Source organism: Henckelia pumila, chromosome 2 (assembly GCF_033568475.1).
Source record: "Henckelia pumila isolate YLH828 chromosome 2, ASM3356847v2, whole genome shotgun sequence".
NCBI classification, from domain to species: Eukaryota; Viridiplantae; Streptophyta; class Magnoliopsida; order Lamiales; family Gesneriaceae; genus Henckelia; species Henckelia pumila.
The window spans coordinates 178232190-178304278 of record NC_133121.1 but is presented as its reverse complement, the minus strand read 5'-3'; the positions used below and the strand labels follow the sequence as shown (position 1 = coordinate 178304278).

At 36.3% G+C, this 72089-nt stretch overlaps 3 protein-coding genes across 3 annotated transcripts; all 3 read left to right on the top strand.

The window, feature by feature from the left end:
* The first annotated feature begins 46850 nt into the window (after positions 1–46850).
* On the top strand, positions 46851–50458 carry LOC140879049 (uncharacterized). The gene is made up of 3 exons (XM_073282682.1): positions 46851–48041; positions 48149–49402; positions 49544–50458. The coding sequence occupies exons 1-3, from the start codon at positions 46851–46853 to the stop codon at positions 50456–50458; spliced, it is 3360 nt and encodes a 1119-aa protein (XP_073138783.1).
* Positions 50459–59230: 8772 nt separating this feature from the next.
* LOC140882061 (uncharacterized) lies at positions 59231–61943 on the top strand. Its single transcript, XM_073287808.1, has 2 exons — positions 59231–59620; positions 60251–61943. Exons 1-2 carry the CDS (start codon positions 59513–59515, stop codon positions 61343–61345), a joined length of 1203 nt encoding a protein of 400 aa, XP_073143909.1. The 5' UTR covers positions 59231–59512; the 3' UTR covers positions 61346–61943.
* Positions 61944–68954: 7011 nt separating this feature from the next.
* Positions 68955–71847, top strand: LOC140879048 (uncharacterized). The gene is made up of 14 exons (XM_073282681.1): positions 68955–68968; positions 69069–69177; positions 69268–69420; positions 69544–69648; positions 69780–69863; positions 69957–70075; positions 70157–70258; positions 70351–70464; positions 70591–70674; positions 70808–70874; positions 71079–71132; positions 71240–71314; positions 71436–71471; positions 71731–71847. The coding sequence occupies exons 1-14, from the start codon at positions 68955–68957 to the stop codon at positions 71845–71847; spliced, it is 1233 nt and encodes a 410-aa protein (XP_073138782.1).
* Positions 71848–72089: the final 242 nt, after the last annotated feature.

Here is a 72089-nt window from a genome sequence, read left to right as displayed (position 1 = left end):
ACATTGTTGAGCAAATCAAAAAACGGATTAAGACTGCACAGGATCGTCAGGCCAGCTATGCTAATATCAAGCGTAGGCCATTGCAGTTCGATGTCGGGGAGAAAGTGTTTCTGAGAGTGTCACCTTTTCGCAAGATTCTCAGATTTGGCCTTAAGGGCAAGTTGTCTCCCAGATTTATCGGTCCGTTTGAGATCTTGGAGAGCATTGGCGATTTGGTTTATCGACTAGCTTTGCCACCGCATCTATCCAGTATTCACGACGTGTTCCACGTATCTCTGTTGCGACGGTATGTGGCAGATGAATCTCATATTCTGCAGCGGTCTGAGGTTCAGGTAGACAAGGATTTGACTTATGTTGAGAAACCTCTTCGTATCCTGGATTATAAGGATAAGGTTTTACGGAACAAAGTCATTCCTTTGGTTTTAGTTCAGTGGCAGCGCCGAGGCACTGAGGAAGCTACTTGGGAGCTTGAGGACATGATGCGTAAAGACCATCCTGATTTGTTTTGATTTCATTCTTTAAGTTGTATTCAGTTGCAAACTCTGTAAACGTTTGATTTGAATAAATAATGTTTCTGATTTATGTATTTGCATTCGGTACTTAAGATCTGATTTCGAGGACGAAATATCTTAAGTGGGGGAGAATGTAGTAGCCCGTAACCAAAATCAGTAATTAAAGAATTAATCATAATTGCTTGGGTAGAGTTCGCAAGCTCCGAAGGTGAGTTCGCAAGCTCCGAAGTTGAGTTCGGAAGCTCCGATCAGGATCGGAAGATCCGATCGATATTACGTCAGGCATGACGTGTGGCAAGATCGGAAGCTCCGATCAGGACCGGAAGCTCCGATCACCCCTATCCAGAGTCAACAAGTGATATTTTGACACGTGGCAGATCAGGATCTTCGGAAGCTCCGATGGCAGGATCGGACGTTCCGATCGAGGTTCGGACGTTCCGATCAAGGATCGGAAGTTCCGATCGTTGTCTATAAATAGAAGGCCGAGGCTTCACTTTCATTTGCCAATTCCGAGTTCTCCTTTCCATTCTAGTCCTTTTGGAGCTGTTCTAGTCTTCTTAGGCTTGGTCCGAAGGTCGGCGAGACGTTCGGTAGTCGTAGCGGAGTTGTGCCCAAGTTCTGGAGGCATCGACATCAAAGGGCTAACGACGGACGAAGGTATAGCTTTTGCTTCCTATAAATATTTAGGAGTATGCAATAGCTTAGTTAAGGCTTTTAGAGCACTTTAATGATAGTAGTATCATTTGGCAGTGTAGAGCAGACTATAGGCGTGGACCTAGAGTTGGTAGAGCTTGCTCTGTTTTGAGGTACGAAAGTACTGTTCGAGATATCCTGACTGAGTATGCATGTATTATGTGACTGCATGATTTATATGCCATGATATTATGCTGCATTCATTTGCAACTTGTTGTATCTCTTTCGAGATGTCTGTTAGTAGGGTTGTACCCTATCCTGTTAGTGGATGGACTTCCATCGATTTGGGTCCGGCGTATCCACGGTTATCTCGGTATGGGAGCCACCTCCTGAAGCGACGGCACAGCGTGCTACATACCAGGGCCCGGTCTGTCTCTGTTATCTGATCCTTGACCTCGAGTCTATAGGGAGTTCACTTTGCATGCATGTATACTCATACTCTCGTATTGAACGTTTTATGCTCACGTCTCGTACTCTGTATTTTCTGGACACCCTATACCATGGGGCAGGTTTGCAATTGGACGAGGAGGGTGGATCCAGGAGGGGCTAGTCAGTTGTTGGCCAGCTGGAGCTTCGTCTAGGTTTTATTACCGTTGTTTGGGTTTATACAGCTATTCGATTTGGTTGTATATTATTGGATAAATTACAGATTCCTTTACTTGGGATTGTATATTGTTTATGGTTTTCGCAGTTTTATTCTGATATTTGTTTAATTAAGTTAATTGCATGCCTAAGTTCTGTTTAGTAGGTGATCCAGGTAAGGGTCACTACAACAGTAGTGACAGATGTACCGACGCTTCCTATGCTTGGTCCTCTGAGCAGGAACTTGTACTTTCAATGAAATTGGTTTTGGCTTAGGAGATTCACTTGGAATACTAGCAGAGCTATTGTTCTCCTTGACAAACAGTTTTCGATGACTCTCCCACTTCAAACTTGTTGTTCTCAAATCCTAGTCCAGTTCTATCATTCTGTCCTATCATTAGCATTGATTCCAGTTTGACTTTGCTTGAGTTGAACTTGGCAAGTGTAGCTGTAGCTTTTTCAAGTTCCTCTTTTATTCTATACAACTCCAAATCTTTCTTGCACAAAAAAACTTCAAGTCTAGCCACTGCTGCTTTCAGTTCACTGTTCTCCTTTGATAGAGCAGAATTTGACTTGTTCCTTGTCACCCAATCAGCAAACAATTCTTCATACATCTTCTGGACATTTTCTAGAGAAAGCTCATCCTCATCAGCATCTTGATTATTCAAGTCTTCAGTTACCGATGCATTCCAGCACTTCTGTTTTCTGTGAGTGTTGTGGCTAAGTGTTGCAACACTGGCAACAACACTGCTTTTCTTTTGCATCAGAACAGTTAGTGCATTGTGAGTTTCTTCTTCTCCTAGTTCTATACCCTCTTCAACTTCATCATCGCTTAAGGAAGCATTCATTCCTCTTCGAAGTCTAGTTGGACACTCAGTCGCATAGTGACCAAAACCTGTGCATTAATGACACTTCATTTCTATACCCTCTTCAACTTCATCATCGCTTAAGGAAGCATTCATTCTTCTTCGAAGTCTAGTTGGACACTCATTCGCATAGTGACCAAAACATGTGCATTCATGACACTTCATAGAATAAATTTTCTTTGATATAGCCAGCGTTTTTCCTTCACTGTGTGTTCGAAATTGACTCTTAGATGGGGTGGTGTTATGTTCTGGTCCACCAATTCTTAAGGGTCTTCCAACAGCAGGAGTGATTGGAGCTTTAGATTTCTGTCCAGATTTCTTTGAGTCCCTCATCCTCTTTAAGTAGTTACCAAATTGTTTGGTAAGCAAGTCAATGGATTCATCTCCTAAGTTATACTCATTTACTTCCTGCGTCAGATCAACAAAATCATTGTATGAGTCGTTAGAAACTTGTAGAGCAATAGACTTACCTTTGTCCTTTCTCCCCATATTCATATCTAACTCATATGTTCGCAGTGAACTCATCAGTTCATCCAAACTCAGAATTGATGTATCCTTAGATTCATCAATAGCACATATCTTCATTTGAAATCTTTCGGGCAGTGATCGCAGCACTTTGCTTACAAGGCGTTCATTTGATATAGCATCTCCTAGATCGATTGCCTCATTTTCAATCTTCCTCAAGTGGCGTTCATATTCATCAATTGTCTCACTTTCCTCCATTCTCAAATTTTCAAACTGAGTAGTGAGAATCCTTCTTTTGGTTCGACGCACACTTTCAGATCATTCATAGTGCATTTGAAGTTTTTTCCAAGCCTGTTTAGCACAAACACAGTTAGTCACCAGTGCAAACATGTTAGAATCAAGAGAAGTAAATATAGCATTAAGGGCTTTGTTATTCATGTTTGAAACTGCTGTTTCTTCAGCATTCCAATATGTTTCTGGTTTGAGGAGAAAATCTCCTTCTCCATCAGTTCTTCTGGGTGGACTCCAGCCTTGTAGCACTCGTTGCCAAGCTTTTTCATCAATGGATTTGATGGAGACTCGCATCCTAACTTTCCAAATAGCATAATTGGATCCATCCAAGGTTGGTGGTCGTTGAGTAGTGTCGGAATATGGTATTTCCATAATAAACTCTGTCAAACACAAAAACCAGAATCTCACTTAGTATCGTCAAGTGTTGGTCTCTGATGCCACTTGAAAGGGTTTAACGTCTCAATTACAGAAATACCAGATATAAAATTTCAGAGGTAGTGTTATTTTCAGTGTTGTCAACACTTCGAAAAACACTTATGCAGCGGAATAATTAAACAATAGAAATAAATAACACAAATGTTTATGCACTAGTAATTAATACTTGTGTGGTGCCTCATGACAAAATGATCACTAAAAAAACAAACCAGTTTACAAAAACCAACTAGTGAACATATATGAAAACCTACTTTTCTCAACAAATTGAAAAAATAAAGAACATCATAAAAACTAGTAGAAACTAGAATAAAAAAACCAATATGATATTTAACACATGTGCCGATAAACAAAAACCAAGGAACCACTTTCGAATCAACACTTCACTCGCGTGATTCTTCAAGTGTCTCCAACAATTTACGGCAACACGGTTATTCGGCAACGATCGGCAATAAAGTTTCTTCAGAAAAATCTCGATCAACTCTCAAATATATTCTGAACTATTCTCTCTGTGTTGATCTCGCTTCGTTGCTCTCTCTCATTCTGTAAGATAGTCTTCTTAAATAGATATTTTTAGAAATCCTACCAAAAAATTCAAACACAAAAGTTGTTAGGATAAAATATTTGATCAACAGACTTGATAAGATATAAATCATCTCTTTAAACAAGAGATAAGGTATTCAACTAAAATATACACGATAAGATAAATATGATAAGATTAATTTAAATTCATGAGATCAATATAAGCACATGTCAAAGAAAGGCAAAATTCTAAAATTCTCAATTAGAGAATAAAGTGATATACACGTTCTTTCAAAGCTTTCTGTGTCACTTCTGTGCATGGTCCGGACGTAGGTCCGTGTGTTAATTTTTCAATAATTTTTTGAGATTGATTTTACGAAATACACGAATCTATGTCCAGATCTGACATAGGGTCTGGACACCTATTTTCTAAAATTCTTTTGCTAATTTTTTTTCGAATCTTTCTCATTTTCCAGATGAATTCCGACGTGGCATTGCAAAGTTTGACCTTCTTTTCGTTTTTAAGGTTTTTTCTTCAGTCAAACCTACAAACAATAAAAATATAATGATTTAAGCACAAAACTCGGAATAAAAATGTCATATAAGCACAAATATGACAAAACAAATTTCTAGATTCACTATAGGATTTGTGCTTATCAAACATCACATAGAAGAATTGATTGGATGAAGAAAAAGAAGATGTCATGGATTTTAAGATACAGAATAAGTGTTTAATAAATATGGTGATGAACAAGAATGTTTTAGAGATTTAGGCTTAAAAATAAACTGCCCCCTTAGATATCTAAACGTCGGGTTATGGGTGGTCGTCCACCTACCGGCTATCGCCTATCGTTTTTTAAAATACTAGAAGCCTTCATTCCGTCGTTTACTTATCGGTTCATCTTGCCGCCATCAAATGTCAAAGTTTGATATCGTAGAAGATTAGCTAACGAGGTGCATCATTTGTCATGTTGAAGAGGGAGTTCGTCCAATATAGATAATTTGGTTATTTAATTTATTTCTTGGCGTATTTAGAAAACATGAATTTTTTGAATTTTGATGAGTTTTCTTTTTTACTTTTTATAAAACAAAAATAAAAAAGCCACAGATATCTTAAAAAAGAATCAAAATAATTAGTATGTTGTTTAATTTTGTGAAATCAGTTCAAAATGTTTTGGACTGGATGTTCATTTGTGGCCTGTTGGACCAATCAGCCCATTTGTTGTCTCATTTTATATGGGCCGTATTCACAAAACCCATGTAAAAGCCCAAAAGGCTTCACCCGTTGGTCGTCACACTTTGCTATTGAAATGACGTAAGTACCCTCACTGTTAAGAATAGGACGAGTGCCAAGTCATGAACCAAACAAAAGTTCGAATGAACTTCATCAAGGATGGTATTCTAGTCTTTTCACTTTAAAGCTCCACGTTTTGGGCTTCAGATGTCTTCCTCCTTTGCACGCCTTGTGTACTTATAGAATTGAATAATTATATTAACATGACGATTTTTGTTATTTATAAATTAACGGTTATTTTTTTCATTTCTTTAGGCACCGTTTGGTTTGATGTATGGTATAAGTAATATATAGATAAGTAGTATAATGTAATAAAAAATAAAAAAAATGATAGTTAAAATAATATTGGATTTGATTGATAGATTATGGTTTATTTGATTTGATTGATTAAATTTTATATAAAAATATTAAATGACTATTTTGTCATTTTAATACTAAATAAATAAAAATTATATTGTTTATAAGGGATAATATAGTAATTTGAATTCAATGATTTGATTGATGTGATATAAGTAATTAATGATTTGATTGATGTAAAATAAATAGTTAATATATGAATAAATAATATGATAAGAAGAACGTGAGATGTGATGGGATGAGTTATACATATATTAGTAATATGGTGAACAGAATGATGCCTTAATTGAGAATCATATAATCGTATGAAAAATTAAAAATATTATTTTCATATCTTTATTTCATCCCATATATTATCCATTTTTTTTTATTTTTTTTTTAAAAAAACAAGCATCTCTGTTTATTCTTACGTACTGTACCCCTGAATGTACTCATTGTAAAAATTATATATATAATAAATGATGTTTCAGGAAACTACTACGGAAATTTCCCTTTGTGGTCCCTAATCCAAGCTCGCATTTACTAGCACATGCAGACGCAGCGTTGTTGTAAGTTGTAACTTGTACGCTAGTTTTTTAAGGGTGTTTTGGGGTTAAATGACAATGCACGATTTGATTTGGTTGGCTGGATGGATGGACCGTGAAAAAATAAAACATCAGATCTTAACGATAAAGATTTTCTCTCGCAAGAACAAAGTCAGCGATAAAAAAATAATAAGATTGATATCAAAAACGTCAACATATAAGACATCACTAGCTAGGAACAAGACCCCGTAGCCGGACACAGAGATTTAATTACCAGAGTAATTGGCACCCAAGTATTAAATACAATCATGTGGTTGAGTAGATGCTACCCTGCGGGTGACGTGGCGGCTCATGATTGGTTAAAATCAATGGACCCCACGTGGGACCCACTAATTTTGACCAATCATGCGGTTACACATCACTCGCAGGATAGTGCCTTGCGGGCGGCATGTACTAAACCCATCATATTGATCCGTTGTTTAGTATTAGGTTTTACGTTGCCATAAATATAAGAAAATAAAATTGTGTTTATCTCATAACTATAGGTTTTGAACTAGTGATAAATATTTGATCCTTACATTTTTACACCTCAAAATAAGGAAAACATATGAATTTGAATTTATTTTCAGAAAATTAAGGTATCAAAATTTTTTAATGAAAAATATTCTAATTCGTTTAATTATCAAGTTTAAACATGATCAGAATTTAGTGTTAATGAAGGGAATTTGAGGGTTGACTCTGACTAAGCACTTGTAAAGGAAGTCAAGAGGAGATGAGAAAGAAACCTCCCCAGAATATGAACGACGCTGATGAAAACTAAATTAAATATTATTCAATTTTAATTATTATTTTTTTTTACAAAATTGTCTATTTTTTAATTTTATTTTGAAAACTTAACCTAATTATTTATATATTTTAATTTTTTAAACAAATATTCCGCCGGTTCGTAGTTCTTCATCGTCGAATATATGTGTGTGTGTGTGTGTGTGTGGAGAAAAACTAAGTGCCCTTAAATTTGGAATGTATAATAAAATGTAATATATTATCAGCAACTTGTAATTCAATATTGCTAGTCTGCAAGGAGCCAATCTCAACATGTTCCACCGTTTTCTCTCTTTAATTTAAGGAAGATTCAATTTGATTATCTTCAATTTATAATTGAGTATGTCTCATATGAAATAATTTTACGGAGCTATCAACGTAAGACGGGTCGACCCGATTCATTCTTACATTGAAAAGTAATATTTTTTTATATAAAAAGTAATAATTTTTCGCGTGTCGGATTGGATCGGAGATCCGTCTCAAAAAATTAATCCCTAAATAAAGTTTAGTTGATTATGATTTATTTCCTGACTATATATAATATCTCGTAATTATAAATATATATTGGATCAATAAATTTCAGAAATATAAGTTCAAAAATATATTATTATATGTATGTTTGTTTGTATCTATATGATTGGACCTTTTCTTGACAAGCCCTTGTCAGCAAATTTTCTAGCTGACCTTAACTAGTGAAAACGGTGGCGGGCAAAAACAACTAACGAGTGAAATTGTCACAAAATCGAACAAGCAAGTTACGAAATCCAGACGGAACCACGGTTGATATTATGACTTATGAGATGTCCTACCTAAAATAAGGAGTTACGGTTGCATTTGAAATGAATTATTTTTGATATGAAGAGTAGTTCGAAATAGGATTTCAGATGAAACTCATTTTAAATATATTTGAAATCTATTACGGTTATTATTGAAAATGTTTGTGTAGCACCTAAGAATCCAATCTACTAAATCGTATTTATTAAATTAAATAAATATTATGATTACTATTTTTAAGTTTAATCGATTTAAAATTCTTTATCTGAGTTATTTGTTAATAAAATATTAATTATTTATTCAAATGATTTTTATTATACTAACTATTTAATTAATGCTTTTAATTATTTAAGTTTATTTGTAAAATAATTTTTATTGTGCAACTTAATTGTTTTAAATATTTTAAAGGTTTAAGCTTGTATATTTAAATGATTTTAATTATTTAGTTTATCCATTTAAATGATCTTAATTATCCCGCTTATTTATTTAAAATGACTTAAGTTTATTGGATAGTTATTTAAATGATTTTAACTGTTTAGCTTATTTATTTAAATATTAAATATTTTGATCGTCCAACTTATTTATTTTAAATAACTTAAGTTTAGCAGTTAGTTATTTTAAATCATTTTAAATGTCTAGCTTATTTATTTAAATGGTTTCATTGTCTTAATCGTTTTAAAGGTTTTTACTCCGCTTGTCTATTTATTTAAATGATTGTTAAACGTTAATCTAGTTTGTTTAAATTATTTTAATCGCTTTGTTTATTATTTAAATATTTTAATTATTGTCGTGGCATCAAAATATTTAAAGTGTTGATTTTAATTTTTAAATTAGTGTTTAAATTCCTTTAAATATTTATTTGTTTAATTATTAAGTTAATTACTCTTGAGATTCTTGAGTTCGGCGACTTTCGGCTCCGGCACACGATGATGGTGGACTTGGCGGTAAAACCTTAAATTTTAATTTTGAGAGCTAAAATTTATGAGAGTTGAGGAAAACAAAAAGGGATTTTCATTTTTCAAAATTTTCGGGAGCCAAAAATCGCGTAAGTGCATTATTGAGCATAACTTTCAATATTTCTCAAAATTAGCTTTTTCGAACCCGAACTAGTGAAATTCTATTATTATATTCAAATTTAAGATTTTTAAACTTAGAAATTAAAATAGTTGCAAAAACTTGTTGAGCCAAAGTTGTAATAGTAGAAATAAGAATAACACTTTTATAAGTATAGTAGCACTTTTAAACCTACACTACACTCACACCACCTACCTATACATACACACACTAATACATATACATGTAATATATCTAGAACCCTCTACAAACGGAAGATTTGGGGATATGGACATGGTCTTGGTTTTAATTCAATAAATAGATCTCTGAATAAAAAATATTATTTTCTATCTCCTACTTTTTCCATTCTTCTTTCCTTCTTCTTTTCTTCTTTACTTTTTCGTATTTTTTTTAAGACTTGGGTTGACCCATAGCGGTCGACCCAAACCTTGGTCGACCCAGCTTGCGTCGACCACGATCGACTGGGCTCGATCGACCACGACTGGGCTCGGTCGACCATGGTCGACCAAGTCTGGGTCGACCATGCTTCTTGATTGGTCGACCCAACTTGGGTCGACCGCTTGGGTCGACCCAGCCTGGGGGCCCCGGCTTGGGCCTACCCCAAACCATTGTATATATATTTTATTGTTTAGTATTATTATTAAAAATATTGATGGCTTAATGGTTAGAACCCAGGAGGAGGGAGGGGATCCAGGTTCGAATCCTGGAGAAAGGGAGAGGAGAGGGAGAGAAGATGTGAAAGTTATACTTAATGAAACCCTTTGACTGAATTAAAAAGTCAAGAATCCCTTTTATTGAATTGAAAACAAGACCAGACCTATATATTTAAATGGCCCCATAAACTCTCATTCTCAAACCCTATCCCCCAAACTATCGCTCCTCACTCTCCCTTGAAGAAAAACCCATCGGCCCCTCTCCATTATTCATCTCCGCCCACCGGCGACCCCTTACCACCATCGTGTCGCCTTGGAGCCGTCCCCATGAGATCATTTCAGCTGCTGGACGTGGTGTTGCAGCCCTTTGGTCGTCGCCCCTTTTTCTTGTTCTTTTTCAAAGATTGAGGCAAGATTTCTACTCCTTTCAAACACCAAGCATAGGATAGTCATGATTTATTTCGAATTTTTGCAACATTATATGAGCATGGGACGTTTTTGTTCAAAAAATCAGTAGGATGACTTGTTGATTTCGAAAATTTCACCTCCTTGTTGCTAGAATGTGTTGTGGATTGCATTGAGATAGAAACCTGCATTGGATTTGAAATTTTCAAAAAATTTATGAAAAATCAGATTGCTCATGGCCTAATTTTGATCCTATTGCATGTATAAGTGGGTGAATATGAGTTATATGTCATGTTATATTATATCCTTGAAGCTATATGTTGAAAAGTTACAAAATTGGCTTGACATTGTGGGCAATTGAACTTAAATTATTGATGTAATGGATGAATGTGTGAAGGGGCTGTCCATGTTGATTTATAAAGGTGTAAATGTGGTCTTTATAGTGTATTTGATGGATGTGAAAGGCTGGAGTTGAAGGAAATTAGGATAGGAGCTTGGTTGTAACGATTGGATTGACCGGGTGAAGCTTGTCGGGTTAAAACCTTGACTTGACCTAGCACCGAGCATGTGGCTAGCTCAAGGGCACTTTCTGGTCACTAGGGAGGTCCTAGATGGTGTTTTGATGGTTGAATTGTGGAGTAGTCATTGAGAAAAGTGTTTTGAAGGTTTTAGATATTGAAGGTATAGAGCAGATTTTTATTGTTCTATGCGGTTTGCCTTTAGAAATGGATTCTGATCTTGGCATTTTATAGACTTGGACAGGGGTTCCTTGACCCTCTTAATTTTTATGATGTTGGGGTCGTGTCGGTTCAAATTGGGCTTAATTCAGGTAAGTTTCCGATAGGAAAAGAGTGGCTTAAGTTGAAGTGTCAAGAGCAGTTTTCCGGAAAGTTTAGGGGCTGTCCGGGAACCTAAATTGAACGGGATGCTCAGTCTTGCATTAAAGGTTAAAGACTGATCCTAGGAGTGATTTAGGATGTGTATGAGGTGTCGGTTCGAACAAAAAGTCTTTTGGATAAGAATGTGGACTAGTTTATGGGCCGTACGGGCCGAACACCCGTGTCGACCCATTGTGGGATAAGTCTAAGTGATTTTAGAAATGCCTATAAGTTTAATGGTGGCCACCTACACATCATTCATCCATTCATTCATTCAAAGTTTATATTATTTTTCTGGATCGTATCATTACATTCATTCAATGTCCTTATCCTTCGCGTGAGTAAACTTCAAATTATTCATGTTCTATTCCCGAAGTATAAATTATGAAAAAATAAAAAGATGAAAAGTTAAATGTGAAAAGGTTAAATTATTAAATGTAAAGTAAATGAATGAGAAGAGTTGGTTGTGACTTAGACGTGCAATGATTGGTCGGGGGATGCCCTGACTCACTTGCCAAAATTAGACGTGTAGTACGAGGTCGGGAGACATCTTGACTTCTCTACCAACCAGACATATAATACGAGGTCGGGAGAAATCCCGGCTTCCTTACCAACTAGACGTGTAGTATGAGGTCGGGAGAAATCTCGGCTTCCCTACCAATTCAGAGGGGTAATGTGGTGTCGGGAGAAATCTCGGTATCCTTGCTGGCATAGTACTGTAGCCATTGATCGATCAAAACCATAGTCACAATCGAAGATCTAAATTCACAAGATAATTGAAAAAGAAATGTTCATGTATGTTATGTTTTCATTGTATATTGTGAAGGTTCTACTTCGGACATGTGTTGTGTTCCTTTCGTGAGACTTCATTGTATACTTAGTATTATTTTTAGTATGATGCATATATTTTGAAACCTCGTTATTTCAAAGTGCAAATCTTATTGAGTCTTTAGGCTCACTACTATCCTTGGTGCAGGTGAGTTCGTTGAGGAGACTGAGGGGCAGGATCCTCAGAGTTTGTAGTGCTCCGGCGGCATACTGATAAGTGTATTTTATACACTTAATTTATATATGATTTTAATTGTTAAATATTTGTTTCGAGCAGATTTATGTGGGTATTGTGTTGTTTTTGTGATTGTAGAAAATTATCGAGATTTTGTGAATTATGGAATTTTGAGGAGAAAAATAAGAAGTTTAGAAGAGAAAGGAAAATAAAAGAAGAAAGAAGAAAAGAAAAGGAAACAACGTACACGTGTTAATGGGCTTTTCACAATTGGGTCAAAGATAGCGCTTATCTTTAGCGCTTCTTCAAGAGCTAACGCGCAAAGTTTAGAAATCTGAGAATTGATACTTCGAGTTGAAGGCGCGCCCGTGCCCTTACTTGAGCGCCCGCTCCGTTGTTGAATTGGAAAGATTTTATTAAATCGGGTAATTAATTCTTGGGCTTGATTTTGTGGGCTTTTGCTAAGCAATATAAAAGGATTTTTGTCAGACAATTTGAGGGGGAGCCGCCACACACTCATAATACAGATATCAGAGAACAGAGATTGATTGTGATCGTGATTTTCCTGAGAAGATTTCTGGAGCTTAATTGAAGAACAAAGACGGAGTTTGATAGTCCGGACACGGCGTCGACGACGGATTTGTTTCTTATCTTTTATTTAATTCTGAACATGTTTGGATTTATTATTTATTGTTTTCAGAATTTTATTATGAACTAATTTTTATAGTCTAGAGGTCGGATGGAACCTGGTGTAGACGCTTTCATGAATTTTTGATTTTATTGAATTGGATTTCTTCTAGATTAATTGTTTTTTTCTAGAATTGATTGTCTTTTCAATTATCTGATCAATAATTGATTTGTTATATTTATTTGAAATCATTGCTCGGGAGAGGGGATTTTGAATAGGACATTAGAAACTACACTGCTAATTATTTATACAGCTCGGAAGAGTGTATGATTTTAACAGAGCTTTTAAAGAGAACATTGTTTTGTGATAGATCACTGCAATAAATTCTTAATAGGAATATTGGAATTGAATTGTAGTTGATAAATATTATTTGTTGCTCGGGAGAGGAAAATAATAAACTTAAGTGTTCTTGGCTATTAATTGATTGAAATTCATGAAGATTAATTAATTAGGATTGATTGTCGTTGAAACCAGGTGAAATCTATACCTCTAGACCATTTTTCTCTGATTGATTTTTAATCTGAAAGTTGTGTGCGTGCTTTTAAATCATCTGATTATTTATTTTATTGCAAAATTCTCAAAGTTTGATTTTCTAGATAAAGTTTGGACTATTCTAATTACAAGTACTAAATATTTTCATTTTACTCCCTGTGGGATCGATATCTGATTTAATCACTATATTAAAACTTGACACTCGTACGCTTGCGAGGAATTTTCACAACAAGTTTTTGGCGCCGTTGCCGGGGAGTAAATTTTGATTATTTTTTAATCTTGTTACCAATTAGTCTAGATTTTAATTTAGAGTTTTTATTTTATTTTTTAAGTTACTAATTAATTTTTTTTTTCTTATCTTTTAATTGCAGTCTATGCGACGATCTCAAAGTGCTAATTCTCTACTGTTTGATCCGGAGATCGAGCGCACTGCACGTGCTTTAAGACGAGCTAGAAGAGAAGAAATTGAAAGAATGGCTGAACAAGAAGCAAATCAAGCTCCCCTAGTGCCAATTAGAGATCACTTCAGACCGACGATCCAGGCTCACTATTCTGGAATCGCTCGAGGAACTATCAATGCAAACAATTTTGAGCTGAAGCCTGCATTGATAAACATGGTTCAATCGAACCAATTTAATGGGAGTGCCACAGCTGATCCTCATCTGCATCTCAGGACCTTCTTAGAAATTACTGATACGGTAAAATTTAATGGTGTTCCTGAAGATATTATACGCTTACGCTTGTTTCCATTTTCTCTCAGGGATCAAGCCAGAAGTTGGTTGCAATCACTGCCGCTTGGAAGCATCACTACTTGGGAGGGGATGGCAGAAAAATTTCTTTCGAAATATTTTCCACCTGCCAAAACCACCCAACTGAAGATTGAGATCAGTACTTTCAGGCAGATGGACTCTGAACAGCTTTACGAGGCGTGGGAAAGGTATAAATAATTACTTAGACGTTGTCCTAACCACAATTTTGCAGATTGGGAACAGATTGAGTGGTTTTACAACGGACTGAATGCTCCTATGAGAATGAATGTGGACTCTGCTGCTGGAGGTACTATATTTGCGAAGGATCATGTTCAGGCTTATGATATGTTGGAGGAGATGACGGTCAATAGTTTCCAATGGCCATCTGAGCGTATAGGAGTAAAGAAGCCAGCTGGAGTGTATGCAGTGGATCCTCTCATGTCCATCACTGCTCAGTTATCTGCACTGACTACACAGGTAGCTTCTCTGAATAAAATTAATATTGCAGATTCAACTGGAGTTGAAGGATCACCGGCCATAGAGCAAGTCAATTATATAAATCCAAATGGCTACCGAGGTTATGGAGCGTACAGAGGTAATCCTATTTCCAATACTTTTCACCCTAATTTGCGGAATAATGAAAATATTTCATATACTAACAATACTAATAAGGGTGATGGTAAGTTGTCTTTGGAGGATGTGGTTAGTACCTTTGTGCAGGAATCAGGTAAGAGGATGGCAAGAACTGAGTCTCGCCTTGACAGCTTGGAGACGCACATGGCCAACATGGGCGCAGTGTTGCAATCCATGGAAACCAGCATAGGGCAGTTGGCGAACGCACTGAAGGACAACAACCGCGGCCAGTTCCCTAGCAATACGGAGGTAAATCCCAAGGAGCAGTGAAATTCCATAGAGTTGAGAAGTGAAAAAGAAGTTGGAATTCAAGAACCTACTGTTAAAGAGACGAAATTTGAGGAAAAAGTTGAGGAGAAGGAGCCAAAACCGGAGCCAAAACCGATGTATAAGCCTCCACTTCCCTACCCGCAGAGGTTCAAGAAGAAAGCATTGGATGAGCAGTTCTCCAAATTCTTGGAGATTTTCAAGAAAATTCACATCAACATACCCTTTGCTGAAGCTTTGGAGCAAATGCCAAATTATGCAAAGTTCATCAAGGAGATGATGTCCAAAAAGAAGAAGCTGCTAGAGAACGAAGTGGTCAATCTGACGGAAGAGTGCAGTGCGGTGCTACAAAAGAAGATGCCACAGAAACTTAAGGATCTAGGGAGTTTTACTATTCCTTGTTCTATTGGTAGTTCTCATTTTAATAATGCACTTTGTGATTTAGGGGCCAGTATTAATTTAATGTCATTATCTATTTACAGGGCCTTGGAGTTGGGAGACATAAAATCGACTAAGATTTCATTGCAATTGGCGGATCGGAGCATTAAATATCCACTAGGAATTGTTGAAGATGTTCTAGTCAAGGTCGATAAATTCATCTTCCCAGCAGATTTTGTGGTATTGGATATAGAAGCAGATCATGGTGCTCCGCTCATTTTTGGGAGACCATTCTTGGCCACTGCTGATGTCAAGATAGAAGTGAAGAAAGGTGCGTTGTCGATGGGTGTGGAGTGCGAACGAGTGATTTTTAATCTATTTATGAAGGCACCTAATCCACCCATCGAAGAATTATGCTTAATTGAATCGGTTGTGAAGTTGGAGAGCTGTCAAAGAGCTAATATTGCGGTTGAATCGTCAAAGAAGAAAGCGCCAAATTTACCACCAAAGAAGGCCACAACAAAGAGAGAAAAATTTAAAAGGCGGTTCGTGGAATTTATTTGGCGAGTGAAAGAGAAGGGGAAGAATTAATCCCATGAAAGTCGGGCTGACGACTTTAAACCAAGCGCTACTTGGGAGGCAACCCAAGCATTTTATTTTATTTTATTTTATTTGTTTTTATTTTCAGTTTATTTAATTTTTGTTTTTTAATTGTTTTAAGTTTTTTATTTTAAATTTTTGAGCTAATTTTTCTTAATTTTCAAAAATTTGCAGGCTCCAGAAATCTCAAATTCGAGCAAGAGGCGCGCCCGCCCCATTTATGGGAGCGCCCGCGCCTTACCTGGACGAAAGTGGAGTTATTTTGCGACTTAAAGGCGCGCCCGCGCCACTCCATTCGAGCCCCCGCGCCTTCCCTTTGTCACTAATACACAATAGCTCATCCACCAGCGCAATCGCGCCCTCTCAATTGCGCCTAAGACAGCGCTAACGCGCATCCTCTACCACACAAGCGCTAACGCGCTCCCTCTACAGCGCCAATCTAAGCGCTATCGCTCTCCGGAACCGCGCTTAATCTAAGCGCTATCGCTCTATCTGTCTGCGCTACACGAGGCGCTATCGCGCAACATCTGAGATTTAAAGCGCAACATCTGAGATTTAAAATCCTAATTTGCTTCTCCCAGACTTCAAAAGTCACGATATCTCTTTTGAGTCCCGCTCTAAATCTCACATTTTGGCACAATCATCGAAAATCTTGCACTCAACAAAATATCATCATCTCTGGGATTATGATCTACATTACAAGGCCATTGTAAATCTGGGATTCTCAGAATTTGATCTTGCTCCATCCACACCTCGCGCAGAACATGGGAATCTACAAGGTTTTGGGACGTTTTCCTTCTTGAATGGTACAAAGCTAAAATTTTATCTATTACATTTATGCCGTGATATAAGTTGGTGTGTGGAGGCTGTTTGAGTGTTTGAATTGTGGGGTGAAGAACATTTGGCAGTGAACTTTCTATATTATTGTCTTCATGCACGCCAAGTGTTTGTTAAATTGTTTGGGTAAAAGTTGTGTTTGCACATTGCTGGAGTCGGTTGAAGTTTAGTGTTGGGATTGTGAGAATTCCATCTGTAATTGATTTGAGTTGAATTATTGAGTTTTTGAGTTACAATGCCACCGAAAACCAAAGAGAAAGGAGCAATTTCTTCGTCCTCTGTTGCTTCATATGATAGAGACAGATTTTGGAATGCCAAAGCAGAGGAATGTTGTTTTGATGTAATGGAGCGAGGGATGCACAAAGAAAGAGGAATGAGTTTGAGAGAGCATAGTGCACCGGCGTTAATTGAAGCTAAGAGAAGAGGTTGGGAGACATTTGTTAGGAGTCCACCAGATGCTGTTATATCATTGATTCATGAGTTTTATGCAAATTTGATGGTCAAAGACGTGAATCTGAAAGTTCGAGTTCGAGGGAAATTGGTGCCTTTTGATAAGAGTACAATTAACCGTCTCTATGAAATGCCGGATTTGGACATTTCTGATGATGAGTATGAGGTGTTTAAGAATGAGTCATATCCAGAGAATATTATAATTCAGACTTTGTGTCATGATGGGGCGGAATGGAAGAGAAATTCAAAGGATGAAGCTGTTACATTTCCATCCATCTTTCTTAGACGAGAAGCGAATAATTGGCATGAGTTTGTGGCTGCCAGAATTTTGCCATCTGGGCATACATCTGATGTGACTAAGGTTAGAGCTGGTCTTGTGTACTGCATTTTCACTGAAAAATCTGTTGATGCTGGGAGGATGATTCAGGAGTCTATTATTGCTGCAGTTAGGGGTTCCTCAACTATCAGTTTACCCCACTCATCTTTGATTACTCAACTTTTCCGGTTAGCTGGTGTTATGTGGGATGATATGGAGCAGATTCTTCCAATTCGAGGTCCTATAAGAATTACTGGTGCATTGAGACGGGACAAGAAGAAAAAAGCAGCCAGTACTTCTGAACAGGCAGCTGAACCACCGCAACCCTCGGAGCCACTACCACACTTTGAGTCAGCACCTTCCCATTTGTAAGGACCTATGTCACTACCGACGCATCCGGCCACTGAGTATTCTACTCGTGATGATTCTACGGCCGTGCTTTCTCAGATGAAGAAGCAGTGGAAGATGATGCGAGCACACATGACATATATGCATGACTTCACTGCCGCTCTTGCCCAGAATTATTCGCCCACTGTTGTGCCTTATCCAGTTCCTCCGCAGTGGTCTTCTGATGATACTGCTGCTGCTGCACCTTCGTTCCATGGAGATGATGATGATGACACCGAGTCCTGATGCTCGGTGTCGAAGGTATGAGTCCCTTGTTCTTTTTATTGTTTTTAATCATTAGGGACAATGATTACATTAAGTTTGGGGGGATGAATCAATGTTTGATTTAGTTTGATTTAGTTGTTTGATTTTTTGGTTGAAAGTTGAGTTTTGAATTTCATAGATAAAATTTTTTGTTGAGTTTAGTTGTTTTTGGTTGAGTTGAGTTGAATTTAAAAGAAGTTGAGAAAGAAATGGATGCATGGCCAATGAAAAATATTTTTGTGCGATAACTGAAATCCATGATTGTCCACCTATCTGACAAATATTTTTGAAAATATGGAACCAATTAGATGAACAATTTTCTATATACTCTGTGATTAATGCTTGAATCTGATTTTTGAGACATACAGACATAGATATGATTGAGGCATTGTTTGAAATTTTTGGGCCTGATTTTATTGAATTTATCCTTAGTTGCCTATTTGAGCTACACGTATATTAGTACATTGAGGTACGAGAAAATCTGAAATTTTTGTGAAAATCATCTTTAACTGCTGATGATTATTCTTTTCTGCACTGATTAAGATTTGTATGATTTAATTGTGGATTGAGACTTGTCTAGAACTAGTTCGAACACTCTTCGAGGCGAAATACGGGCAAAACTGAGATTAGGAATGATTTAGGCGATTTTTCTGAATGCGTTTGAGCCTTTCAAGCTTCCCTATTACTATTTTATCCCTAGTACCTTGTTTGAGCTTTATTGAAAATCGAATGGCATGCGTGTAAACGTGTGATAAACCCCCATTCGTAATTATTTTAAGGTCCTACATTGACTACCTGAATAGCCTATACACTATGTCCTACCTTTAAAAGGAGTAATTTGAATGCTAAAATGTTTTATGCTCCTAGTTTTATTTGTGAGAAAAAGGATTGGTGTGGTGGATGAATTGAAAAAATGAAAAAAGGTAGTAGAAAAAAGAGTTGAAAAATGTGGTTGAAAAAGTTGTGAAAAAGAAGAGAATGTGAAAAAGTTGAAATGAAATGAAGTGAATTGAAATAGAAGTGAAATTGTGAATGAAAAAGGAGTTGAAGTTAGAATGAGCATAAAAATATGAATTACTCCTTATTTTGAATTCTTATCCTTCATTTGTAGCCATGAGCCAGGCCTTACATTATAAGCTGAATAAGTCCTATTGACCGAGTCTCAGTTGCCCAATATACTAGTGGAGAAGAGTTGCGAGAATTTAGCCTATGGACTGTTGATTGATGCTTTTAATGATTATGAATTTTGATCGAAACACGCACACACGCTTATTCGTTACAATTACCTGATTGTGAGTGTTTTTGATTTATATCCTATTTTTGATCCTATTTATATCCTTGAAAAGTCCTCATGATCTATGAATGTTTGAATTGAATTCGGATGATGGTGTTTTGAATTTGAGTTGCGGAGATTGTGAGTTTATTTTGTTATTTTGTTATGATTGAAACTTTTAAGTGTTAGTTGGGTGTGATATGATTGGATTTGATATTTTTGAAATCATTGTTGAGGCCATTGTTCCATAATATTTCTTGACTATTCTTGTTGGTTTGATAGAATGAGTTTTGGAATTTAACAGTTTTGCTCGGGACTAGCAAAAGTCTAAGTTTGGGGGTATTTGATAATTGTATTTTATACACTTAATTTATATATGATTTTAATTGTTAAATATTTGTTTCGAGCAGATTTATGTGGGTATTGTGTTGTTTTTGTGATTGTAGGAAATTATCGAGATTTTGTGAATTATGGAATTTTGAGGAAAAAAATAAGAAGTTTAGAAGAGAAAGGAAAATAAAAGAAGAAAGAAGAAAAGAAAAGGAAACAACGTACACATGTTAATGTGCTTTTCACAATTGGGCCAAAGATAGCGCTTATCTTTAGCGCTTCTTCAAGAGCTAACGCGCAAAGTTTAGAAATCTGAGAATTGATACTTCGAGTTGAAGGCGCGCCCGCGCCCTTACTTGAGCGCCCGCTCCGTTGCTGAATTGGAAAGATTTTATTAAATCGGGTAATTAATTCTTGGGCTTGATTTTGTGGGCTTTTGCTAAGCAATATAAAAGGATTTTTGTCAGACAATTTGAGGGGGAGCCGCCACACACTCATAATACAGATATCAGAGAACAGAGATTGATTGTGATCGTGATTTTCCTGAGAAGATTTCTGGAGCTTAATTGAAGAACAAATACGGAGTTTGATAGTCCGGACACGGCGTCGACGACGGATTTGTTTCTTATCTTTTATTTAATTCTGAACATGTTTGGATTTATTATTTATTATTTTCAGAATTTTATTATGAACTAATTTTTATAGTCTAGAGGTCGGATGGAACCTGGTGTAGACGCTTTCATGAATTTTTGATTTTATTGAATTGGATTTTTTCTAGATTAATTGTTTTTTCTAGAATTGATTGTCTTTTCAATTATCTGATCAATAATTGATTTGTTATATTTATTTGAAATCATTGCTCGGGAGAGGGGATTTTGAATAGGACATTAGAAACTACACTGCTAATTATTTATACAGCTCGGGAGAGTGTATGATTTTAACAGAGCTTTTAAAGATAACATTGTTTTGTGATAGATCACTGCAATAAATTCTTAATAGGAATATTGGAATTGAATTGTAGTTGATAAATATTATTTGTTGCTCGGGAGAGGGAAATAATAAACTTAAGTGTTCTTGGCTATTAATTGATTAGAATTCATGAAGATTAATTAATTAGGATTGATTGTCGTTGAAACCAGGTGAAATCTATACCTCTAGACCATTTTTCTCTGATTGATTTTTAATCTGAAAGTTGTGTGCGTGCTTTTAAATCATCTGATTATTTATTTTATTGCAAAATTCTCAAAGTTTGATTTTCTAGATAAAGTTTGGACTATTCTAATTACAAGTACTAAATATTTTCATTTTACTCCCTGTGGGATCGATATCTGATTTAATCACTATATTAAAACTTGACACTCGTACGCTTGCGAGAAATTTTCACAACACATACCCCTCGACCGTTGCCGCTCTTATTTCCTTTTTCCGCATTAAGTTAAATGTAATAATGAACTTAAGATATTTATGATTTCCAGTATTTAGCAGGATGTGCATTCCCTGCAATTGTTTTTGATGGCATGTAAACTTTTAACGTTTACTCTGATTTGTGATGGGAACTGCATACTTATACCCTATTACTTTGTAATTTTTTTTCATTTTTTGGGTATTATATGAATTGTTGAGTTGTGACAGGTGGTTTATTATTTAAATAAACAAGTCATGTCAATTTTTTTTTAAAATCCGCATTTTTCTTTATTAATTTATCACATTAGAGGTTAAAGTCGTCTCAGTTTAACTTAATATGAAGTGAATTTGAAATTTACTTGAATTTATAACTTCATCTACACAAATAAGAAAATTTGAAATATATAACGTAAGTTCATGTCAATTATTGCCAGAGATGTCAAAACAGGCTAGCGATGTGGGTCGGTCCACAATCCGTCGCAACTCACCATTCGATAGGGCGGGCCGGCCCACCTTTCAGTTGGGTTGAAAAAATACTAATTCAATCCACCTATTTTATGTGGCGGGACGAGCCAATACGGTGGACTTACGTGTAATTTTTGGCAGGTTTTGGCAGGCTGATCCGTAACCCGCCACAACCCACAATTAGGCGAGACGGGGCCGGTCGGCTTACTTTTTATGCGGGTTGAAAAATTGTCAACCCAACTCACATATTTTGTATTGTATGGCAGGACAGGTCAACTGGACTAGTCTAACCTATTTTGAGACCTCTAGTTATTGCTTGAATTTTTTTTTTAACCTATGAAGAACAAAGTCTTTAACCCTCGATATGATAAATCGAAGTTTTAAAGTTACCTAAAAATAATTTGATTTATTTTCGAAAAAAACAAGGTATCTCTCTCATATATTTTTGAAAAAAATTATAATTTTATCCCTTAAATTATAATATTTGAAATGTAATCACATAAAGTATCTCATGTTTTTTAATAGAAAGTGTATATCATTTTGAAACACTATTTTTAAAATTTTGTACAATTTTTTATTCACAAAAAACTCTTGTCACACCATTTTACGAGTTAATTTTATAAGACGGATCTCCTATCCAACCCGACTCATGAAAATTATTTTTTTTTATTTTAAAAATAAGATTACTTTTCGTTTAGATCTAGATGGGGTCGGTCCATGCCACCGTGGCAGAAAGAGACCTATTTTTCGTATTATTTTATAAAGACTTTTGTGGGTTGACTCAAACTGAGCGCTGAAAAATGAAAAGGAAATCTAAGAGGAAATGAGAAGGAAACCCTCTGTTTGAATATGAAGAAACTCTTTCAACTTTAATTTCAATTAATTTTTTTTCGATGATTTCGACTGGTTCTTCTAATTTTGTTTTATATTTATATTGTCAAGGTTTTATCCAAGAACACAGGAGTAATATAATTATTTATATATGTAATTAAACAAACATTGTGCCTGTTCGTGGTATTAAACTAGTACTTATTCGTCAATATATTTTTTATGAAGGAAAATTACGCAGATATATTAAGTGTATGATAAAATTTAGAGAAAATTATATTTTGTGGTCTGTATGTTTCATTTTGTTTTTTTGTTTTTACGATTTTGATCTTTTTATCAAATCTCAATCTTAACCCTATACGAAACAGAAAGAATTTATCAAAAAAGAGAATAAAATTGTCAAGTGGCAAAATCATAATAATAAAACAAAAATAAAAGAGTAAAAAATGTAAAGTAGACTAAAATGAGAATAAGACCGAAAATGATATTATCTTTACTATCTTTACTATATTATAAAGAATTTGGTTCATATAGAAACTGATTTCGTCCGTCTGAATGACATCATCATCAAATTATATGTGTAACCCATGAAATTATCATTTATTTCTTATCTTTCTTATTGTTCTTGGGCAAAATGTTCCAAAAAGAAAAAAAAAATTGTGCACACAATCAGGTTTTTCCTTCCTTTAACTTCGCTTCATTCCTCTCTCTATGTTCCACGTGCAGTTAATAATTTCAAAACTAGAGAAACCGAAAGCTTCAAATTTAAAATCAGAGAAACCGACGCCATTTTTCACTCTATTTTTTTTTATCTTTTCGCTTTTCGATTCTGGAATGAACAACAGGAAAGTAACACTCTTTCGTGTAATCTATATATGTTTATTCATTTCAATTATGTTTATGTCGTTATTGTTATTTTTCTTCCACTTTTTTCTGAATGACATTTGCAACAATCTTGGCTCTATTTTCCATCCTCACGATACATGTGTTATATCTAGAGGTAATGTCACACTTATTTGCTAATTTTTTTCGATGCTACAGTCAGAGACGGACCTATTGAGTGGGCTAGACTGAGCTTCAGTCCAATCTAGCTAGCCCACTTAATTTTTAATAGTACTAGATATATATATTATAAAGCCCATATGAGATTTAATTGCTCAATCTAGCCCACTCAATTTTTAATAGTACTAGTTATATATTATAAAGCTCATACGAGATTTAATTAGTCTATTAAACAATGTATAACCATAATAAATTAAATCCAATCAAGCCTATTAGAAATTTATGTAGCTCACTAAAAAATTTATACTAATAATATAAAACTTAAGTTAGTCAATTGTATATTTAAAAAACATAAGTTATTTATTAGAAATTTACATCATATTATGCTCTCATCCTTCAAATATTTCAATATATGTAAACACCAAAAGTCGTACACACAAATCTATATTATAAGAAATAATATAAATCACTTGTTATTATGATCTAATTTTGTTTTTGATTTCAAAACTCACATTTAAATTTCACAAAATTTTAATGATAAAATTTCTTATATATTTTTGTATTCTATCATTTTTTAATTTGCATTAAATTTAAAGTTTTCATTTTACTATATTTATGTCTTGTAGTGACAAGAAATGAAATTTTTCATTGAAAAATTAGATAGATTGTTCGAAATAGTTTATTATTATTTAAAACAAACTCTTATTTTGATCGTTTTACAATTTTTTTAATATTTTTTTTCAATTATATATTAAATTTATTATTTACCTTTATGTATTAATTCATATCAATATTTTTTTTCTCAATAATAAGTTTATGATCTAAACTGAAAATTTTGATTGCATGAGAATCGTAGTGTAAGATTTGATGTTTGGTCCCTTTTGAAATGTTTCTTTCTTCAAGTTCGGAATTCGAGTTAAAATCTAAATATCAGTGATTTGCAATTTAATATTGCTCCTACGAGGCGATGAAATGAACACATGGTGTAGATGCAAGTCAAACGATTTTAAATTAAAGATCTACTATCGAATAATTTACAATACATTTTTTCCCACTTTAAATTAAATTAAATTAAATCAAGGGGTGATTCAATTTGATGATTCAATTTGATTATATATATATATAAAACTTTGATCTCCTACATCCTAGAATGCAGGAAATCTGTGAGCGACCACTAAAAAAACCACTAAAATCCGGTGGTCACACACAGATTTTCTACACTCTATGGTGCAGATGATCAGATCTGTGTATATATATATGATTAGGTCTTTTTAAGTGCTAATCTAAAAATAAGAATGTAAAATTGTTGCATAGGAAAACTCGGGTAAATGCTTTCCTACACCGAGTCATATAGATGTAGCCAATTATAGCAAATGAAGATAGTATTTGGGAGAAATTTTAGGAAGTTTTTTTCAGCTTTTTCTTCACAAAATTTTAAATTTTTATAAAAGAAAAGCTTAGAAATACTTTCTAAAAGCTCTCCCAAACTTGCTCACGGATAGATGTAACACGCCCAATAAAACATTGAACGTTGAACGAAGAAATTTTACGAGTTGTCAATAAATTTTGGGATTTGAAGTGGACCGTGGTCACATAATTCTTTAGACACGACTTAGAAAAATATGACAATGAAAGGAGTAAGGACACATGAAGTTTTTTTCCAATAAAATCTCTTTAACACTCAATCACGGATGTGTATGACGGAGAAAACTACAATATTAGCTAAGAAAATAATATTTAAAAAGGCTAATAAATGACTTTGGGGATATCTATAGTTGAAGGGATCTCTCTATTTTTTTGGCTTGTAATCCATGGTAAGCCCAAATTTTCGCCTTCTCATTGTCAGTTATTTGTTATTCATGTTGATGCTCATGGTGATTGTCCATAATATCAAAACTCATATATATATATAAATGGTCTAACATATAATATAATTATATATTGATAAAAAAATAAATTACATAATTGCAAAATGAAAAGGATAGGAGGAATCTACATATGATTGGACATGTTCTTCACAAGCCCCTTGGTCAGCATATTTTCCAACGGGCATTAGCGAATAGAAACCAGTTGCTGAAATATTGTATGAGACGACGATAATTTACGGCTCATCTAATATCAGAATCTGAAATTTGAACGAGAGCTCAAGTTGAGGTCCAATTATAACAATTTCTAAGCTCAAAAAAGAAAAAAATCATTGGAAAGTCCCACAAGAATCATCCCAAAAAACTAATTGACAAGGTAAATGGTCACAAAAAATCAAACAAGTTATATACTTTTGAAATCGAAATCGAAACGAAATCCGACCGCACAACTGTTCGATTTGCTCGACGTCCAGACTAATCTGAACTCAATGTTCCACCAAGTGCCGGGATCTAGATAAAGCCTACAAACAAGATAACTAACATTTGATTTTAGAGCCGTGGGCGGAGTGATATGAGCATGTGCAAATTAACTTGTTTCTGGGTTAACTTTTCATTCGACTAGGGGTAATTAAAATATGAAATTGTAAAAAAAAAATGGAGGAAATATTTGGGTAAACGCCATATGATTTCAAATAATATAGTTTACTATAATGTTGTTTTTAATTAGTTTATTAATTAGTTTATTATATGACGCGTAAGCTAAATTTTCAAAATCGAAACCTTAAATGACCCGACCAACTAGTTACCGTTGGGAGGACGTGATGTGTCTAAAAAACTTAGTAACCCTTATTTCTATAGTTGACTGGGGTTAGCATAATTTATAAATATTTTTTTTAAAAAAAAAACGTTTATATTTTAAATGTATTAATTATATATTTACTACGTCTTGTAGTTCGTATTAATTAGGATCTCGACTTCATCTTGTACTTTATTTCCAATTTTCCATAAGATCGTGATATTAAATATGACATGGAGTTTATTATAGTACAAGTTTAAATTAATCAAAGAATACTACTAAAGAAAAGTCCAACATAAATAAATTGTCGAAATCTAAACTGTATATCCTACGATGTAACATATTGTGTAGCTGAAAATTTTATTCGATAAGAGGCTTCAAAAATATATATATTTTTTTTAATGAGTTTCAACATTTATTATGTAATATCATATACACACACAATATATATATATAGATAGATTAGAATTTGTTTTTTTTAAAAGCATTGATTTCTGACGGATGGGAGTTCCATCTTTCCGAAATTGCATTAAAGGCTTCATTAGTACCAAACATTATGACATTTAAACGGCTCAAATGTTCAACATGAAGTTAGGAGTAGTTATTTTTAAATTTCAATATATTAAATTACATATAGTTTTTGTAAAATATATTAACTTTGGTAGGTAGGTCTTTCTTGTGAGAATTCATCTGTGAGACTAATCAACTTGATCGAATGAAAAATAATACTTTTGACATCAAAAATAATATTTTTTCATTGATCGAGTTGAGTAAGAGATATGTCCTGCAAAATTAACCTCGTGAAAGGATATCAAAAAGTTTTTGTGTATAAACTTTGCACCTTGTGATATGGTCACTTCCTACTTAATTAGCTTGACATATTTCTTGGTATCAGTCGACAATCATCATTTCTATATGTTTTCCAATTTATAAAGTTTTGTTATGTTGAAAAAGTTTAAAACCAAAAATATTTTAAAAGGAAAATTAATATTTATTTTTGCGATTTTGATATGTTGTTAATTTTAAATTTTAATTCATTAATCTTTAATTATTTTTAATTTTAGTCACTTTTCTACTATGAAGTTAATGTGACATTGATATGACATTAATATGACATTGACGTGATAATGATATATCTCTAGATGAGAACAAATTAAAATTATCTAAAATTGAAAGATATATATGTTTAAGAATTAAATTTGACAGCAAATGAGATCATATCGTGGAGATCTAGATATATATGCAAACAAAATTGAAATTTTTACTATGTTAATTTAATATCAAAAATTCGATTTTTTACTTAAAAAATGCTACGTAACTACAACTAGTAAATATGATCTTATGGAAAATAATTTTCATTTATAGCACCAAAAAAAAAAAAAAAGGTTCAGGAAATGGCGAAATGACGTCTTCCGTTATTCCCCAAGGACATGCATGGGACGAACTCACTCCATCTTGTGTTGTAAATTGATCATCAAAGTTCTAAAAAGCATGAAGCATGATGAAGCGTTACGGTCAAGCTTCAAGCTTTATAAGTTTAAGCGAGTTTAGAATAAGTTTAAGTGTGAAAAAATATTTTTTATTTTTTTATAATTTTAATTATATTAAGTTAATTAATAGAATAAATAACATATAAACTTAAAGATTTTAAGAATAAATACATAAATTTTCAAGTTATAAAAAATGTAAGTCTCAAAATAACAAATTATCTATAATAAAATGTTTGCGTTATATCAGATTTCGTCTCTTAGTCGCAAAGAAAGAAAATGTACGAAACAAGTTTAATTTTGATGTATTTAAATGTTTTTTTTAAAAAAATTAAATTAATTCAAAAGTTAAAAATATTAAATAAAAATAAAAATTATAATTAAATATTATTTTTAAAAAATTATAATTTTTCACACTTTTTTCGAGCTTTTTAACACTTTTTTCGAGTTTTTTCACGCTTTTTTGCGCTTAATATGGTCAACCAAGGGGTTGACCGATTTTTTCCCGCTTTTGTCCAAAGCGAAACTTTTTGCTCATGCTTCACGCTTAATCGGCATTTTTTTGCGCTTTTTAGAACACTGTCGATAATATGTTTTTAAACACCGAGCTTAAAAAAATTCCAAATTTAACATTCGATGTGTGTTTTTACAGTTTTTTTTCTTAATTAATTTGATTTATATTTAAATATAATTAATACTCTCTCCGTTTCAATTATATTGTCCACGTTTCTTTTTTTGTTTGTCCCAAATATATAGTCATATATCATATTTAATAATATTACACTTCTTTACTAATATACCCCTATGAACTACACCTTGAAAATTGTGCAATCATTTTTTAATATATTAAATAGGATAAAAGGAAGTCTATATAAAATTTACTTTTCCAATAACTTTTTCTTAATCTGTGTGGAAAAAAAAAGATGACAATATATATTGGGCGGAGGGAGTATCATAATTGTAAACAGTGTTTTCATGACCGAACCGAAAATCAAACCGAAAAATTCTTAAAATAAGATCCGATTGGTCCAACCGATTCAACCGGGTGATTAGACTGGAATACTATTATATTATATAAAATAATAATATAATGTACTAATTGATGTATTTTAAATTTTAAAAACTTTAAATACATATATATATATATATATATATATATATATATAAAACAAAGTTTAAAATCTAAATACCAACATATATATAATGAATATTGATAGGTGTTGTTTTTATGTGTTTTATTGTATTATTTTGCATTTGTTTTGCATTTATTTTGCATGTTTTTATATTGTTAATGTCATTCATGTTTAGTTATCGAGTATTTATTGCATTTGGATCACTTCTCATGATTTTTTATTGGTTGTAGGAAAAATATGGAGAAAAAGAAGAGTTTGAGCAAGAGTAGAGTCACAAGAATGAATTACGGAACATCAATGGTCAAAAATTCATTTTTAATGATTGAGAGTTTCAAATCCAATCGCCACAGTCCAGATTGAATTTCAAGATGTTTTTAAGTTGCTGTCCGAATTTCTGCTCAATCCGACGGTTAGATTGTGAGATATGAGTTTTTGAAAATTATCACGCGCTGTAGAAAATTATATGCGAGAAACTCAGTTCTGGGACAGAATTTTTCGCGCCTAGGCGTTATTTTTTGGGCGCCTAAGCGCGAAACGGACTGAAAAAAATCAGATTTTTGAAATTTTAAAGTCTCAAATTTTCGGGCTTTGTTTGACGGACTTTCAAGGGCATATAAAAAGGACTTTTAAGATGCATCAGATGGAGGGAGAGCAGCCGCCATCAACCAAGGAGAGAAAGGAACGTGAGAAGAGAGAGACGGCATGAAAAACTCAACCAGAAACAAGAACCGCAAACACTAGTTTTCTCTTTTCTCTTTTTTTTTTGTTGGGATTGAGGGGATCCTACCCTCAAAACTTTGTTTTGATTTTTTCTTGAAGATTGAATTTGGTTTTTTAAGCGTTCTTGCTTATATTATTGTGTTGATTGATTATTTGAAGATTGATCAACTTCGAATTGAATTTATGTGTTATAATTGATACTGAAATGAGATTTTATGACATGATAGAGTAATATAATCCATTGATTTACAACTTGCATAGACATATGAGGTTGGATACATGTTGATAGTCATAGTCCAATAGGTCGAAAGCTAGAGGATTTTACAAATGTTAATGCAATTGCAATTGTTAAATAATACAAGGACACTTGGTTATTGCAATTTGTTAATTAGATTAATATAGCTCGACAGAGTATATTGATAAATTAGGGAATTCCATCAAAAGAATTACTTGAGAACTGAATTTCAATCATTAGAGAAGAAAAAGGGGTAGGTGAACCGAGATCCTAACAAACATTAATTTATTTATTTTCTAAAATTTATTTTGTTATTTATTTTTGTTTCATTCTTTTATGTTAGTCTATTAATTTATTCTCATCTCATCTTTATTAACTAAAGAATAATACTTGAGTAATTTTGTCGTCAATCAATCTCTGTGGAACGCTACTCATACTTTGTACATTATATTATTACTTGACTCGTGCACTAGAAATATATTCGAGCTTAATTGATATATATATTTAGGTTGATTTTCAGTGGTAGTATTTGCTCGATCAAATATATATATATATATATATATATATATAAATATATATAACAAAGTTTAAAATCTAAACAACAACATATATATATATATAATGAAAATTAAATATATATTTAGTTCAAACAAAAAATAATCAAAATAAGCTAAAAAATACAATTAAAATAATATTTTTAACAAAATTCAAAACCAAGTAATCATATATATATATATATATATATATATATATATATATATATATATATACCCAAAAATAAAATTTTAATTGAGAAAATAATTTTTTGGAAAGAAATTTATGAAAAAATCGAATTATAAAAAACAAAATTAAAATTCTTTAAAAAATAATAAAAATATATGCGAACCGGTTGGACCGGTTCTTGATCAGATTTAACTGATCAAACGGTTCTTGGATATGGTCCAGACCGGACATGTTACCAGTTCGCAGTTGAACTGGTTGTCGGTCCGATTTTTAGAAACATTGGTTGTAAAAAGTAATGAAAGGTCATATGAATTGCTTATATTTATTGAGATACTAGATTAATTTTCAAAATTAACGAAAACACTAAACTACAATTTTAAATATAAAAGTAAAAAAAACACTAAAAAATGTATAATATTAAAATCATATATGCGTAGTTTTGAATATATATATATATATATATATATATATATATATATATATATATATAATTGATGTCCTCTTTTGTTTCTTTAGAAAAATTATTTATATACTTAGATTAACTATACATCTTTCCGTCAAAAATTGGCAACAACATGTTTCTCGTGAGATGTTCAACATGATAAAGTATGTTAGTTATTGATGACTAATAGTCAGGAGTTTCATTTTCCTACAAACAAATTTTTAGATTAGCATATCTTAATTTATCTGGTTAACGTGGTTTACAAATATTGAACGAATTAAAAGTTTGTCATGTATGCATTGAAAGATAACGATTTGGATTCTATGGTTATTAAAAAAAATGACCAACAAGGCAACAACCTAATTTGCCCAAATAATTGTGATTGGAATCAAATCGAGAAACATATTTCATCTGTTTTTTTTATTAATCAATCAATTTTAACCAATCTTTTTGGAACCGGACTGTATCGGCCGGTTCAACCGGTTCGACCGGGAACCGGTCGGTTCTCCAGTTCGAACAACTCCAAGAACCGGAAAACCGGTCAAAATCGGTCAAGAACCGATTGGACCGGCCAAGAACCGGAAAACCGGTTCAACTTTTTCGAGTTTTTTATTTTTTTTAAATTTAATTTTTTTTAAAAAAAAACTTTAAATTTAATATTTATATATATATATATACATTATTATTTAGAATTTTTACTTCATTTAAAAAATTATTTTAATAATTATTGTTTTTTTAAATTAAATAATTCATTATTTAAATAATTTATAACTATAATTGATATTTTGAATATATTTATATATTTATTTAGCTTTCAAACTATGTTAAATATATATTTTTTGTCTATAATTTATATAATTTTGGAGTTTTTAAAATTCAAAATATATTATTTATTATATTAAATTATATAAACGATTTTTTGGTTCGATCGTCCGGTTAAAACGGTCCGACCGATTGGACCGTTTTTTTTAGGTAGACCGGTTCGATCACCGGTCTGGTTATGAAAACACCGATTGTAACATAGATTTTTTCGTCCCAAAGACGCGTATAATTGTTATATTGTTGTTCGATTGTTTCATATATAAATCTAAATTTATATTTATTTTTTTCAAAATCATACCGCAAATGGAATTACCTAAGTAAAAAGATGTTAATTTAGGATTTTGATTTTAAATTCGCATATTTCTCTTTAACAAAAATAAATAGGTGAACGTGGATTGACTAAAATTATGCGGATTGCGGAGCAATGAACTAACACGGTAATATCCTTTCAAAAAATTAACACGGTAATATAAGAGTGAATAAAATTGATTTACTGCAAAGCGTCAATTTTCCGACTATGTGCATGCCGACCCTCACCATTTTCTTTATTTTAAATTTAAATCCCTCCATTTGGCAAATGGTGATCAAACCTTTGTTCTTTTAATTATAAATAGGTATATTGTGATATAGTTTCACGAATTTTTATCTGTGAAATGAGTCAACTTTATTCATATTTATAATAAAAAATAATATTTTTAACATAAAATATAATATATTTTTATGAATGACTCAAATAAAAGATCCATGTAACAAGAATTTTCTATTTAATTATATACTAACAGCCGAGACATACACATTACATGTGTCTCGAATATATGTGACAAACAAGAATTTCTTTAAAAAAAACAAAAAAAAAAGATACATGACATTTGTTTTCAAAAGGAAGAAGATAAAATGAAGCTTGTTTCTGCGAGATAATTGTATGTAGGAAGATAATAGGAACATAACTATGCGTATGTGAGTAGAGGTAGTGTTAAAATAGGCTACTGAGACGGATCGGTCCACAACTTGTGGCAACCACTAGGCTGGTCCACAACCTGTGGCAACCCATCAGGCCGATCCACTTATCAGGCGGGTTAGAAAAATACAAATTCAACCTATCTATTTTAGGTAACGGGACGGGCCAACCCGATAGATTTACGTGTAAATTGACGAGTTTTGACAGGCCAACCCGCAACACACCAATAGGCGGGATGACCCTTCTTTTAGGCGGGTTGAAAAAATGTCAACCCAATCTACCTATTTTGTATGATAGGATAGGCCTACCCGATGGGTCTAAAATTCTTTGACGCCTCTATATGTGAGAATCTCTTTTTATCTTATTAAGGCTGAGAATGAGATAACAACTGTTTTTGATATGATAATAGTGATATGACAAATTTCAAATTACAAATATAATCTCTCTTAATTATTCTCTTTCTTTCTTTTTTTTTTTCTCCAAACGTGTGTATGATTTGACCACCAAGTAATTTTTTTTATTTCAAATTTTTTAAAAATTAAAAAAAAAAACAGTTTTTTCTCAATCACGTTCTCACGAATTCAAAGTCGACATATTACTTTCCCAAAAAAAATTCCTTTTTTTAATTCCTTCTTTTTTCACATAAATACTGTAAGCATTTTTCCATATTTCTAAGTTATTTTTCACGATAATATTGTATAATGAATTTTACCAGAGACGAACCTATTAAGGGTTAAGAAGAGACACGAGCCCCTCCTCAATTTTTTTATGTGGTTAATATCATATGTTTAATCATTTAATCAATAAATTAAATCAATAAGCTTTATGCACCTCTAAATTTTTTTATGTGTAATCAATATAATATGTTAACTATTAAGTTAATAAATTAATTAGTAAGATTTTAGCATTGATTTTGATTTTACCGGTTATAACTTCAACTACAGCGAAAAAAATTTCAGTATAAAAATTGTGATAAAAATTCGACGTCACAATCAAATGAGTGGTTAATGATTGAATTACTCTTTGGTATTAATATAATGAAAATGATATATTTAGTAACTTATCAAATGATTATATCATGAATTATTATCAATCATAAAATATTGTGAAGGTTAGTTGTTAATGACTGTAGTGACCTGCACCGTGATCACATACTAATCATAATTAAGCATGCAATAATCTTAATAAAAGCATAATCAGAGTTAAACGGTGGTAACTGATAAAGCTATACAATTACAAGAGAAGAAATTCGTAAACTTAAATATTACAACCAAATCGAATAACAAGATTCTCAGTATCAACATCCTTAGAAAGAAAACAACACTACAAAGATAAACTGCACACACTAACAACCTCGACACCTAGGATCTCCCAGCATCTCCTGCTCTATCCAACCTGAGACTTGCCCCGTCGAATATGGTGTCCAATAAACACAGAAATAAAGGACATGAGCGAACTACGCTCAGTATGAGAGTACGAGTACACAATATTATATGTGTATGAATGCAAGTGTACTGTTACCAAGACTCGATGTCAAGAATCTCTGGTTCAAGAACAGATTCGGGCCCTAGGTATGTAGCACTCTGCGCCTTCGCACCAAGAGGTGGATCACATACCCGACAGTAGATATTGGTGATCTGATCACGAATCTACGTGTCCAACCATCCACTAACAGGATAGGATGGAAACCCTACTACAGGTTATTATAAGGATACAAGCTCAAGATGATCATGCATAAAGCATAATTACGTGACATAATGTATGCAGATAAAATCATGCCATATAAATAATGCAACACATAATACATCCATACTCAGTCAGAGTATCTTGAACATTACTTTCGTACCTTAATAATACTAGGCATGCTACACCAGCTCTATTGTCCAAGCCTATAATCACGAGATTACTATATCACTAAACAACATCTAAAAGCCTTAACTAAGCAATAGATACTCCCAAACTATTTATAGGATCTAGTGTATACCTTCGTCCTTCATCAGCCATTTGATGTCGAATGCCCCAGAACTTGGGCACAACTCCACTACAACTTCTGGACACCTCTCCAAGGTCCCGCCTCTTGCCAAAAATGGCTGAAAACCCCTAAACTAACCAAGAAACAAGATGGAGAAGTTGTGAATTGACAAGATAAAAGTAAGCCTCTGATGCCTTATTTATAGACTAAGATCGGAAGCTCCAAACTCCTCTTCGGAAGCTTCGATCTCGCATGTCACCCACGTTGCAGAAATGCAACGATCGAAAGCTCCGAACTCCTCTTCGGAAGCTCCGATCTCCTGCGTGACCGAACTCCTTGACACGTTGATAATGCGCATGTCTTAACTCTGTTCGGAAGCTCCAATCACGTTCGGACGTTTCGATCTCGAACGTAGCCTCCGAACCCTGAACTGTGCTTCCGTAGTGTTCGGACCCTCCGAACTTGGGTTCGGACCTTCCGAACTCTTCTCAACTAAAAATCATAATTTATTCCAATTAAATCCAAATTAAGTCTTTATTCCATACTTAATCAATTTAATCATGTAAAATGAGACTGGGTTACTACAATGACATTTGACTTTATAATAATGTTTTCACCATATTTTTGCTCGTCTTCTAGTTAATCTGAATTATACTTTTGTGGTTTTATATGACACAAATTTTTTGTGAAAACGTCTCTCAGATTAAATTGATGATACTAGTATTCTATTCGATGTGACATACATTTTTATGCCGAAAGCATTATTATGTTTTATTATATATATGAATTGAAACAATCCGTCTCACGAATAAATATTCGTGATATAATCTTACAAGAGATCTACCTTTATATGAATTGTGCACCTGCTAAACAAAATTCCTGAGTCCGTCCCTGAATTTTACTATCATGTTTATAAGCATGACAAAATTGTATTATTTATTTTTTATACGTGCATCGTGTGTACCACCACGATTAATATAAATGAAAGTTTGAAAAATAAAATAAAAATGTGAAATATCTATTGTTACCATATACACATCCGAGTACCTTATATTAACTGTTTGAGATATTGGTATAGTGCGAGATGGCTGTCGACTACAAATGGGTCTCTTTGATACACCAGTACATCAGTCAAGCCCTCCGAATGAAAGCTGGTGGTCGTTCTTTTGGAGCCTCTCTTTACCTTCAAAAGTGAAAATATTTTGGTGGAGTGTGGCCCATGATTGTATTCCGTCGAATTATAATTTGTTGTGGCACCATGTTCCGATCAGCGATGCTTGTGCCCTCTGTGCCTTCCCTTTGGATACAACCTGTCTCGTTGTTCCAATGCGTGTCCATGAAAGGGATATGGAAACTATGCGCAGCTGTTGAAAGGGGTCAAGTGAAGATGACCTCGGGTTTTGCTTATGGATGAATACAAATCTGACCAAATCTGAATTTGAGGAAATGACTATGCATGGCTGGGAAGCATGGAAATAGAGACAAAACTGCATATAAAGGTGTCAAAACGGGCCAGTGAGATGGGAGAACCCAGTGGAATTATGTGTAATTTAATGGATTTTGGCAAGCCAATCCACAACCTACCACAACCCATCATTAGGCGGGGCGGGGCGGCCCACTTTTAGGCAGATTGAGAAATTACCAACCCCAACACACCTATTTGTATGACGGGGCGAGCCAACCCGACCGGCCTAGCTCATTTTGACACCTCTAATTTCATACATGGAGGCAGCAAAAAACAAATTCCAAAAAACATTTCCTAGAGTTCAGCTCTACTGTCAGACTTCCGAAACTCACGAGCAAGAATTGAAATTCCTAATGTGGATGGGAGTACACATCAAGAAACTCATTGGATACCGCCGACCCAGAACATGCTCAAGTTGAATGTTGATGCTAGTTTGAATGAGAACCTTAATCGATTTAGTGTGGGTGGAGTAGTGTGTGATCAGCAAGGGAGACTCATGTTGATGTTTGGTAAGCAGATTAATCAACCTATCTCGGTGGTTCATGGGGAACTTGTAGCTATATTGAAAGGGGTTAAACTTGTATATGAAAGGAATTTCAGAAATATTCAGGTGGCTTTTTGTTAGCAGTGCAAGCAGACACGGTTGATCAAGAAGATTTGGGCTATCCGAGTGTGTGTGCTACAGAGATCCAAAAGAGGATGCAGGAATTTACGACCACTGATATTGTTCATGTTCTCCGTTGGGCGAATTCTGTAGCTCATAGTATTGCTGTTTTTTCTTCTCCATCTCATTCATCTTTTGTTTGGATGAATGATGAGTTTTTCTCGTGGTTGGTTAGACTTGTAATGGATGATTATAATTAATAAAGTTTACAAGTCTTGCCTAAAAAAAAAATAAAAATAAAAATGAGGAGTATTATTTACACCATTTTTTTGTTAACCACACTCTATTTATTATTATTTTAGTACAAGTTCACTACATTATCCTTTAATCAATTTTAGTAAATTCTTTAATAGACTCATTAATTCCTAAAATAAGCATTCTTAACTTTATCAACTCAATATATTATAATTATTTTAAAATTCCTAAACCTAAACATAAATTTCTCCTAACTTCCTACATTCAAATTTTTTAGTTTGCACTCCCTAGTGGTCCCCAATTTTGATTAAAGAAGTATTTAACTAATCTTTTGTACTTTGGCATTGTTTTACCTATCGAACCAGTTCATGTCGTGAAGAACTATTGGTTGCGCAAGGTTTTCAGCCTATATACTTTAGATTAGGGTCCAACATGCTTCCGTAAAGTGAATCAAATTTAAATACCTCTTTGACCATAATGTTGTCGGGTCATACCTGCCGAGTTTTACGAAGTGCTCCTCACACTCCAACCACGCAGTCGCAACAGATGGTTTCTGCACAAGCTCCTTCAACGACACCCAGCACAGCCTTAATTCGTTTTCTACCTTAAGGCGTATGGTATATAAATTTAATTATAAAACATGAACATGAAAGAACAAGAGACTTTAGAAAATTTATTCAGACATAATATTATTACATAAATCAACTCCTTTGAAGAGGAGAAAACAACTTGTTTAGCTACTCATAGTAGCCTCGTTCTTGAAATACATAAACGCAAACTTATTATAATAAAAAGAGAAATATTACAACAATTTTATTCGTAAGAAAACTGAAGGAAATGCTCGATGTCTTCAGCTTCCTCAAATGCATGTATTTATAGCTGTAGTTCCACTCGTTTCACCGAGAAACTTCAGGGAATCTTACAGATGTCTTGTATTTATTTATGCCATTATTGATGGCATCTTTTACTGGTGGAGGAGGCAGCTGTCTTGAATTTTTTATGTCATTATTGATGGCATCTTTTACTAGTGGAAGAATCACATGCCTGCTACTTTCTTTTGGCTTTATTCTCCTCACATGCCTGCTTTATTGTTGTCGGGGCATCTTTTGCTTTTAAAGTAGACCCCTGTGAAAACGCATTTTTGGTGGTCCTTGTCCACCTTTGCTTGTCTCGGAAAAATCCTTTCGATCCGTTCGGGGTCTAAAGGTTTTTCCAAATTCTGGCTCCTTCTGATTTGGGCATTTTGGGCAGATATTCTCTGACCATCGTCCAATATGAGCCATGTTACAAAATTTTCGGCGAGTTTCTTTACTCCCCGGCAGCTTGTTGTTCCACAAAAGATTTCTCTTCTTTTCGAAGAGTTCTTCCGCAAATGCTGTAGTTTTTCCTGTCATTGTGTTCAACAGGAACGATCCGTTCACAGAATTCTGATAAAATTTGAATGTAAACTTGACTTTGTCCATCTCAGTAAGACAGACCCAAATACCCCATGCCCTTCTGGTTGAGATCTCATTTTCCCCGAAAGTGGACACCAAGGGTATTTCTTTAGTTTTAGGATCCTTGATAAATTTATGACTGTTTATATCAGGTCTCCTCAGCTTGATAAAATGAAAGGGTTCGTGTGATCCTTTCACTGTTGGTTCTGGAGCTGCACTGAAAAAATATAACTCAAGCACATCTCCTCTGGACAAATGATCATTATTTGCCCATGTTTCTTGGACTGCTTCCTGAATCCATTTTGGTAATTGTGATATCTCTAGAAAGCTTCGTTGTATAAACTGAGGCCAAAGCCCCAAATTCATACCAGAGTTTTACATCTTTAGGATTGACATTGTTTTTTAGCCAAACCCTTGGATATATTCCTGCAACATCAACCCTGCAAGTATTCGGGTTGATTTCATTCCTTGTATTCAATTTCTCCCACTTCTGTTGATAAACCTGGAATGGAGAAATAATAGATGGATTAGTATCAATCTTAGATTTGTCCTTGTCAGTATTGGACCTAAGATTGATCTCTTCCTCTTTTACCCCAGAGGCGGAGGGTTGACTTGATGAGTTATCCTCATCAATTGTTGCTTCATCCAGATCATCAAAGGCTGATGATAGATTAGCTCTTGTTTCTTGAGTTTTAGGTTCCTCAAAATCTTGTTTCACAACCGGTGGTTGTATTTCTTGTTCTTGTAAAACCAATGGTTTTAGTATATCTTGTTTATGAGAAACCAATGGTTTCTCTATAGCATTCACAATTGGCCCTTGAATAGCAGCCCATAGTTGTGTTTGAGCTTGCATATATCCTGTAATTCGATTAGATACTTTGATCCGATCAGCTTGTTGTAACCTGCCGGCCATTTCAGCATTAATGGCTAACTGGTTGAACTCGTTTTGAAGCAACCCAAGGTGTTCCCTGAGATGCCTCTGCATTTTCAGGATGGAATCCACGTCACTGCCTTCCATCTCTTGTTAAAAAATCTGCAAGAATATTTTCATGAGATTTAATAATAACAATATCAAAAATATAATTTTGACATAATGCTTTCCATCTTAATAACCTAGCTTTCTCAGGTTTAGATTCAATCTTATTCTTTAGGAAAGCTTTTACCTGGGTGTTATCAACCTTCAGAGTGAATTTTTTAGCAAGTAAAAATAATGGTCATTTTTCAAAAGCCCTTTTTGACATAATGCTTTCCTTCTCGTTGATATGTCATCTAATGGCCTCAGATTCTGAAAAAAGGCCGCTACAGTATCTGCATGGTATTTCCCCATCTGGAGTGATTTTGGTAAGGACTGCCGCCCACCAATCGTCGCTGGCATCCGTACATAATACCAGATCATCTTCATCTACGGGTATAGCAATTTTTGGGAGATTCTTACATATCTCTTTTAATTGGTTTACCCCTTTAGTATGGTCATCGGTCCATATAAACCTAGCATCCTTTTTTAACAAAGGACTGAACACCTTTCTGTACATTGCTAGATTGTTAATGAACATCCCTGCAAAATTAACTACTCCAAGAAAACTCTGGAGTTGTTTTACATCTTTGAGTTTATCTGGAAAATTCTTTACCTTTTCCACAATATGGGGTTGTAGAATTATTCCAGTTTCATCAATCTCAATACCGAGGAATTCAATTTTCCTTGTTGCTATGACTGCTTTCTTTTCAGATAACACCAGTCCTTCTTGTTTACAAATTTTTGAGAAAATCTCTAAGTGTTTAACGTGTTCGTCTATATTTTTTGATGCTATAAGAATATCATCAATATAAACAAACATAAAGTTGAAATAATCTTTAAAAAGGTTATCCATCTTTATTTGAAATATCTGGGGTGCATTAGCCAATCCCATAGGCATAACTTCCCAAATATAGTGTCCTTGTGGAGTAGAGAAGGCTGTGAATTTCTTACTGCCTTCTTCCATTTTTATTTGGTAGAATCCAGACTTACAATCAAATTTTGAGAACACTCTAGCATTTCGTACACAGCTAATTAGATGTTCTCTACTAGGTATGAAGTACCCGTCAAACTCCAGGATTTTATTAATACCTTGGTAGTTAATAACTAACCTGAGTTTTCCTCTTTTTATTTCACCATGATTTCTGACCAGAAAACCTGGGCTACTATATGGTGAAACTCCTTCTTTGATTAGACCAAGGTCCAAATGTTCCTTGATAATCATTCTCATATCCCTTTGATCTGTTATGTTCATCGGGATAGGCTTATATCTGACGAATTCATACTCTTTGCCTTCCTTTAGAGTAAGATTGGCTTTGAGTTGATTTCTATCCCACCATGCCAAAGGATGCTCATTATAACTTTCTTTGAGCCTCTTTTTGACATCTTCAAGTGATACCTTATTTTCTAACTCTATATCTCTATGATTTAGAGTTACCTTGAGAAGCTCCATATCCTCTGTTTGGAGTTCTTGTTCTGTTGTTATTTTCAACATGGTTTCTCCAAACCTTCTTGGATCTTTCATTTTTGGGTGAAAAAGTTGTCCCTTATCACCACGCTGGCTGCGAAATGTTATCGGCAATTGTCGATAAAAAGCAACTTTGAGTCTTTGAACGATAATTTTATGATCACAAATTGTAGTGAACATAAGTCTTCTTGACTCATTGTCTTGTGTGTACTTCTTAAACATTTGTAAGAAGTTATTTCCTAATAGGATATCAGCTCCTGTATCATGGAAATAGATTGGTGGTGTCTTTACCTTGTACCAAGGTGTCTGACCTGCTCCTCCTATAAGGATCTCTGCTTGTTTTATTCCTTTGCAAAGAATTAAAATTCTTCGAGAGAAATCTCGTCCAGCAATTTTTGGCAAATCTTCTTCACATTTTTCAGGGAAGACTCCTCTTTTTGCTGTACAAATTCCTGCTCCCGAATCAATATAAGCTGCAAAGTATTCAGCCTTATATTGTTCATACAACATCCCTATCGGAATGTATATGGAGAAAGGACTTGTTGTCATTTTTTAAAGGGATTACTAAATGGCCCTGCCATTTTTAACAGACTGTGTTGTAACTCAGTAATCCGATTAAGACTATTCACCTTTAGTCTTCCTAAGGCTTCAGAAGGTTGAGTATGGTTACTCCTTTCTACCTCTTCAATGCGATCTAGTAAATCATGTTCATGACTTACTAATTTCAACAGCTGCTTCTTCCTCTGTTTGTAAACAGAGTTCTTGAATCTGATTAAGGGATTGTCCCTTCTCCAATTATCTTGGTTTTTCTTCTCGTAGAATTCTTATTGAATCCTCCAAGTCTTTTCTTCTGCCATGAACTCTATTCCTTTTTCAAGGCGTTTCCATGGTTTATGGTCTTCCAGAAACTCTAGGAAAAGAATGAGCTGATCCACTTCTTTTCCTGGAATTCCACATATTTGAACTTCCAATTCTCCAATATTTATCAATCCTTGGTAAGTTCCTTTTTCATGTTGTTCCAAATAGTAAATCGAGTTACAAGGAAACTGGTTCCGATGACTTGTAATATCAAATACTATTTTTACTACTTTCCATCATTCTGGAGATCTAAGTTTTCCTATTATAGAAAACTCTTTTTCTTCTGGTGGAATTTCTTGAATAGGAGATTTGTCCCATCTCCTACTTGTCATTCGGTTTCCTTGAAAAGATAACCTTCGAGGTTCTATTTTAAGGTCTCTGTATAGAACCGGTCTGTCTTGAATTTGAATGTCTGTTTCCTGAATTAAAGGAAACTCGATTATTTCTGGGTATATTGCATGAGCAACTTTCCCAAAGATCTCTGGAATTTCAATGAACTCATTTCTAATAAATAATTCAGAATGATGAGTATTAGAAAGAGCATATGAAATTTGATATGTAATAGAATATGATCTATTACCTTCCTTCATTAGTCTCTTTTCCTTGAAGTTTTGATGCAACATCAAGGCTCGACTAAAGTCCCTGTCAGCTAAATTGTAGGCTATTCTTGGATAGATAACTCCTACAATTTTTCCGCACAAAGATTTCCTGAGATAGTACCCAGGACAGCATCTTGAATATTCCCCATTCTTTTATCGCATACTACGATATCTATGGGTGAATCTATTTCTTCTTTAAAAGTTGCCTTGATCATTATTTGGATTGCTCCAATATGAATCCAAGACATCGTCCTTGCTACCTCACCTTTCAACTTTTGCAATTCCTCTCTTATTTCTTCAAAAGGAATTAACTGCATCTCTATTTGATTACTTGTTAACTCCATGGGGATTGCCATTTCCCTTCTGGATACTTTGTAAGTCAAATTATGTCTTCTTTGTCTAAGCCCTAGGTTGCCTAAGACTCTTTCTACTTGTCCTGCCGAAAATCCCTGGTACTTTTGTAACGTTGGATTTTCTCTCATAATCCTTTGGACCATATTATGAGATATCATGGTTTGGCTAAAGAATCCAGCCAAACTTTCATGTGTTTCATGCCGAAACACTTCTTCTTTATTCTGATTCTGATTCTGATCCATCCTCAGAATCTTCTTGACTAAACAATATCTCTTCTTCGTATATGCTTTCATCTGAGGGGATATCCTCAAATTGATATACTTGGACTAGATCTTGAAAGAAGACCGCATCATCCATATCTGGTGTTGCTTCAAATAGTTTAACTCCTTTTTTCTCGTTTTCTGGACAATTTGTAGATATATGTCCTCTTGCTCCACATGTCCAGCAGTTGCAATCCTTGAAACTTTCACTTGCTCTTATATGAGTTCTTCTGAAAGTTCTTCTTGATGGTGTTCTTCCCCTGCTTTGTGATGAGCTTGTTACTGGGGATGTTCTTGTAGGTCCACTTCTTCTTCCTGTCCTATAAGATCTGGCCTTTTGTTTGGACCAAAATGTTCTTGGTTTCCAAGAACTTCTCATTTTTTTATTGTAGGGATTACTTCTGAATTTCTTTCTTTTAAATCCCTGTGATCTGTTTCCAATGATCGTTGGAAGATCATTATCTTTACAACATAAAGGTGTACGTTTATTTATACCTCTTATTTTCTTGTAGTTCTTCTGTAATGCTGCCATATGGCACCATTCTGCCAATTTTCCTTTCAAAAAGGACGCGCGTCTTGCCAAAGTGTCAAGATGACCTGGAACGTATTCTTTAATCAGCATTTCTCTCCAGGGACTTGGCATTTTTGCGAAAAATAGCTGAATAGCTACATTTTCTTCGACTCCTGAATTCCATCTGTATTTAGTGAATAACATAATGTATTCATCAACTAAACAGATATCATGTAACTCGAGGCTATACAGAGCTTGAGTATATCTTCTCTTTTTCTCTGTATCTTGATTGTTGAAATAGTCTACCCCTATGAATTGTGCTTTAAATAGGGTGGCCATTCTTTCTCCAATTTCGCTGAGGGATTCTCCTGCTAAGATTGATTCCTTCGTATCTGGCATAATCATCTCCCAAGCAATCTTGACAGATCCCATTAGACTTATTTCTAGAAGTTTAATGAATCCTTCTTTATTGAGATCTAATGTCCCGGCTGCAATTCTCATAGCTGACGTCCAATCATCTATAAGATCTTCTCTGTTTTTGAAGTCCAAAACATCAAGGTTTAACATAACCCCGTAAGGATGTATTGGATTTAAAACAGTTTTTCCGTAAAGAGTTTGATGGAGTGGGATTTTACTCCTTCTTGATCTGGTTCCTGCTGGATGTGAATTTTCTCCAACCTGAAACTCACTATGTGGTTCTTCTGTTTTAACCGCATATCTTGGGGGATTCCCTATGGGTTGTTCACCCTCAGGGGATTTCATTTTTAGATCTACTACTTTGAGATTCGCAAAAGAATTCGCGAGATCTTGTAGATCCTCGAGATTTAATCTCTCTAAAGTAGTCATCAGATAGTGTTTTTCTCTGATACTGCTTTTATAAGATTAATCATCCTTTCATCATCAGTTAAAGGTTTTTGAACCATTTTGGTTTTACCTTTCTGATGTAACAACGGTTCGGTACCAAACGGAGTGGTAACCTTCCTCCTGTATTTCCTTTTCTAGAACCTGAAGTTTGTTCTAGATTTGTGATTTTAGTTTGAAGATCCTTTAGGGTTACAAGAATTTCTTCTTGTTTCTTAAGGATTCCTTCAATCTGCCGAGGTATTTCATACAGCTGATTGCTGTAATATTGTACCGTCTTTTGAATTTCTCTAAGATCTCCGGAGAGTTTAGAGGAATCTGGGGTAATTTCTAAAAATTGAGAGTTAAAAATCATCTTTCTGTCGTAAGTAATCTATTGTGAACAGATTAACTTGTTTATAGGATTTCATATAAATAAAATCCTCTTGATTCAAACCTTCGTTTGAAGTCATCTTTTGTAAAAAAAACTTCTCCTCAACAAATAAAAGCATGAGTTAACGAATAATATTAAGTCTGAATATTTAACCTAAACTCTGATACCATTTTTTGCACATAATTCTTTGTACCAAAATAAGCATTAAAACATGAGATATAAGCACATAGATCTTTAGATATAAGTATAAAACCTTCAGATCTAAGTACAAAACAACCCATATTGAGTACAAGAATTAAATATTAAAATAATCAAGTTTTGTGGTCCTTAGGGAGTGCAAAGAAAGAATCTTTAAGGGAGGGAGTTGGGAGAAAGAAAGGTTTGGGTTTGGGGATTTATTCATAATTGACTCTTATACTTATATATATGTCAATATTTAAACACAGAATAAAAACAAATTTTTAAAACAACCGTTCATTATTAGGTTATACTTATTATTGTTTAAAACAACCGTTCATTATTAGGTTATATTTCTAATTTTCGATAACAATAATATTTCATTCTTATGTTTTTCATAATTTATTTCATACTTTTTGTTCATTTTTATTGTAGTAATTTTAAAAATAAAACTTAATTTAATCACAATATCTTATAAAATTTGAACTGTTAATATATTTGTATAAGAAACATTCTTCTAAACAAAAATAAAATAAAATAATTAACAGTAAGTTGATTTTATAAATTTTATAAGTGTGATTTTATATGAAATAACTAGAGTTCAACAATATATATCTTTATATCACCGTAACTATGCTCTTAATCATGATATGTTTTCCAAAAATTATTCTAAAATAATAAAATATCTTATTATTTTAATCTTAATATTTAATATATGTAAATTTACATTTTATCCCAAACACTTTAACATAATCTTGGTAAATCAAAATTATGCAACCCACCAGTTTTATTTATTTTATATAAAAAAAATATTTGAATAATGATGTGATTATCACAAAATGACTATCCGGGGATGGGTAAATTCCCGAGCGGAAAAGGTAAGTGAAGATACAAAATATACGAATATCTTGTCCGTTTTTTTAGAGTTTTTTCTCTCTTTTTCTTTGCCCCCCAGAATGGGCTTTTATACTCGCCCACCCGGGACCTCAATGATTACTGGGTATGACCTTACTGATAACTTTTAGGGTGATAAGATGGTTATCACGTGTGATTTAGACCCCCATAATTTCCGGACAGAGCCCATTCCTTTGGCTCGTGTTTAGTAATGATTGGATTTGTGATTTGACCCTGACATACTTCAAATAAACGTGGCCGTTTCCTGGCCCTAAAAATAGAAAGGCCGGGGCCCCACTGGTGTTCCTTTCCTTTCCTAATTTCCGAAGGCTTACTCCGGGAGGTTCTAGCTCCCAGGCCCCTTTCGATCTCCTATATCGGTCCGGATGCTAAGACCTACCAGGTTAAGCCTTTCTTGCAGATCCCAGGTTACTGCCTCCCAGTCCCGGGTTCTTTAACATGTCGTAGTTACACCATCTTTCCGGGTCCAATCCATCCGGGGTATCATCATCCCGGGTATGTGATATCATCATACTTCCTAAAGATAGTCGGGCTAGGACCTGCTTCGCTGTCCCGAGAGGCTAATATCATCTTTCCGGGTCCAATCCACCCGGGGTATCGTCATTCCGGGTATGTGATATCATCACACTTCCTAAAGATAGTCGGGCTAGGACCTGCTCCGCTGTCCCGAGAGGCTAATACCATCTTTTCGGGTCCAATCCACCCGGGGTATCGTCATCCCGGGTATGTGATATAATTACATCATTGGCGCAGTCTGTGGGAAACTTGAGTCTAAGGCGTAGATATGACCATCATCGATGATCCTGAAAGCTCTCGTCGAGCAGTGGCCGCAATCGAGGAGCAAGTGGACGCTATGGTGGACGCAGCTCTACAAAGAATCATGGCGATACAACAAGGAGAAAAGGAGGGCCAAAGGAAGGATAAAGAAAAATAAGTAGAAGGGGAATGAGAGCCAGAATCGAGGCCCGAGAAAGAGAAGAGTAAAGGCATACACGTAGAGGATGAGGGAAATTTACATGCGGGATCGGCAAATGTCACCATGGCAGGGGAGCTGGAAATGTTGAAGCAAAAAATACAAAAACTGGAGAATAGTGACCCGCGGGAATCCGCGCGGATAAAAAGTTTGGGCTGTCCCTTCTCTCTGGAAATCATTGGGGAGCCATTGCCAGTCTATTTCAAATCCGCCAAAATCAAAGAGTATGATGGCAGCGCTGATCCCAAGGAGCATGTAACCTGGTTTGAGAATGTGGCAATGTTGCATTGTTATGGGGATCAAATCAAGTGCAAGGTATTTCTAACTACCTTGGTGGACTCCGCCCAGAGATGGTTCGAAAATCTGGAGGAAGGAAGCATCAAGACTTTCAAAGAATTCCGGGAGGTCTTTTTGCAACACTTCAGCAGCAGCAAGCGATACAAGAAAACCACCCTCAGCCTCTTCGAGATAAAGCAGCTGAACGAGGAGTCTCTAAGAGCTTATATTAAAAAGTTCAATAGAGTGGCCTTGGAAGTACCTGTATGTGCACCTGAAACCAAAATCACTGCTTTCACGCAAGGACTCAGAGAAGGAGAATTCTTCCGGTCTCTGGTCAAGAGGGCCCCCCGGTACTTCGAGGACCTCTTGGCTCGAGCCGAGAAATATATCAATATGGAGGAGGCCCAGCGACAAAAGAGGGAGAAGGATAGGAGGGAAGAGCAAAAGGAAAGAGGAAACCAGGGTAGTCAAGGAAGAAGAAGGCAGGATCAACCGGGGAGGCTTGCTGCTTTTGCTCCTCACAGGGTAGCCCGGGATCGGGAAATACACTTGTGTGAGGAGAATGTCCAGCCGTTGCCTTTGAAAAGGCCGGGAAAATACTGTTCGATACACCGGGTTAACACACACGACACTAGCGAGTGTCGGAGGCTCGTCGTGGAACCAGGACAGCCTATGCCTGAGGAAACAAAGCATGTGGAGAAAAAGCAGAGGGGACGCCCCTGGGTACCCCGGTTTGACATCTCACGAGACAATAGGCCTGACCCCTCGAAAGCCCGGGAGGTAGCGTCACGGGGGCCTGACAAAGGACCCCGAGAGGGACCTTCCAAAGGGGTGATCAACATGATTTCGGGAGGATCCACTGATGGGGACTCTAATAGGGCTCGGAAATCTTGGAGCAAAAGAGAGGTCCTGGGAATCGAGGCCCGGAGACCAGATCCCTGCCCCGTCGTTACCTTTGGGCCCGAGGATTTGGAGGAAGTGTGTTTACCCACAACGATGCTTTACTCATCCGAGCGCAGGTGGCTAACTATGACATAAGAAGGGTGTTTGTGGATTTGGGGAGTTCTGTGAATGTCATTTTCCAGGATGCATTCGAGCAAATGGACTTGCGGGAATGTGAGGTTAACCCTGTAAAAACATCCCTGTATGGGTTTGCAGGACATACCATTCGGCCTAAAGGAGAAGTGCGGCTGCCTATTACGTTAGGATCGGGCGATATAAAAAAGACTGTCATGGCCCTCTTCACCGTGGTGGAGGCCCCATCTTCCTACAATATTATCCTGGGAAGGCCGGCCTTAAATGCCTTTAGGGCTGTCGCTTCCGCTTACCACCAAAAGATCAAATTCCCAGTGGGGGATCGAGTAGGCAAAGTAAAGGGAGATCAACACTCATCCCGACGGTGTTATGCGGACACCATCCGGGTGGATAACAAGAGGGCACGAGGGACGGAGAGGAGAGATGGTTCCAGACAAGAAGAGGTGTGCACGGTAGGAGAAGTAAAAGAAGAAAATGAGGAGGTGGAGGTAGTGCCTGGACAGCCAGGGAAGATCACCCGGGTGGCTCGGGGGATGGAGCCTACTTTGGTTGAGCAATTAAAGATCTGCCTGACCCAGAACGCGGATGTGTTTGCCTGGTGTCCCAAGGAGCAAACTGGAGTCCCGGCCCATTTGGCAGAACATAGGCTAAATATCCTCTCAGGATCCCGGCCCGTCAGACAAAAGAAGAGACACTTCGGGGCAGAAAAAGACAAGGTCATTGCTGAGCAAGTCCGGGAACTTCTAGAAGCGGGGCATGTTAAAGAGGTACAGTTTCCTACTTGGTTATCTAATGTAGTGCTGGTACCCAAAAGTACAGGGAAATGGAGGATGTGCATAGATTTCCGAGACTTAAACAAAGCCTGCCCCAAGGACTGCTATCCCCTCCCCCGGATTGACCAGTTAGTAGATTCTACCTCTGGTTATGAGCTGCTTTGCTTTATGGATGCTTACCAGGGATACCATCAAATTCCCCTGGCTAGGGAAGATCAGGATAAGGTAAATTTTGTTATGTCAGGAGGAACGTTTTGTTATGTGGTTATGCCTTTTGGGTTAAAGAATGCAGGAGCCACCTATCAAAGGATGATGGACAGAGTTTTCAAAAATCAATTGGGACGAAATGTCGAGGTGTATGTGGATGATATCCTGGTGAAATCCAGGACCAGGAACCATTTTATTCCTGACTTGGAAGAAACCTTTGGTACCTTGCGAAGGTACGGGTTGAAGCTTAACCCGGCCAAGTGTGTGTTTGGAGTGAAAAGCGGGAAATTCTTGGGATTCGTAGTGACCGAGAGAGGAATAGAGGTAAACCCGAAGAAAGTAAAAATCCTGAGGGAGATGCCATCACTCTCCTCCATTAGGTAAGTGCAGCGGTTGACTAGAAGAGTCACTGCCCTGTCTCGTTTCGTCGCTCGGTCTGCCCACCGGAGTCATCCCTTCTTTCAGGTGTTGAGGAAGGCCCAGAGATTTGGATGGAGTGAGGATTGTGAACGGGCTTTCCAGGAATTAAAGGAGCATCTGGCAAATCTGCCCATCCTGGTTAAGCCCGAACCAGGGGAGAGATTGTGGGTTTATATCTCCACGACAGAGTCTGCTGTGAGCACGGTGTTAATAAAAGAAGAGGGAGGAGATCAAAAGCCAGTTTATTATGTAAGTCATGCTCTGAAGGGGCCCGAGATCCGATATAGTGAAATGGAAAAGATGGCCCTGACCCTTATTTTGACTGCCCGGAAGCTCCGACCTTACTTCCTATCGCATCCGGTCACCATCCTGACCAATAGCCCCTTGGGTCGGGTGATGACTCAACCAGATGCTTCAGGTCGATTGGTCAAGTGGGCAGTAGAATTGGGAGAATACGATATAGAGTACAGGCCTCGGGCAGCTATTAAGGCATATGCTTTGTCTGACTTTCTGACCGAGGTCATCACATTTGGACAGGAGGAAGTGTGGAGAATCTTTGTGGATGGGGCCAGCAGTTTGGAAGGAAGCGGAGTGGGGGTATTCCTCATTTCTCCCACTCAGGAAAAAACTAAAGTGGCGATAAGATTATCATCTTTCAAGTCAAACAATGAAGCGGAGTATGAAGCAATAATCTCGGGCTTGAAATTGGCTCGGGAGGCGGGAGCCAGACATGTGATTGTATATTCGGATTCTCAGCTGGTAGTACAGCAAGTCCAGGGAACTTTTAGCATCAGGGAGAAGAGATTGCAGGAGTATGTGGGACTTATCAAACAGCAGGGAGAAGAATTTTCTAGTTGGAGCATTGAGCAAATTCCCAGGGAGCATAATGTGGAGGCAGACGCCCTAGCCAGGGTGGCATCATCCCTCACTGGTATTGATAGCCGGGAGGTGATACAATAGTCCGGGTCGGTGATGGCCATTGAAGAAAGGGAAGAAGAGGCCTCGGAAAGATCCTGGATGGCTCCCCTTGTAGAGTACTTGCAGACAAGAATCCTTCCTGGGGAGGAGGCACATGCCCGGAAGCTCAGGAGGCAGGTAGCTCGATTCACCCTGATTAATGAAAAGTTATACCGGCGATCTTTTCAGGGTCCCTTGCTAAGGTGCCTAGCCCAAGGAGAAGTGAGGTATGTACTTCAGGAAATACACGAAGACTGTTGCGGAGATCATGGAGGGGCTCTGAGTTTGGTCCGGCGTACCCTATTGGCGGGATATTGGTGGCCCACCCTGCAGCAGGATGCCCGGCAGGTAGTCAAGACGTGTGAAGGATGCCAAAGGTTTGGAAACTTTTCTCATAAGCCAGCGGCGGAGTTACAACCGATGTGGGCATCCTGCCCTTTTGATCAGTGGGGCATGGATATCGTGGGACCATTTCCTATGGGCCCTGGACAAAAAAAGTTCTTGTTGGTGGCAGTGGATTATTTCTCTAAATGGGTGGAGGCTGAGCCATTAGCAAGAATCACTGAAGAGGCGGTGTTGGGATTTATTTGGAAGAACATTGTCTGCCGATTTGGTTTGCCTCGAAAACTTGTCTCGGACAATGGGAGGCAGTTCCAGGGAAATAAAATAAAAGATTGGTGCACAGAGATGATGGTAAAACAGGTATTCACTTCCGTGGCGTACCCCCAAAGCAACGGACAAACGGAAGTAACTAACAGGACTATCATCCAAACTTTACAAACCCGACTTTTTGATGCTGGTAAAAGTTGGGTGGAGGAGGTTCCCGGTGTGCTATGGTCTTACCGCACTACCCCCAGGACGGCCACAGGAGAAACACCTTTCAGCTTGGTGTATGGGTCCGAGGCTGTGATCCCAGTGGAAATAGGACAAACCTCCCCCTGGGTGAGAGCTCATCAAGAGGGAGAAACCATGGACAGGATGCAAGAATTAGACCTGATTGAAGAAAAAAGAGAACGGGCCGCTATTCAAATGGAAGCCTATCGGAGCAGGATAGTCAAGGCGTTCAATCAAAAGGTCAAAACCAGGGAATTCCAGATAGGAGATTTGGTACTGAAGAAAGTTAACCCGGTAGGAGGGGTAAAGAAGCTAGAAGCAAAGTAGGAAGGACCTTACAAAGTAATTCGGAGGATAGGAAGGAGCGCTTGGTATTTGGAGGATAGCCGGGGCAAAGTCCTACAGAGGCCCTGGAATACTCTGCATCTTAAGTCTTATTATCCTTAAAAATACATATACGCCTGTAAATTATGTTTCTGCCGTGTGTATAAATAAAAGGTATGTTTTGATCTATTGTAAATCACAAAAATACTCAAAGGCCCGTGGTAATTCACGAGCCATGTAAACCCAGGTGATCCACCACCCTGGTATTCAAAGGCCCGTGGTAATTCACGAGCCATGTAAACCCAGGTGATCTACCACACTGGTATTCAAAGGCCCGTGGTAATTCACGAGCCATGTAAACCCAGGTGATCCGCCACCCTGGTACTCAAAGGCCCGTGGTAATTCACGAGCCATGTAAGTCCAGGTGATCTGCCACCCTGACACCAAAAAAGCCCAGGATTCCTGGCGCTCGGGCATCGAAAATTCCCGAGAGAGTAGGCCACCCTCGTGGTATATCAAAACAAAGGATTTATCCAAGCATACATAAAAAATCATTCGAATAAAGAGGCGAATCAAGAGCAAAGTTTTTTCCTGAACAAACAAAATATACATGTGTAAAAGTTAGGAGCCCAAGCCTAAAAGCTCCAATAAATAGTCTAAATCTAAGAACCCGAGGGGTCGGTCTCCTCTTGAGATTTCTGCTCTTCGCTGGCGTCTACCCTTTCCTGGGGCCCTTCTCCTTCATTTTCAGGACCGGAGGGTAAAGAAGCAATGGCCAAATTAAGATCTGGAACTCCTTCCCGCATCAGGCCAGCTGCCTCGTACTGAGCAGAACAGAGGTCAAAGCCTTGGGTGAAGAAGTCGAAGGACTTATCCATCACCGTCTGCTCGAACTCCTTGGAGGAAAGGAAAGAATTCCGCCATTCAACTTCGGTGCCAAAGCGCTCCTCCAAAGCCTGGGCAGCATCCAGAGCTGAAGAATGATGCATATCTGCCTCCGTATGGGCGATTACCAACTGGTTCTGCATCACCTCCGCGGAAGCCTGAAGCCCACTCACGGCGTTCAAAGCCAGGTCTTTTTCCTGCCGAACTTGACCAAGCTCCCGGGTAATTTGCTCTATTTGAGCCTCCAAAGATTGAATTTCGGCAGAGCGGCGATCTTGGATCTCAACTAGCTTACGCTACCATCTTTCCTCCACCCGCGCCATATCTGCCCGGAAACCTTCCAGCAAATCTCGGTGGGATCGAACCTCCGCTTCATGAGTCTCTCTTAGGGCGGTTGCCTGCGATTGAAGCAGGGTGATATGCTCCTCAAAAGAGCTGCACCTCTCGCTCTCTCGGGCGAGACTAGCGTTCGCCTCATCAAGGGCATTGGCCAGCATGCATAAACCCTGCATCCAAAGCAACCAAGGGATTAAATAAAAACGTGCACAAACACCTTTTTTCAGATATCTAAAGGGCAGAGTTTACCGTATAAGCATGAGAAACACCCTCCGATAGTTTGGAGGTGATACCACGAGCTGCCAGTAAAGAGTGGTCTTCCGGGGAGAGCAAGCTTTGGATTTGGGCAACTTTGGTCACCCCAGGCGTGAGAAATGGGGTCACCCGCAGAGACAGAAGCGTCCCAGCCCGAGGCCCGAAGGGCCATAGAAGAAATAGGAGCAGATGAGGCCGGGTCCTTGGACAGCAGGATGTCCTCCGAGTCCGTCAGGTCGATCATCTGGGATACCTGGCCAATTTTCCTCTTACGATGGGAAAGTGGTACCTCATCTTCCAAGTCCTCCGATGACAAAGATAGCTGGGCTTGGGAAGCAAGTCGAGGTGGGCATAGCACCGTCACAGAAGTTCCGGCAACAGCAGCGCTTGAAGGGGGAGAGAGCACAGCTGAAAGAATCGGCACTGTAGACGGAGGGACTACCACGGTGGGTAAACGCAAAGGACTTTGCGGATGAATAGGACTCTTTTCCTCCATACGGGCCTTCTTCCTTCGCTCGGCTAGGGCTTGGGTTTTCTCTTTAGCAGCCTTCCTCTCGGCTGCCCGTCGGGCTAACTCTTCCCTGATCATATCTGATGACTCTGCACCAATGGAACAAATGTGAGTACGTGTACGTATTAATAATAAAGTAGTGTAAAGAAAGTCAGAGAACAGCCATTACCAGGTTGAGCCCCCGGGTCGCTGTATGCATTGATCACCTGGTCAAGGAGATCTTCCACCCGGGTGCCCAACCCGTAGGCTATGATGTTATCGTTCGTTAATAAGGCAGGGGAGGAAAATGTCCTATTCTTGACTAAGGTCAAACTACGAGTATAAGGTTCCTCAACCTTATAATGTTCGGGAAGCTCAGGTTGAGGAGGGAGACTAGATAAGAACCCGGTCCTAAAAGGGAAAGGAGCCGGGGGTTGAATAAAAAAATACCGCTCTTTCCATCCCTTTATAGATGAGGGGATATCCGAAAGAAAACGAGCATTCAGCCGTGCGGCTAGGGAGAAAGCTCCTTCGTTGAAACGGCAAGAAAAAAAATAATGCAAAATCAGAGGGGTGATGGATAAATTGTGCATTTTAAAGAGGATATAGGTCGAGTCCATTATTCGGAAGGAGTTCGGGTGGAATTGATTAACAGGAACTTGAAAGAAGTCGGCAACAGCTAGGTAGAAAGGAGGAATAGGAAATCGAAGGCCACTCCGAATCTGGTCTTGGAAAAATGTGTAGCAACCGTGAGGAGGAGTATCAGGAGTACTCCCAGGTAGAGGACGGAATAAGGAATAGGATAAAGGGATTTCCCCTGAGCCACGAAGTTCCTCCGCGGCCCCTTGGGAGAGGGTGCTAGGAAGGTAAGTATACCAACCCAAGGAAGAGGGCACAGAAGATAGGGGTTTTGGGTTCTTCACTTTTTGTTTGCCTTTTCCTTTGGAGCGAGAGGAAGAAGCAGCGAAAGGCTTCGTCGGGAATCGGGAAGCTGGCTTAAAAGAAGAAGGTCGGGAAAGCAGCGCAGAAGCAAAGCGAGCATCGCTTGAGCTACCGCTTGGCTCCTCGTCTCTGGGCGAGCCTTTGGCGTTCGCTCCAGAGGTAGATGAGGTACCTGTAGACATTGAAATAAAACTTACAGAATTAAAGCGAATAAGGGATGCAGGGAAGCGGACAACGAAACTGAAAGCACAGTCGCTGAAAGCCAAAGGGTAATGAGTTCGAGAAGAAAGACGATGAGAAGAAGAAGGAAGGGTCGCGAAGGATTAAATACTAAAATGGGGCCAAAATAATATGAGCCGTGTATTTTGAAATAAACGGCAGAGATACGCAAAGCGTGCTCAAGAAGCTGAAGCAACGTCTGACAAATTCTCTGACAGACGCACTACGAAGCGTCTAGGGCTGACGTAAGGGTAGCGAATCCCGGGTAGATACCTCGGGAGATAGGACCCGGTATGACGATACCCCGGGTGGATTGGACTCGGAAATATGGTATTAGCCTCTCGGGACAGCGGAGCAGGTCCTAGCTCGACTATCTTTAGGAAGTGTGATGATATCACATACCCGGGATGACGATACCCCGGGTGGATTGGACCCGGAAAGATGGTATTAACCTCTCGGGACAGCGGAGCAGGTCCTAGCCCGACTATCTTTAGGAAGTGTGATGATATCACATACCCAGGATGACGATACCCCGGGTGGATTGGACCCGGAAAGATGGTATTAGCCTCTCGGGACAGCGGAGCAGGTCCTAGCCCGACTATCTTTAGGAAGTGTGATGATATCACATACCCGGGATGACGATACCCCGGATGGATTGGACCCGGAAAGATGGTGTAACTACGACATGTTAAAGAACCCGGGACTGGGGGGCAGTAACCTGGGATCTGCAAGAAAGGCTTAACCTGGTAGGTCTTAGCATCCGGACCGATACAAGAGATCGAAAGGGGCCTGGGAGCTAGAACCTCCCGGAGTAAGCCTTCGGAAATTAGGAAAGGAAAGGAACACCAGTGGGGCCCTGGCCTTTCTATTTTTAGGGCCAGGAAACGGCCACGTTTATTTGAAGTATGTCAGGGTCAAATCAAAAATTCAATCATTACTAAACACGAGCCAAAGGAATGGGCTCTGTCCGAAAATTATGGAGGTCTAAATCACACGTGATAACCATCTTATCACCCTAAAAGTTGTCAGTAAGGCCATACCCAGTATTCATTGAGGTCCTGGGTAGGCGAGTATAAAAGCCCATTCTGGGGGGCAAAGAAAAAGAGAAAAAAAACTCTAAAAAAATGGACAAGATATTCGTATATTTTGTATCTTCACTTACCTTTTCCGCTCGGAAATTTACTTATCCCCGGGTAGTCATTTTGTGATAATCACATCAAATAACATTTTGAATATATATCCTACAAAATATGGACATATAGTATGAATAAATTAAGATTTAAGATTAAGAAATATATTTTTTATTTTGTAATTTATTTGCATACACGAGAAAAACAATGACATATTTTGTAGATATAAAAATTTTACTTGCTGATAAATAGAATGATTGAATTTGAGTTTTTTAAAGGTAAATAGAGATTTTATTATAAGAGAAAAATAATTAATTAGGGGTAATCTTATCTATTAGAGAATTATACAGATAAAGTGAAGTGTTAACATTTTTTGGAGTGTAAATAACACTTTTTTTTTTAATTATCTAATAAAATTATGCATTTTATCCTTATCTATTATTACCGTCTTGTCTTGTAAAGCATAATACCCACATTTCGCTCTCCAAAAAGACTCTTTATTTTTGGTTCCATCCCAGTAAAGAACACTCATTTTTGTTTTCCAAATTTTTCAATCAGAAAATTTTGATCAAGTTGGTATTATTTCGAGTTCATTGTTACGCAAGCAATGCATTTGTCTAATGTATTCGTTGCACATACATCGCCCATGTTTTGATAGCATATCCGTATAGGGTCTTTTTAAAGAAATTACCCAAGTGGCGAGTGTGTTGTGGGGAACCAAACGGGTAATTTTTTATGGTGGCTTGATTGCTTAGCAAACCATGATGATGATGATGATGATGATGATGATGATGATGATGATGGTGGATTAAAAAGATGACTTATAAGAGAAATTATGGTGGACAGAAGGAATAAGATATCAATATTTTGGAAGAACAGAAAAAGAGTCGGAAGACTAGGGAAGCGTCGAGATATCAAAGGGTTATCAGTTATGTTTTTATTTTAATTATTTTATTTTTAGATAGAACATATAATAATTAAATAAAAATGATACAGTACCAAGAAACAATTGCTAACAAACAACCGCCTCGCAATGCTGATTGGATCAGATCAATCTCGAATCAGTTCGAACCAATTTTAGTAAAGAAAAAAATTCATAATCATTTGTATTTAGAGGTTGCAAACACTACTTATAAGCTGTTTGGGAGAGCTAATCAGTTCCAAATTAAATGAAATTTAACATGAATATTGAATCGGATCGAGTTGCTTGGACACGTATCTGAAACCATTTTAATCCAGATTTGGTTGAATATGATCCAATAATATATTTTTTATTTGCTTCATAATCAATTTCGCTATGTGCGTAGTTGTTGGAATAAAATAATAAAATAAGTTTATTGTGAGATGATTTCACGGATTTATTTATGTGAGGCGATTCGATCTGATCCATGTAGTCAGTGACAAGTAATACTTTTGACATTAAAAAACAATATTTATTTCCGAACAAAGTCAGATCGGAGATCCGTCTCACAAAATTAAACTGTGAGACCGTCGTCTCATATAAGTTATTATGAAAATAAAATATAGATTCTAATTTTTTTAAAATATGGTTCAATTTGAATTCAATTTGGATCAAGTTAAATGCAATCCGATCGAATATTCTTTTGGCTCAAAATTTGAAACTGGTCTGGTAACGGCAATGACAACTACCCACGAACGCTCCGACCTCCGTCTTTTAAACAAAATATCTAAAAAATCCCGTACGATCGGTTCAATCTTTTTACCGGTTTACTACGTTTTCTCTTGCCAAGAATGACAAAACTGTTGGCAAAAACCTAAGTTTTAAACCATGCAAACCTAGGAAAATTGTTATCGCTGTCCTTATCATACAGCTTTGAGCCTTTGTCCCGGAATTTAATATGGTCCTTCCAAAGGCCTTTCAACTTGATAAAGTAGACCTAGTAGACCAAGACCTTATCTATTAATAACTATCACAAATATGATTGAATATAACTCTCAAGATTATTCAAATATTTATTGAATAAATCAAACTCAAAATTTAAGGATATATGCAAACCCTAGCTCAAATTAGACAATTCAAGTTGTCACATGGAACTCACGTAGATTAATTATTCTTCTACTACAAGGACAAGATCACATGGTTGAGCTCCATGTGACAAATTATTAGTAATTAAAACGGTTAATCATCTATATGTCACATTCACAAAAGTTATCAATCATTTCAAGTTGCCCTTGAATGGATTAATTTCAAGTCCATAGATTTCGATCGTATTTTATGGTCAATAATGCAACAATATCAAATTTTAAATTCATACACTACTTATTTACACATTAGTCATATAAAGTAAAATATATTTCAAATGACACCATTATTTCAAGAGAAAACTGCAATTATAGTCCTGTATGTTTGTCACTTTGCGATTTCGGTCCTCTATGTTTTCATATTTCAGTTTTAGTCCTGCATGTTCCATTTTTGGCAATTTTAGTCTTTTTTTCTTCGAAAAATGATTATGTGGTACTATATACGTCAGCTCCACATCGAAAAAAGAGTAAAATCGTCAAAAAAATAAAGATAGCAGACTAAAACTGAAACATAAAAACATAGAGGACCAAAATCGCAAAGTGACGAACCTACAAGACCAAAAAAACTATTTTTCCTTATTTCAAATAGATTTAAATTCATCATAATTAACTTGAAGTACTATATAAACATGAAAATAATGGATTTAAAGTTTATGGAGTCATTTCTCTAAACAACAAAGCTATATTTGAAATCCATGGATTTGAAATTCTTTTATCCAAGCGCAACATAAGATAAATGTTATCCGCATTCCACCTTATGAATATATTTATACAGAAAATGGATCCCATGTAACGCAAAACCAAGTTTATAACGTGAGAACCCTCAGTCGCTATCTTTCAATGCACACTAGGTAAATTTTCGGACTAACGCAATTAAATGTAAACCTGAAACCACGCTAGCCATGTAAACCACATCTATGTGCAAGAGGCTCGCCCGAGAAAGTGTTTGTCGAGAGAATCGAACTGTTGAACATTTGTCAAACATTGACCTACTCCATCAACTTAAATACTTTCTCAGATCCGGATCGATTTGTACTTGACATTATGCTTGGTTTTACCATTATAACTTTATAATAAAAGGAAATGGTCCAAAACTATACACAAGCATATTCTTTCTTGAGCCGGTCAATAGACACGGTATAGGGACCAAGCCTCGGCACTCATGTGAAATGACAAGAAAGCCCATGTCTAAATTCATAAAAAAATAATATCAGGTGGGCATTTTAGTCATTTGACTGGTTGGCTCCTGTGTTTATTGGGGGCAGAAGACAAGGGAAACGGCTTCCTTATAAGTGCCACCCATTCACCTCGGAGGCTCCAATACAAACACAACTTTCTGGTCACTTTGTCGCTTCTTCATCCATTTCCTATATAATTTATTCACATTTTCGGCAATTTCAATATTTCTTTTCTTCTGGGGCATTTCCAAGATTCGTGCTTTTTTATCTATCATAAATTATTTGGTTGTCTGGTAGAGGGCTGTAAGCATATCAGCATTCTGGTTATCTCAGATTCTTGGATTTTGTAACGGGGGAGATCTCTTCATTTGGGTCTCTTCTGTTTTGTTCGTCCTGTTTGATCTGAAATTCGGAGTGAGACATGTGGGGTGTAGCGAGGTTTTGGGAGAAAATATGCATGGTGGCAGAAGGGGGATCTCATTATTGCTCCAAGAAGACTGATGATATTTGTGGAGATTCATGTGAGGAGGTAAATCTTCGTTTTTATGAATGGAAATGTGGGTTTGTCTTGGTTTTTCTAATCTTGATTTGTCTGAATCTTGATTTTCATTTCGAGATTTTCTTTTCACTTCGGTGTGAATTGGGGATGCTTGATATTGATTCTGGGCTGCGTGTTGACTTTGTGTTTATCGGTATTTGCGGTGATGTTTATGTGTTTGAGATTAAAATAATGGGTTAAAGTTTCTTGAAAATTGATAGTTGAAACACTAATCTGGATTCATGGGGCCTGCTGGTAGGAAAAGTTTGGATTTTTTTTGGTCAAATAAAGTACTGGAAATAGTGTTCTGATGTTTTAATTAATGGGGATTTATCAATTTCTCCAATTAGATCTTGTGTTTTTCAATAACTTTTTGTGCCCTTTTCCCCCGGTGGGCTCGTTTGCCCGGTGCTCTTATATGCTTGTTTATGAATACTTGTATTTCATTGTAAAGTGCTTGGATAAATTATTCTTTTTCTTTCACATAAATTTGTATGTTTGTGTTTGACTGTCAGTTGTTGGAAAAGCTTTTAGCCGGTTATGGATGAAATTGCTTGTGTATCTCATGCTGTGTGTGAGGTTCATTCGGTTGGTAATTTCTTTGCTATTTGGAACCTGCAGGGCTCGGGAAGGACCTTGAGTTCAAGAATAAAGTGTATATTGCGTGGAATGGATATAAAAGCATATCTTTTCCTCTTCGTTTTAGTCCCTACTTGTGTCTTTGTTGGACATGTCCACGGCCAGAAAATCACGTACTTCTTGCGGCCTTTGTGGGAATCGCCGCCTAAACCTTTTCATGAGAGACCACACTACTATCATGAGAATGTGTCGATGGAGAATCTATGTAAGCTTCATGGATGGGGAATAAGGGAGTCTCCTAGGCGTGTTTTTGATGCTGTGTTGTTTAGCAATGAGGTAGACATCCTCAAGATACGGTGGAAGGAATTGTATCCTTATGTGACAGAATTTGTACTTCTCGAGTCAAATTCGACATTCAGTGGTCTCCCTAAACCTTGTGTGTTTTCATCTGTCCGAGATCAATTTCGATTTGTCGAGCCTAGGCTGACTTATGGGCAAGTTCCAGGGAGATTCATGAAAGATGAAAATCCATTTGTGGAGGAAGCGTATCAGAGGCTTGCATTGGATTATCTTCTTAAACAAGCTGGTATTCAGGATGACGACTTGTTGATAATGTCTGATGTTGATGAGATTCCCAGTCGACACACTGTTAATCTGTTAAGGTGGTGCGATGAAATACCTCATATCCTCCATCTTCGGTTAAAGAACTACCTCTATTCCTTCGAGTTTCTGCTCGATGACAGTAGCTGGAGAGCCTCAATTCATGTGTATCGATCTGGAAAGACAAGATACGCACACTATCGGCAGTCTGATGAAATCTTGGTCGATGCAGGGTGGCACTGTAGCTTCTGCTTTAGACACATTAGCGAGTTTAGGTTCAAGATGAAAGCTTATAGCCACAATGATCGGGTGAGATTTGTTCATTTTCTGAATCCCAAGAGACTTCAGAGAGTAATCTGTAAGGGAGCTGATTTATTTGATATGATCCCAGAAGAGCACACTTTCCGGGAAATCATCGGGAAAATGGGACCTATCCCACGTTCCTACTCAGCTGTCCATCTTCCAGCATATCTTCTGGAGAAGGCCGATTCTTATAAGTATCTCTTGCCCGGGAACTGCATGAGAGAAAACGATTGAAGTAGTATAAATGGTCCGAATCCGTGCTAGCTTTGTAAACCGAGTACAACTATTGCTCCCGGAATAACAAGTTTCCTCCTTACACAGAATGATGACACTGAGGCGTGTTGCGTCCCATTTTTATAACAAAGCCACATGTCCGGCTTCGTCCACATTACTCTTTGTCAATGTTTTTCTGGGCATGTTCTTGGATTTTGAGGTCGAATTCTGTATATAAAGTCCACGTAGAGAGTTGATTTTCATTCTAATAGATATCCGGATGGATCATCCCAGGTTCCGACTGCTGCGACATGAACCGGCTACAACTCGGGTACTCATTACTTCTTTGTAATGGTCACACAAGGCATTTTCCTATTTCCCCGAAGAGGTTCTTTGTTGTTCTTGATGTTCTCGTTTTCGGAGATTTTTTTTTATAGGGGACTGATTTATTGAAAGTTTTGTGTGCTCAATCCATGACTCTAATACAAGTGAGTTCTCTCTTTTCTCCTGCAAGTGTGTGTGTTTGGGAATATTTCAAATATTTTGGCAAGAATAGATATAATAATGTTAAAAGTCAATGAAAAAAAAAGAGAATCGGATGCCATTTTTAATGATTCGTTAAGGTTTTTTGTAGTTGTTCAAGGTTGGCAAGTCTGAAAATATATATTATATATATCATCCTCCTCCTCGCGGAAGTAACCGTTGACTAAATCTTATGCAGCTCATTACATAGAGAAAATGGTGGTTTTATTTTTTAAATTAAAATCTGTCGATGATTCTTTTGAGACGGTGCTTCATAACTTTTTTCTAAAAAATAAAAACAAAAATTGGGCTTTCGATAGCCTACGGATAAAACACAAAAACACTAGCGTGATTGTGTCACAGTTTACTTTGTGCGTTGGTCGGTTTCCAAGATACCTACTCTTGTGCACAAAAACTTCTATAAATCGGCTCGATCTGTTTCACTTATTTAAATTCGTAATACGTTATCGTAAGAGACCTATTACTTTATGTTTGGCATATAAGAATCATATATTAGTGGAGAAACTAAACCCATACGATATCCAATTTAACGTTATTATAGTTGAAATGATAAAATATCCTATAAAAATTTGTTTTTGATAGCAACATGTTCTCACGTAATTGTTTTTTATTTTATTATTATTATTTTATAATGAGAAACTAATATATCATTAAACAAAGTCACTTGTAATTACAATAGATAAAAGAGAAGATGAAGATATAACCATGTCATCACGACCAGTCATAAAACTAACTGCCCTAGTTAAAGTGTGAACGGCTTGATTCACTAATCGGCTAACCAAAACACAAGAGTAAGAGTGTAGTTCCGAAATTAGGAATCTACAGTTTTCGATAACCAAACCCAAACAAGAATCATCTTCTATCGCATTCTTAAGCGCATCCACGATAATTAAAGCATCAGATTCAATAAGGATGTTCGATAAATTGAGGTCTTTGATCCAACTAAGCGCCTCACGAATGCTCAAGGCTTCTGCCAATGATGGTTGGAAAATGCCAAGATAAGCACCATACATGGCAGTGAGTATGCCACCTGAATCATTTCTAATTATGCACTCGTACCCCATACGAGGAAGATCATTGAAAGTCGCAGCATCGACATTGCAATTAAGAAAATTTTTGGGTGGCTTGCTCCAACGTGTAACTGGTGGATGTCCGGATGAAGTGGTCGCTGAAATTCTTGAGTGTGCCGTATTCCATTGAGATCGAGATTCCAGAGCTGTTCGGATAATTTGAGTCGCTGGTTTGTGCCTCCCATTTCAAACTACTTCATTCATGTTGTGTCATATACTCCATAAGACCATAGCCGTTGTTTCAACATCAGAATATACAGCTAAAGAGACCAAAGTGTTCCACCATTCTTCAAAAGAGTTAGTTGATCTAAGGTGACTGCCAATAGAGGTCATGTTCTAAACAATTCGAGCTGTTGGACAAGATACAAGTGCATGGAAATCTGTTTCCTGTTCATTGTGACATATGGGGCACAATTCTAAGATATCCACTCGTCGACGTCTCAAAGCCATAATTGTTGGAAGACAGTTAGCAAGAACCCTCCAAATAAAATTCCTAATCTTCGTTGGAATTTTTAACTTCCATACTTTACTCCAGTTAACTCCCATATCAGTAGATGTGGAAGTCTGCAACAAATTATTCACCGAATATTGACCTTTCATATTCGCACTCCATATCCATTTATCACCACAATTTCTACGACTAACTGGAATAGAAAGAAAGAGAATCTTGTCTCTTTCATTAAAAATAACATTAATAAGATCCAAATCTCAATTACCATCACCCGAAAAATGAAGGGAATTGACATTAGTTTCCTGCAACTCAAAGGGACATTCAGAAGTGATAATAGGTTGTTCTTTATCAAGGAGCCAAGGTGCGCCCCAGATAGGTGTTTAAGAAATGAGCACCATTCCCAATGATTCTCGCCCCTTTCTTAATTAACTCTTGGGTAGACATGATACTTCGCCACACATAGCTTGGATTTGCTCCAATTTTTGCTTCAAAAAAGACGATCGTGGATAATATCGGGCTTTTAAAACTCGTGATGCTAAGGAGTAGAGCTCTGTGACAAGTTTCTAACTCTGCTTAGACAAAAGGGCCAAGTTATAATGATGTATTTTTCGAAATCCCAACCCCCCTTCAGCCTTATGAAGTGTAAGTTTGTCCCAACTCTTCCACTGTAGTCCATCTCTACTGTTTTCTGATTTTTTCCACCAAAAAAAGTTCATCATACGTTCCAATTCATCACATAACATCAGAGGTAATAAGAACATACTCATCACATAAGTCGGTAATGCTTGAATCACTGCTTTCAGAAGGATTTCCTTACCAGCCCATGACAAAAGTTTGTGTCTCCACCCGTGCAATCGGTTCCATGCCTTTTCTTTAACAAAATCAAAAACCTCCGCGTTGTTACTACCAATAAGATGTTGGGGGCCAAGGTAATTACCACGGTTGGTTGTGTAACATACGCTCAAAGATTCATTGATTGAAATATTTATTTTCATTGGAAACATTGGCACCGAAAGAAATGGAAGATTTAGAGAAATTCACCTGCTGCCCGGAGGCCATTTTATATTGTTGGAGGCAAAACTTATAACATGATCGCTTTCCTCTTCTGTTGCCAGGAAAAACAAGAAGCTATCATCGGCAAAAAAGAGGTGGGAAATGGGGGGTGCATTACGAGTTATCTTGATTCTGTTAGAATATTTTTCAGAATATTTTCAAAAATGGTGTTGCCGATGACGAATAAAGATTTTCGCTGCGAAAATTACGAAGATCGTCTTTCAGAATTGTTTAAGTATGCTTCTATCAGATTGAATGTGAATAGAGAAGAGATCGGATCGGATAGTACAGATCAGATGAGCTCGGTGTTCAGATGAGTTCATGGTCCAGATCAAATACTGTGATCAGATCAAAGTATGGTCAGATGAGTCTTCGGATGAGTTCATGCAGATAGATTGCTCGAGTGCTGTGACTTGGTTAGAAGTCAGATGAAGTTTCCGTAAAGCTGGAAGCTTGCAGGCAGATCGATGCAGATCGAAGTACAAGAGCAGATCAGACCGATGAATGAAGGCTTGTCGGGTTGGACCATATTGACTTTATAATTGGGCCGTAAGTTACTGTTGACCTAAAGCCCAAGATGAAATTCGGTCTAATTCTCTATATAAGAAGATGGAAGCTGGCCGCAACGAGAATAACAGAAAATCAAATTCTTCAGAATATATTGAGAGAAAAAGGAGGAGAGAATTCGGAGGAGAAAACTTGGGCGTAGATTGTGACGGGAAGATTCAAGTATCAAAAGCTTGAATCGTGTTTGTGTCTAGCATTAAAAGAGTTTTCTGGTCTATCTCTATAATAAGCTCTGTTGATTGAGCTTGGTTTGTTCTGTTGGTGATTAATAAAGTGATTGTGTTGCTCTCCCGTGGACGTAGGCAAATCCTTTGCCGAACCACGTAAACACTTGTGTTGTTTATTTGCTTTCGCGTGAGTTTTTTGGGGTTTTTGATCTGTGTGTGTGTGTTGGGTTCATCTGTTTCTGGGATTAATTGTTTCTAGTTTGCTGTGTGATTGTTTGTCTGTGAATTCTCGGAATACCAAATTTTCGGATTGATTCCTTACAAGAATATTTTTCAGAAATGGGGGGTGCATTACGAGTTATCTTGATTCTGTTAGAATATTTTTCAGAATATTTTCAGAAATTTTGTTTCCGATGACGAATAAAAATTTCAGAACGGATGTATTGTTTGATTAAAAGTCACACCCGTTCAGATACGTCTTTCTCTACAAGTGGAGGTGCATCATCAGATTCAAAGATGTCTTGAATCAGTTTATTTTTCCTCCATTGTATCTTGAAAGAGATCGTAAAAACATTTCTTAAAAGATAACATAATAAACGTGCTTTGGAGTTCATTAAATCCTTTCTATATTTTTTTGAAATTCTTCAACAAATTCAATGGATATTTCCTCTTCTAGATTTTGTCTGAAAGAGTAATGATAGTCCTTACGCATAAATCAGAAAGATAAACATAGAAAAAGGATCTTCTTGGTGAAGACCGCGTTGTGGAAGGATCGACCCTATTTCATACCCATTATGAAGCACATTATATTTAACCGAGTATATATAAAGCATGACAAAGTTCACCCATCTTATATCAAAACCCAAACGAACCATCAAGTTTCGAAGAAAAGGTCATTCTACCCTATCATACGCTTTAGAGATGTCAATCTTTAAAGCGGCTTCCCCAATTTTACCTTGTCTCTTGCGTTTCAAATAGTGCCCAATCTTGAATGCTATATGCACATTATCTGTGATGCCCTTGCCTGGTGTGAAGGCACTATGAGATGCAGAGATAATAGAATTTAGTACACCTTTTAAACGATTTGCAACCACTTTTGACACAATATTATAAATCACATTGCATAGTGATATTGGTCGAAAATCAGATATCGTTTTCGGGCCTTTTTTCTTCGAGCACAATGGATGTATCATTAATACCCTTCGGCAGAAATGATTTATTTATTTATTTTATAATTATATTTAATATTTATGAAGTATTTAACGTCTATACTATATATAAAGCATGAGGTACCTATAGTAACCAAATGTATGAAGAAGCAATGGACGATATGAACCAAATGAGTGGATTGATGTCATGTAAGATGAGAAGAAATCTTTCTATGAACATTATATCTTTGAGTTGGTGAAACTACATGAGGGAAAAAAGGCTTTAAAGAATAAATGGATATATAGATGAGCACAATTCTTTGCAGCGATTCAACGCTGGATTGGCCGTAAAGGTTTTAATCCAAATAAAGATGTTGATTTTGATTAAATCTTCTCTCCGGTATTAAAATGTCCTCTATATGTGTTGTGCTTGGTTTAGTAGCAAGTTTGAACTTGGAGATTGAGTATATAGATTGATGTTAAAACTTATATTTTTTTTTTTGATGAGTTGGATGGGGAAATATATATATCTGGAACAGCCAGAAATTTTCAAGGTGAAAGGAAAAAATAATTATGTGTGCAAACTAAAAAGAGTTTGTATGGCTTGAGGCAAGAACCTCGATTATAGTATCAAAAATTCAATTTAGTTAAGGGAGAACAAGGGCTACCGGAAAACAACATTTGATCATTGCATCTTTGTGCAGAGGTTTTCTGAAGATAATTTTATTATATTGTTACTCTATGTCAATGGCACATTAATTTTTGGCGAGAATGCTTCAATAATTAATGGGTTGATTATTTTGATGGACTCCGATCCCGTGGTTTTTACCCCTCACACCGGGGAGCTTTTTATGTTAAAAATTGCTCGTCGATTATTATGCTTTAATTATGCTTGATAAATTTTAGTTTTTCTATTTGATATTTTTTTCCTTCTACTTTCACACAACATGTGTTTGGCTTGAAATTATAAAATGTGGGGTGGCCGGTGAAAAAGAGAACATTTTTTTTCATTTGGTGTTTGTACTTATGAGCACCCTTATCGAGTGGTACAAAAGAAGGGCTAATTGCATCCATATCCCCTGTAAAAAGTTTAAAAGACATAAAATTCCTTGTGTAAAATTAATAGCATGTTAGACCCTATGTTTTAAAAAAATTAGCATAAAAACACCTATGAGAAGGTATAAATGTGCCCGAGTTTGTATAACATAGAGGTGAAATGTTCTACATTTTAAAAAACTGAGGGATGCATTAGCCTATTAATATTTTTTAAGGGGTTTTATGTTTTTTAGACTTTTCACAGGGAGTGTGGATGCAATTAACCCTACAAAAGAAACATTCTTTTTATAGTAGCAGCGGCATAGCCAACAAATTTTTAAAGGAAAAAAGAAGATACAAGTTTCGTTACACTGAGCGGAACATGGATATGGTCGATAGGGGACGTGCTCAGTTGGATCCGTCCCTATCTCCCGGTCAATGACTATGGATGAATAGTCAAGTGGTTTTCTTTTCAGAACAGATTGCTGAGTATTTGTTTGTAACGCTTCAGATTTGACCATTGTCTGCATTGTACCAACAATATGGAACTCACGAACCTTGAAAAGCTCTCCAGAGAGTCACCCACCGTAGAATTGCCTCAAGTCAAGCGCGCTTAACTTTGAAGTTTCGAAAAAGAGATAGACATTGTTGATATGAGTAGTACATATCAAATCTTTTAACTTTTATTCAACTGTATAACGGCGATGGAATCAGGATTTCATCATTGAAAGGGCTAAGTTTCATGTGAAAAAATTTGTTAATATCAAATATAATATAGTTGAAGATATTTTTTATATTGTTTATATTATTTTCATAACATAAATATACTTTTTAAAATAAAATTCATGTTAATATAAAATCATATTAATAAAAATAATTACAGATTCATTGTTGAAAATTGAAATAGTAACCTCGAGAGAAAAATACTATATAGAAGAATAATTTAACTAGAATGCTATCTATACTGATTTTTTCCCCATTTCATTGTTTAAAGTTTAAATTTTAAATACCAATCAATTTATTCATAAGAAAATAATTTATTTGACAAATACAATTGTATTTGGAACAATTAAATATTATTATTATTTTAATATAATACAATTATTTTATTTTATATTTGTATTGAAATCTTACCTACAGTATTATAAAATGGACTTATAATCACTTAACTATAGATTTATATTTTCTAAAATTCTAGAAGCTTATCTTTACTTTCCAAACATAGACAACCCAAATTAAAAATATAAAGCCCAAAAAAATGTAACATAAATGGGCAATTTATTCATGTTTCTACTCGCCTAGAAGCTTGCCAAGCCCGCATCTTTTGACACGGGCGATCACTCTCCGCCCTGTTTTAGCCTCGGATGTCACATTGTTAATCTTTCACTCACGCTATTTCTTTCTTTGGAAATTAATAAAAGGGTACTGATTTTGTTATGGTTTTGAAGTAGAACCTAATAAGGAGAGTATTGGGAGTGGCAAGTACTGTTGTGCAGAATTGCGGTGTATTCTAACCTCATGCTTTCAAGTTATACACTTGAAAAATGGCTAAAAACATGAAAACAGAAGCATAAACAGGAATGTAAAAAGGCGAATATGGCTTCGCGCAGGTTCGCGTGTTCTTGTTATACACATGATTTATTGATTTTGGAGTGTGGAATTTAACATGAGAAAACAACTACTAATCTCTTGGTTTCTAATTTTTTTCAGCACTTTGGACAAAGAGGCAAATGAAAGTATGAGGATTGTTATTACTATTAGTGTTGGAATAGTTTTAGGCTTCTTCATAGGAGTATCATTTCCAGGACTACCAACAAAGGTACAGAAAACTTAGTGTATGGCCTACATTGGAATGCCTTCCTCGTCTCCAATCGCGCTAACTGATTCTTGTAAGTTTTTTCTTGGACAGTTAAATGTATTGCCCATTTCTGGCTGTGATTTCCCTATGATCGGAAATGTAAGCGTCGTCGACAATGAGCAACAAATGAATGCTAGTCATTCTTTACCTGTGAATAGCTATAACAGCTCTGATGGAAACAGGACTTCTGATGGCTTACCAAAGGTACATTTCATCTTAAGAGGATATATATTGGAGATGTTGACTAAACAATTATATATTCTGCTTTAATTCGCATTAGTTAGTAAACATGTGATGAATTTTGTCCTTCCATGTTTCTGGTTTCAGATTTGGGTGCCTTCAAACCCAAGGGGTGCAGAGAGGTTGCCTCCGGACGTCGTCGCATCTGAATCAGATTTTTATCCTCGAAGGTTGTGGGGAAAACCAAGTGAGGTGAGACTCACCATTTTGTTTAATACACAAGACAAAACCTTGGAGCTGTCTTATGCTGTTTTATTCTCTGTTTTGGACGATGAATCTTTAACGTGAATCCTGCGGTTATTATCGAGTTTGAAACTGCTCAGGACTTGACCAGTAAACCAAGATATCTAGCGACATTTACTGTTGGCTACGATCAAAGGACTATGATCGATGCAGCAGTGAAAAAGGTAAGCGAAAACGAATCAATGCTTGCTTGATGCTTCCCCTTGCTCCTCGAACCTCACTTTCTTACATGCTGAGATATACTGTTGTTATTACAGTTTTCAGATAATTTTACAATCGTTTTGTTTCATTATGATGGGCGAGCAAACGAATGGGACGATGAGTTCGAGTGGTCCGAACGAGCTATTCACGTTAGTGCTAAAAAACAGACAAAATGGTGAAGAAGATGTCTGATCCTCTTTCGTTCGCGTTATCTTACTCGGTATGAGATCCTAAACATAGATGATTTTGTTATAAGGTGGTTTGCGAAACGGTTTCTGCATCCAGACATTGTTGCCCCATACGACTACATATTCGTATGGGATGAAGATCTTGGAGTCCAGAACTTTGATGCTGAAGAGTGAGTTTAGTAAAAGAAATAAAATTTTCAATGTTATTTGGACAAAGTTTACATAATGTGTTAAATTTCATTGCTGCATTTGACAAATTCAGGTACATTAAAATTGTAAAGAAGCATGGCCTAGAAATTTCACAGCCTGGTTTGGATTCTTTGGGGAGAATAACTTGGCAGGCGACGAAAAGAAGACCCGATCTTGAGGCTCACTTGTAAGGAAACAAGTATCTTTGATAAACCAGAAAAAAGAATATATATCATTTTTCTTTAGCAATCCTTCTTGATCCACAAAGCGATTTACGCGTTTAATTTCTTTACTATATGCCTGATACATGTAGAGAAACAGAAGAGAAATCAGGCGTCTGTCAATTGATGAAGCAATTTATGCGTTTTCCTGATCCTCGTTTGCCTCCACGAGCAGCGTATGAACTTCTAGTTTTCCTCACGTTTCATCAAAATTTTCTCCGTTTCTTGTTACTTGTATATCTACTTGAATTGTTTCAAGGACCAATCTTTTTTTCTAAAAAAAAGTGTCACACATTGTTTTTGACACAGGTTTGTGGAGATCATGGCGCCTGTGTTCTCTCGAGATGCCTGGCGTTGTGTGTGGCATATGATCCAGGTATCGTGCTATGCCGAATGAGACTTACAGTCAGGGGCGAATCCAGAAAGATTGTATAAAGTCTTTCTCAAAAAAAGTTCATATTTTACTCCCTTACCCCGGTCTAAAGGGTTTGAATAACGCAATCGATCATCGACTGTGTTTCCGATTTAGTCTCTCGTTTTGTTGTAAATGTCTTTCATAATGTATATGCTAATTTTGTAGAATGATTTGGTCCATGGCTGGGGTCTGGACCTGGCTCTCCAAAAATGTGTTGAGGTTAGTTGTGAAGTTTTCATCTTAATCTTAGGAACTTATTTAATTTGGTTGGTCAAATAATATATAAAAATAATATTGAAAAATAATATCCAATTCCTTTATTGTAGCCTGCTAATGAAAAAATTGGGATAGTTGATGCTCAATGGATTGTTCATCTAAGTGTTCCTAGTCTGGGAAACCAGGTAAGCGAAAACGCCAACCATGACATTCTTCGCCATATATCTCGTAAAATCGTGTTTTCGGGCTTGATTTATCGTACTTGTATCATATACTAACGAGTCTCCTTATGTGTTCATACAATAGGGGCAATCAGAGAATGGAAAGTCTCCATGGCAAGGGGTATGTCAATCTATCTTAATTTATATAATAATCTTTGCCTCTCTTTCTATGTATTTTATGTTTGAATTCACGTGATTATCAGTGTTCGATCATGAAATATTATATTCTGAATGCTTAGAAAACTATAGATGGTGTAAAGAAAAACGTTATGATAAGTGACACATATATAATAAACCACTGTCTATCTCGGTTTATCCATGAAATTTTTAAACTTTTTATGAATAAATTGAGTTTAATTTCTTTGTCTATTTTGATCTAGGTGAGGGAGAGGTGTAGAAGTGAGTTGAGAATGTTCAGATCAAGGATGGAGAATGCAGAAAAAGCTTATTACAATTCCATCAAAATGGACTCTTTCAACTTCACAACTCAAACATAGAAAAGAGCACAATTATAATGTATGAAATATTGAGATTATTGTACACAATTCAAAACACTTTTTAATTTTTTTTGTCCTGCAAATAGATTGCATTATCATTGAATTAATTAATTTTTTTTATTGCTGTGTCATTTAGATATTTTAAATTCTATAATTTATTATCAATAAAAACACTACATGCATGATTTGCATTTACAATAGAGAGTGCATGCATGCATTTGTTTATTAATTTGGTTGTAATT

Bases quoted from the DNA above. Each gene is read 5' to 3' on its own strand.
- LOC140879049 (XM_073282682.1), top strand. From the start codon at position 46,851: ATGGCAGGGGAGCTGGAAATGTTGAAGCAAAAAATACAAAAACTGGAG. The intron at 48,042-48,148 runs GTGTGTTTACCC...GTCATTTTCCAG, and splicing joins GGCCCGAGGATTTGGAGGAA to GATGCATTCGAGCAAATGGA. The intron at 49,403-49,543 runs GTAAACCCGAAG...CCCTTCTTTCAG, and splicing joins TGACCGAGAGAGGAATAGAG to GTGTTGAGGAAGGCCCAGAG.
- LOC140879048 (XM_073282681.1), top strand. The intron at 70,076-70,156 runs GTGAAGAAGATG...TTTTGTTATAAG, and splicing joins GCTAAAAAACAGACAAAATG to GTGGTTTGCGAAACGGTTTC. The intron at 70,465-70,590 runs GTAAGGAAACAA...TGATACATGTAG, and splicing joins CCCGATCTTGAGGCTCACTT to AGAAACAGAAGAGAAATCAG.
- LOC140882061 (XM_073287808.1), top strand. From the start codon at position 59,513: ATGTGGGGTGTAGCGAGGTTTTGGGAGAAAATATGCATGGTGGCAGAA. The intron at 59,621-60,250 runs GTAAATCTTCGT...TGGAACCTGCAG, and splicing joins GTGGAGATTCATGTGAGGAG to GGCTCGGGAAGGACCTTGAG.